Consider the following 72,089-nt stretch of genomic DNA (forward strand, 5'->3'; position numbering starts at 1 on the left):
AAGCCCAACAACGAAATCCATGGTAATACGCTCCAACTTCCACTCGTGAATCTCAAGTCTCTGAAGCAAACCGCCCGGCCTTTGATGCTCGTACTTCACCTGCTGACAGTTCAAACACAAAGCCACAAACTCTATTATATCTTTCTTCATTTTTATCCACAAATAGTGTTGCCTCAAATCTTGATACATCTTAGCGGCACTCGGATGAATGGAGTACCACGAACTGTGGGCCTCCGTAAGAGTCAATTCACGCAATGCATCCATATTGTGCACACAAACCCGACCCTGCATCTGCAACACCCTATCATCTCCAATAGAAACTTCCTTGGTATCATTGTGCTGCACCATGTCTTTAAGGACAAGCAAATGGGGGTCATCATACTGACACGCTCTAATCTACTCATACAAAGAAGACCAAAAAACCACGCAAGGAAGAACCTGGCTAGGCTCTGAACATCTAGCCTTACGAACTGATTGGCCAAAGCCTGATAATATAATGCTATCAGCCTCTCGCCAACTGAAATATATGCAAGGCTACACATACTCTCATCCTTTCTACTCAAGGCATCGGCCACCACGTTGGCCTTCCCGTAATGATATAACATGGTGATATTATAGTCTTTTAAGAGCTCTAACCACATCCGCTGCCTCAAGTTTTGATCATTCTTCTTAAACAAGTGTTGTAGACTCCGATGATCTGTGAATACCTCACAAGGCATGCCATAGAGATAGTACCTCCAAATCTTCAATGCATGAACAATGGCTGCCAACACTAAATCATGAATGGGGTAGTTCTTCTCATGGGGCTTCGTCTTACACAAAGCATAAGCAATCACCCTATCCTCCCGCATCAAGACACACCTGATGCCAATCCGCAAAGCATCACAATAAACTATATATGAACCCGATGTTGACGGCAAAACTAGAGTTGGAGCTGCGTTCAAGATAGTCTTGAGCTTATGAAAGCTCTCATCACACTAATCAGACCACCCCAAAGGGGAACCCTTCTAGGCCAATCTAGTCAAAGGTGCAACAATAGACGAGAAACCATCCACAAACGGCGATAATACCCTGCCAAACCAAGGAAACTTCGTATCTCAGTAGCAGAAGACGGTCTGGGCCAACCTTGAACTATCTCAATCTTCTTCGAATCTACCTTGATAGCCTCACTAGACACCACGTGTCCCAAGAACGCCACTGAATCAAGCCAAAATTCACACTTGGAGAATTTAGCATAAAGCTTCTTCTCCCTCAAGGTCTGGAGAACAAACCTTAGATGTCGCTCATGCTCCTCCTGGCTGCGTGAGTATACCAATATATCATCAGGTGCATAAAGGTTGTTGGGGCATTGGTCAGCCTAAAAGACATCACTAGAAACTCGTAGTGCACATACTGATCCTGAAAGCCGTCTTCAGAATATCATAATCCTAAATCTTTAGCTAATTATACTCTGACCTCAAATAAATCTTTGAAAACACTCTAGCACCCTGAAGCTAGTCAAATAAGTCATCAATGCGCGGTAGTGAGTACTTGTTCTTAATTGTAACTTTGTTCAACTATCAGTAGTCATTACACGTCCTCATGGTACTATCCTTCTTCTTCATAAATAGAACTGCCACACCCCAAGGCGACACACTGGGCCTGATGAAGTCCTTGTCAAGCAACCCTTGACGTTGTTCCTTTAATTCTTTCAATTCGGTTGGTGCCATGCGATACAGTGGAATAGAGATGGATTGAGTGACTAGCACCAGATCAATACCAACATCCCTCACAAAGGCTAAATATGCTAGACATACTTTCCCAACTATCCGCTGAGCCTTCACATATAAAATCACTCTACCGGGTACATAATCCAAGGAACTTCTCCACTCAACCCTCGGAATCCCAGCATCGCCAACGTCATGATCTTAGTGTGACAATCCAAACTAGCGTAACATGGTGACAACCAATCCATGCCTAAAATCACATCGAAATCAACCATGCTGAGCAATAATAGATCAATTCTCATCTCTAATCCCCCAATAGTCACCACGCATAACCGATACGCACCGTCCATAATAATAGAATCATTTATCGATGTTGATAATTCATAACTAAAGAATCATGGGACTTATCCAATTAACGAGCAAAGTATGATGACGCATATGAATAAGTGGAACCAGGATCAAATAATACTAAAACATCTCTACAGCACACTGAAAAAATACATGTGATCATGACTTCTGAAGCAACTGCCTTTGGCCTAGCTGGAAATACGTAGCAACGGTCCTAAATACCACCTGATCGACCTCCGCCTCTAGGGTGGCCTCGAGCTGACTGAGCCTCACTCTGAGCTAGGTGTGCGGGTGGTGTAGTTGTGGGTGCTAAAATCATAGGCTAAGAACTCTACTGTGGGACATTACCCAATAGTCAGGGGCAATCTTTTTTGAGATGACTCAAGTCCTCGCACTCAAAACCTGTACTCTAACGGAGCTACTAACCCCGATGATCTGAATAGCTGTCTGTGGAACCCTGTGCATATGATGACTGAGTTGGGCGTGCACTTTGGGAACTGTGGCTAACTAAAGAACCAAGAGGAACATGGTGAACTGGTTGAAGGGGTCTAGAAGAGCGACCAATGATGTAATGGGACTGACCTCTAGCTGAGGTACTGCTGAAACCACCTGAACTATGAGGTCTCTTAGCCTCCTGCTCTTCATGCTCTTGTCTGCGAACCAACTCTAAGCATCTATCAATCTCAACCACCTGGTAAAACCTAACATCTATCGCAACCTCCCGAGCCATAATGAAGTGTAAACTATAGTCGAGGCCATCAATGAACCTCTTAATCTTCTCCCTCTAAGTGGGAACCAACCATACCACGTGACGAGCCAACTCTGCAAACCTCATCTCATATTGAGTCACTGTCATACCCTCCTAGCGTAGCTACTCAAAATGCCTACGCAACTCCTCTCTGCGGGTTTGTGGGACAAACTTCTCTAAGAAGAGAATCGAGAACTCATGCCATGTAAGTGGCGCTGCATTGGCTGGCATGCTCAACTCATAGGCCAGCCACCATTGGTAAGCTGACCATGTCAGCTAAAAAGTAGTAAATAAAAGCCCACTAATGTCATGCCCCAAACTCGGGGAGCACGACCGGCGCTCAACCAAGAGAACCCGGCAGAGCAAGCCTGTTAGATTATCTTCTACCCAAACTCATCCATGAATAAAGAAGAGATGTACTCCATTAATCAACACTGAAAAGATTTCATTAATAACTTCCATTTCATTTCCTTTAGCAGCTTCATTCATAATTTCCAAAATATTACGAGTTTATAGAACAAATAAAAAATATGATTTCCAATTACAAACATTTCTAATTCAATTCCCAAAATCAAACACAACCCACAACCTGTCTACGGAGCCTCTAAGTAGAATAGAAGAGTAATATGGAAATGCATGCAACAAGGCCCCGACTATACCTCGAAATACAGTACATGAGAAACAAAAGATACATGACCCCGAAATGAAATGGGGCTCACCAAATCAGCTGAAAAGAGTGTACTACTATCACTGATCAATGTCGCCTGCTGTAGAACCACCTGCATCCATTAAAAATGCAGCGCCCCCGGCAAAAGGGACGTTAGTACTGTCGAATAGCACTAGTATATATAGCTAAAAGACATCTTTCAAAATAGAATGCCCATATAATAAAAAGGCAACACATAGAAACAGCAAATCTCAATCAACAATATCCAAATGTCTAGTTAAAACATAATAATTTTCAAAATACGAACTTCATATACAATTTTAGTTAGGAGATCATTAGCACTGATATTCCACCGTCTTTGTTAGCACGGAGCCCGATCACGCCTGATCGGCTAGGCCATCTCTCCATGGACAATGTGGTTTGACAGGTGATGCGAAAGAAAGTTGTTACCAAGAGTAGTACCACCATGTGAGCAACATAGAGTCCGATCTCCACCCGATCAGCTAGGCCGTCTTCCCACATATGCCGTGTGGGGTGATCTTTTCCATTCCACAATTATTACCAGTTCATCCCAATTAAGGGGAATAATATCACAATTTCATCCCAAATAAGGGGAATAACCAGAATCCACCCCTACACCGGCACGTGTAGTTTCAGGTGTGGGCCTTATGACCCACCCTTCCTCGGTTTTACTAATGATGCTCCCAAAAATATTTTATTTATTTGATTTGCACACAGAGGTAATATAAATACAATTGTACTCACCTCAACATCTTTCACATTGAATAAGTTCTCATTAGTATTTTCAGTCATTCACAAGATTCTTTATTCCTGGCACGATGGCCGTATTTCATATTCCACACTTTCACCCATTTCAATTTCAAAGATCACCATCAAATATCAACATATAGAAAATTTCAGACATCATATACTTCAAATCCATTTGAAATTGGAACTTCAAACACAAATGGTTTCTTCCCAAATAATGAGGCACACCAACCAACAATAGAAACACACATGGAAAATCATAAACAATCAATACACCGTTTACTCTTGCAATACTCTTCTCCAGAATGACAATGTACAATTTCATATTCTTTATCACATCCTCTCAAATCATTTGCACTACTAGCCTCAATCATAACTTAAATTCTTGGCACGTTGGCCACACTCTATATCTCCAATTCACTTATTTCATCTTCAAGCATATTTATAGATTATCAACCACAAGACATTATCAGTCAAGACTTTAGGTACATATATGAGCAATTAAGAGTCTTAAGAATATCAAGTTTTTCTCACCCAATTGGTATACTAGTTCTCATTTAAAATACAACTCAAAGCCACAATATTTTAATACACAAACCATACTTTGAACATCTATCTTTCGACATAAGGTTCATTCGGAATAAACAAGTTTATAGGGAATAACCTGGAATATAGAAGTTAGGAATCTTGAGCCAATCATACTTGATCATACGAAAACATTATAGAATTCGATTCTAAGAGAAAAAGTTTAGCCAACATACCTCAATTGAGCTTCCTTAAACTCTAGAAGATTCCGGAATTCTTAGCAACTTCAATCTATTTTAGAAATATAACAAATTGAATCAAAATTAAGAAGATGACCATGGTTCTAGCTCACTTGAGCATTTTATCAAACACTAGGTGTGCATAACATTCAACTACCTCTAGTAATGGTGTTTCTTCCTCCAACAATACCTCCTTACCACCAACAAGAGATACTACAACATCCTTTGTCCACTAACTACCTTCTTAGCACCATTATAATCATCAATGGACTCACATCTACTAAAGTTTACTAATTAACTTGTTACAAAATCTCTACCACACCCAAATATCTAGTTTAAGTATTTATGTCTTCCAATCACCATCTTATAAGTGCTAGTACTTATTCCTTGCTCATTTATTCACTAACAATCCATGCATATAGGTTTAAGGGTAAAAGATTACCTCTTGTAGACCAAATATTAAAAGTCCATGTTTGGGGTGTTCTTGATATTTTGAAGAAATCCTATGGAATCCAATACAAAACCTTGTTGTAACTAGTGATTGAGAAGTGAAATCATCATAAAAACACACTTAAAAATTCACCTAAGATGTGTATTTGAAGCCTTGGCCGGATGGGTGGTGGAGAGAAAGCCCTAGTCTTGAAGAAATAACTTAGACCCTCTCTATACCCGTCCTTGGGGGTATTTAATCGGTTCTTACATTAGCGGCCGCGGATTTGGCCACGCATCTGGCCGCACATATGACACATGTCCAGTAAAATGGCCATAACTTTCTATATACATATCAAAACGATGAATGGTTTGATGCATTGGAAACTAGATTCAAAGGTGATAGGTCGATCACCACCTAATTCATTATATTGAGGTAGTTCTATTCATTTTATGTCGGGTCTTGTGTCAATTGAAACATCCTTTCCACTTAATGTGTCTAACTTGTCCCACACAAGTTCTTGCCATTCCCAAAACTCCTTAGTATGTTGCAACACACCTTAAACATATATTATCAATTCAATATTATGTATCTCTATCCCCTAGGTCTCCTTAAATACTCAAATACATTATTCCCAAATACCGTTGGCGCACTTTAAAAACTTAAATCATTAGAAAATATTTACGGGGCCTTACAACTAATGTCCAAAATACCCGATGTGCGAAGAATATGGTGACACCAGTCTAAAACATCATGAGCATCCTCTGACACTGCTCCACTGATCTCTGGAAGCTTAAACCTCCAAACTGCTCGGATCTCTTCTGCTCCTCATCACTCATATGAGGACCACACCCGATATCTAGAGTCCTAGAGCTAGCTGCTCCGGAGTCCAAAAACAAGGTGGAATGGTCTGTAGCCCATCCACATCACACCCGAGGCCTCCGGGACCCCGTCCAAATATATCAACAAGTCCTAAAACATGATACGAACTTGCTCAAAGACTCAAATTACATCAACCAATACCAAAACCACGAATCACACATCGATTCAAGCCTAATGAACCAATGAACTTCAAACTTCTGAAACTAATGCCGAATCAGATCAAACCAATTCTGAATGAGCTATAATTTTTCACACAAGTCATATATGACACCACGGACCTACGCCAGCTCTCAGAACTAAAATCCAAACCCGATATCGACAACGTCAACTCTCGGTCAAACCTCTCAACCTTCTAAATATTCAACTTTCGCCAAAACTCATCAAATCAACCTACGGGCCTCCAAATTTATATACGGATATATGCCTAAGTACAAAATTACCAGAAAAAACTATGGGAACCCTAAAAATGCTATTTCGAAGTCGTCTACACAAAAGTCAAACTCTGGTCGACTCTTCCAACTTAAGCTTTCCACCTTGGGACCCATCTTGGAACCAAACAAACTACCCCGACAAGTCATATAACCATAAATGAACATAGAAGAAGCAATAAATAGGGGAACAGGGCTACAATACATAATGACCAGCCGAGTCGTTATAGTGATGGGTATATCAATTTGTGGTCGGTTTAAGGCCGCATCTAATAAATGAATGTATCACAACTTAATTGAATATAATTATGGATGCTGCTCATATTTAGGCCTATGCACAAAAGTTGGAGGATCACAAGAGGCTACAGCAAGCTACTCATGAACACAACCAGGGTCAATCTAAGAAAGTCCAGTCCACAGGAGAAACGGGAGAGTTTTGAGGCAGGTTTAGGTCCTCATTTCCTTGGCAGTTACCTAACTCGATAGCTAGCGTGCCATCACAGTCCTAGGGCCAGTATCGAGAACGGACTGCCTATTCTAGTTTGGGCTGGTATTTTCAAGGGCAGAGTTCACAGAATATTAGAGATCCTAGCAGGGCGAGACCCCCGATGCCATATTGTGGACAATGTGGTAGGAATGATTTTGGGCATTTCCGCCAGGGTTCAGATTTGTACTATTCTTGCAGGCAGCCCAGTCACATCATGCGCTTTTACCTAGTGAGAAATGTAGGTGGCATAGTACCCCAATAGGATCTGCAATTGCTTCTTCATTGACAGTGCATCCTCGTAAGTAGGGTATACGACAGCTGATGGAAAGAGGTAAAAGTAGAGGTGGAATGTCCATGTCCAGCCCAGGTGGGAAACAACAGAATCATATATATGCATTGTCAGGTCGTTAGAATTTGGAGTCTTCACCAAGCGTGGTCACAGGTATACTATCTGTGTATTCCACTAATGTGTATGCTTTGACAGATCCAGGTTCTACCATGTTATATATTACTCATTTGTTGCTAGTAATTGTGGTAAAGTACATGAATTTCTACGACAACCGTTCAAAGTGTCAATACCAGTGGGTGTGTCTATAATATTTAGGTAGGTATATCGAGGTTGTGATGTGATGATTCATGATCACCATACCTTGGAAGATTTGAAAGAATTAGAAATGATAGAGTTTGATGTTATTATGGGAATGGATTAGATGGCCTCTTGTTATGCCATCGTGGATTGTTAGAAGAAGGTCGTTTATTTTAACTTCCCGAGAGGACCCATTATTGAATGGAAGGGCAATGTCGCAGCGCCAAAAAGGAAGTTTATTTCTTACCTTAAGGCTTGAAATATGATCACGAAAGGATTCTTATATTATTTGGTATAGGTGTGAGATGCGGAGGCACAGTCTCCCATCCTTTAGTCAATTCTGGTGGTTAGTGAATTTCCCGACGTGTTGTTGGATGAGCTCTCGGGTATTCCACTCGAGAGGGAGATTGAGTTCGCCATCGATGTGCCACCGTCTATGCACCCGATATCAATTCCCCTATGCAAGATGGCTCATATCAAGTTGAAGGAATTAAAAGACCATTTGAAGGATCTTCTTGATAAGGGCTTTAACTGACCTAATACTTTGATGTGGGGATCCCCAGTGTTGTTCGTTCGCAAAAAGGATGGGGATGTGTATTGACTACCGACAGCTGAATAAGGTAACCATCAAGAACAAGTATCTGCTTTCAAGGATCGATGATTGTTTGATCAGTTGCAAGGCACTAAGTATTTTTTGAAGATCGATCTCAGATCTGAGTATCATCAACTAAGGATCAAAGAAGAAGATGTTCCGAAGACAGCCTTTCGGGCCATATATGCCCATTACGAGTTTCTTGTTATGTCATTTGGCCTAACCAACGCACCAGCGGCCTTCATTGATCTGATGAATTGAGTATTCAGGACATTCTTGGATAACTTTGTGATCGTGTTCATTGATGATATTTTGGTGTACTCCCAATCGGAAGTAGAGCATGCAGAGCATTGGCGACAGGTCCTAAGCACACTCCTGGATAAACGTTGTACGTCAAGTTCTCTTAGTGTGACTATTGGTAGAACTCGATGGCTTTCCTTGGCCATATAGTATCTGGTGAGGGTATCAAAGTCGATAGTCAAAATGTTGAAGTAGTCAAGAGTTGGCCAAGGCCCATAACTCCTACCGAGGTATGTAAATTCTTATGCTTGGCTGGTTTATATCGAAGGTTTGTGGAAAATATTTCATCTATAGCTGCTCTATTAACGAAGTGGACGCATAAGGCAGCAAAATTTCAATGGATCGATGGTTATGAGAAGAGCTTCCAAGAATTAAAGGAAAGGTTAGCCACAACCGTGTTGGCTCTTCCTGAAGGACCCCAGGGATACATCATATATTGTGATGCCACCAGAGTGGTCTTAGGCAGCGTACTAATGCAACACGGAAAGGTGATTGCATATGCTTTAAGGCAGCTGAGGAAATATGAGCAAAATTATTTGACCCATGATTTGGAGCTAGAAGTTGTCATTTTCGCTCTAAAGATATGGTGTCACTGTATGTACGAAGTTCATGTTGACGTATTCACCGATCACAAGAACTTTCAGTACATATTCAAGCAAAAAGAATTGAATTTTAGGCAACGGAGGTGGCCCAAATTATTAAAGGATTATGATGTGGATATTCTGCACCACCCCGGGAAAGCAAACGTTGTGGCTGACACGTTAAGTCGAAAATCTACAGGCAGTCTGCAACATATGGAGAAGCAGATGTTTGAAATGACTAAGAACTTGTACCGGTTGGCAAACCTAAATGTACAATTGCTTGATACCGTTGATAGAGGAGCTACAGTTCGGATGTTGTCGAATCCTCGTTAGTAGCTTAAGTAAAGGCATAATAATTCGAAGATCTAACCTTGGTGAAATTAAGGGAAATCATTCCCTCTCAAAGGAAACAACAGTTTGAGTTATCCGAGGACAAAGTCCTTAAATACCATAACCGGTTATGTGTGCCCGATATCGGGGGACTATGAGAGAGATCATGGCAGAGATTCATCGGTCCCGATATTCTGTTCACCCTGGGTCAACCAAGATGTACCACGATCTTCGAGAACTATATTGGTGGAATGGTATGAAGAGGGACATTGCTGGATACATCGCTCGGTGTCCAAATTGTCAACAAGTTACGGTTGAACATCAGAAACTGGGATGGATGCTACAAAACATGAAATTTCCCACCTGGAAATAGGAAGTAATAAATATGAATTTTGTTACTGGACTACCACGATAACACTAAAAGTCTGATTTTATATATCGTGGAATGACTCACCAAGTCAGCTCACTTTCTTCTAGTCTAAACTACTTTCTCGGCTGAAGTGTACGCTAAGTTGTATATTAAGGAGATAGTTAAACTTTATGGAGTTCCCATTTCTATCATATCAAACAGAGGGCCCCATATCATAGCCAACTTCTAGAGATCATTCCAAAAATGATTGGGCACAAGGATCAACCTTAGGACCTATTTCAATTCACAAACAGATGGTCTGGCCGCGCGCACCATTAAAATTCCTGAGGATATGTTACGAGCCTATATTTTAGACCTCAAGGGAAATTGGGAGGATCGTCTACCACTCATTGAATTTGCTTACTACAACAGCTATCATGCTAGTATTCAGATGGCACCGTATGAGGCACTATACGAACGGAAGTGCATATCTCCTATCAGCTGGTTCAAAGTGGGTGAAACTAAGTTATTAGGTCCTGAGCAGGTGTAGCAAGCTATAGAAAAGGTAAAGACAATTCGAGATCGATTATTGACCGCTCAGAGCAGGCAAAAATCTTAATCAGATAACTGACAGAGAGATTTGGAGTTCATTGTGGGAGACTGGGTGTTCTTGAATATGTCACCTATGAAAGGCGTGATGAGGTTTGGCAAAAAGGGCAAACTCAGCCCCTGGTATGTTGGACCCTATCGAGTCATATAGAAGGTCGGTCAAGTAGTTTATAATCTTGAGTTTCCCCTGGAATTGGAGGTAGTGCATCCTGTATTCCATGTATCCATGCTTCGAAAATGGTTATGCGATCCATCCCACATTACTCCCATTGAAGACATTCAAGTCATAAAAGATCTATCCTACGAAGAAGTTCTGATGGCTATTCTAGATCATCAAATCTGTAAGCTGCGAACTAAAGAAGTAGCTTCAGTTTAGGTAATTTGGAGGAGCAAAAGTAAGGAAAATATGACGTGGGAAGCTAAAGAAGATATGAAATATAGGTATCACCATTTATTCCATAATACAGGAGGCAACAATGAGGCCATCCTGATGGGCCACAATTCAACATTCAAGGACAAATGTTCCGAATGGGGAGATGATGTAACACTCAACACCTAAATAAAGCTTGGAAAGTATGATTTCTAGTGGGTTACACATTTTAGTGGGCTTGAGCCAAATGTCTCACAGAGTGTTATAACCGGGGCGAGGAGACCCGTTATGCATGTGGATCCAACGGAGTTTCCTATGCATGGTACATGCATATAAAGGGAAGTTTGACTCATTCTCTTTCATTTTTCTAGAAGTATCACTCACTACAACTCACCCAGAAATGCTCTTAAATCCCCTTTAAAGTTTCAAATAGATTAAACTAAGTCAGAAGACGGTTCTATCAGGATTTAGCCTGAAGACACTTGGAATTATTGCTGTAACATCTACCATCTGGTGACATCAATTCTGGAGATTCATTAGAGGCAAAGTTAGCCACCATAGAAGTGTAGTTAGTTCTTTAACAAGGTGTGTAAGGAATTTTCCTTTCTTGGCATGAGTTAGTGTAAGTATTTCTCTCTCTTCCTCTAAAAGATTCCTGTATTGTAAGGATTTGAATAATTCCGAGTCCATCCCGATGGCGTCATCCCTGTTCTAGTATATTCTTGTTGAGGGTTTCCTTTTCAAAGTCTAAAATATTCCCAGTTGGTATCATGTGATCTGAAAGCATGATTCGTTCTGAGTCTAAACTTAATATCTCTTGAAGTTGATTCTGCATTTTTCTTATGTATATAAATATCTATTTTACCTTACCGAGCCACACTGTAGTAAGCCTGGTACGACACCTATTGTGAAATCACTGATCATTTGGGTACGAAGAGATGAAATATGATGCATTATTGAGCCCTCTTGTGGCGGGGTACGACCGAGCCCCTGTGTGGCCGGGTTCAATGTGTGAAGTAAGGTTACCAAGCCCTTGTGTGGCCGAGTATGGAGTGATGTGTGATGTAAGTCTACCGAGTCCTTGTGTGGTCGGATACGACCGAGTCCTCCACGAGGACGAGTATGGAGTGATGTGTGATGTAAGGCTACCGAGCCCTTGTATGGCTGGGTATGATAGATTCCTCTACGAGGACGAGTATAGAGTGATAAAATGCCGAAGAGTGACTGAGAGTATGTTTACCTATATGTAATATAGTTATTGTGTGGCCCTAAATGCGTGGCTTGATTTTACAAAGGTTTGCACACAATTATGATTCATGGTTTATAGTTTCCACGGTTTATGCCTTTGGTGATTTGTCCTTGGTAATCAGGTTACGATCAAGTACTCATATCTCCTATATTAAGACACTCATTGTACATGATTCTCTTCGTCTTACATACTCAATACATTATCCATCCTAACGCCTTCTTTTATTGGGTGTTGTGTTCATGCCCACAGGTACAGAAATACCCAGTGACATCCCTCCCCAGTAGGGTGTTGTTCTAGCTAATTGGTTGTCACTCTCCACTCCCTCAGAGAAGCTATTCAAAAGTCAATAAGTACTGAAGAAGATGTTACGAACGTTTTGGGTACAGTGGGGCTATGTCCCGTACAAGTTGTGTAATCTGTATATCTCCTTATACTCTTAGATGCTTGCAGACTAGTGTCAGTGCTTGGTTGCATGTAATGGTTGGGCATGGAGATGTTAGTAACAGTGATGATCATGTATAAAAATGTCAACATTTCCTTTGATAAACAGTTTTCACATAATTATTCTGGTGTTATTACTTGAAGGCCTCGATGGCCCAGTGTTATAGATAAAAAAATGCGAGATGAGATATCAGTGGCACCTCCCAAGGTTGGGGTGTGACATATATCGTCAACCATCAAAAAGCAATAGTCAATAACAACCTGTAACTCCAAAGCAAAGGGGTTTTTAGCAACTCATGTTCATAACAACAATCAAAATATTATTTTAAACACAAAAGCTATGAATACGAGATCAAGGATGGAAGAATCAATGAATTCGTGCTCCATTTGTTTTCATGCATCCTTTCCGACTTCCAAATATGTCCAACCCCTCACTAACCACGTTCAAGAAGTACTTATAGGCTAGAGTCGAAGTCTCCAAGTTCAAAATGCAGAAGGAAATAAATTATTCCCAGACTGGGGGAGGGGGGATCCAGGCACCTCACCTCATGAGGCTAGGTTTGGGGCACGCCTTCGACCTTGTCAGGCTAGGCCTAGCGCGATAATCGCCTCTCCTGGAGCCAGGCGATGTCTGGTCTGGCGTGAGGCTCCTTGCCTTGTTCTGATTTTCTTTTTTTCATGCTCTTTTCTTGTGTCTTCAATATCCATTTGTGCAACCTTCATTCCTTTTTATATTCCAATGATCCTAAACATAAAATAACTCAATTAAGCTCACATGTCACTCAATTTATCATTTAATACCCAAATATAAAGTAAGTAATGCACTAAAAATATAGAACTATAACCAAACATCACTACCCCACACTTCAATTTTGCTCGTCCTCGAGTCACCCAACAATTTACACCATCATTGAGAACTTCCCAACATAACACATTCGAAGTACACTATACCTATGACTATGGTTGATAGCAACAATTAAACTCTAGCATATGCATTCACACACACTTGTCTTTAACTCATGCCATATTTCAAAATTATTCAAAATAAAGACAACATACTCATAACAATCCTAGAATCAAAAATCGACTCGATATCACAATGCACTCATGGCTTGAACACTCAATATCGTAGAGAAGTCCAATAATGTAACCTATCCATCATTAAATCATGCACCCTCACAACAAAATCAATTAGAGTAAGTAGAATCCACACAAATGAATCTTCTGTTCAAATATAGCTTAAGAACCCACATATATCAAAAAATCTCTCACTCCCACAAAGAAGTCACATGCATGTAATCGGTACCATATGTTTGTCGATTATGTAAACCTTTACTATTGTAGGCTCACTCGATCTAAAATCAATTAGTACTTTTTTATGGTTGTAATGCGGCTGAGGGACATGTAAGATATACTTAGGAATAGTTGTCACCCTCCTAAGAATTTTAACATATCACATAATTAACTTTAAGTGCATATTTCTTCAATCCCAACATCAATTTCACAAACAACATCATCCCAAAAGACGTTCCCTCTTTTTTTAAGCACTACTTTGGTTCACACAAACTAGCAAAGACAAGATGTCAATTTATTTATCTAAATATTTTTTCTCTTTCTTTTTCTTCTCATTTTTTCTTTTCCAACTATTTGTTCTTTTGCAATTTTTCTCTTCTTTACAATTTTCACTAGAGGGGTATCTCTTAAAACACAAGTGCATCTTTCTTTCTTTTATTGGTTTCACTCAAAAGTCACCCAAGTTTCCTCCTTACTTATTTTAGCACTCATTTTGCAAGTTAAGTTCTTTAAGAGGTAAAAGGATCAAAATAATGTCAATTAAGAACAAACAAAAGATAGGCTCTTAATGTAGGTGCCAAATAAAAGTCTATAGACACAAAAGGGTTAACTAGGGAGAATGTTATTTCTGATAGGAAACAAATCTCAAAAAGATCAAAGAAAGCCTAAAATCAATTTTTAAACCGAGTAACACCTAAACTTTCGCTTCAACTTACATGCAGGGCAAGATCTCGACATAAATGCAATGACATGGACTATACAAAAATCTCACCACACATGATATATGACTTACTAAAGGCGGTTTCATTTTGACTCTCAAACAAAATCAAGTATTCACGGAGCCACACGATATTACAAATTAGGCAAAAGTGAACATAAGTCAAGAACATGAGGCATATGCGTCACAAGACATGCTATCCAATTTATCAAGGCATCATAAACAATTTTGACATATAGAAAAGTTTCTACGCATGCCAAAGCCTAAATATGCTACTATCAAACAAGTCAAAGGCGCCTAGGAATCTCATCATTCTTTCTCCATTTTATATCCTAACTCCTAATCTACTCTAAAATTAAAAAATAAGCTACAACATGGTTCAAGCTGCATCTCACGAAAAAGAACCGAGGCGCAAGAAAAAAATCATGGGGGATTATTACTACCTAAAGAAAACTAAAAGACATATTTTTGTGTTTTTTCATTTTTGTCTTGCATTTTTATTTAGACTTTAACCCCCCCAATAAAGTTGCCTAGGAGATTCACCGTCAGGAAAATTCCAATATTTTTCTATTTGTTTATTTTTTATATGTTTGATTTTTTTCAAATTAAACTAATATTAATATAATACACTGATATTCTTATTATCCTAATTAGCAATCCTAGAATATAAAACAAGAAGCTAATTGTAACGACCCAACCTGTTATTTTAAGGATTGACATTCCGTTCGCTGGTTTGAGGCTTTGAGTAGCTTCATATGATATATTACAACTTGCATGTGTGGTCAGTTTTGGTCTTTGAGTTGTTCGGAGTTGATTAGGGATAATGATTCTTAAATAAGAAGCATTAAGTTGGAAGAGTTGACCAAGTTTGACTTTTGCATATTTAACCTCGAATCAGAGTTTTGACGGTACCGTTAGGTCCGAATGGTGATTTTGGACTTGGGCATATGCCTGAATTTGCATTTGGATGTTTCTAGAAGGTTTTGGCGCTAATTGCAAAAAGTTGGCAATTTGAAGGTTTAAAAAGTTCATAGGTTTAACTAAGAGTTGACATTGATGATACGGGTTTGGATTGTGTTCCGGGAGTTGAAATAGGTTTGGTATGTCATTTGGAAGTTGTGTGCAAAATTTAAGGTCATTCCAAGTTAATTTGATATGATTCGGCATGGGTTTTGGAAGTTGAAAGTTCAGGAGTTCATTAAGTTTGATTTGAGGTTCGATCATGGTTTTGATGTTGTTATGTATAATTTGAGGCCTCGAGTAAGTCCCGTATTATATTTTGGGACTTGATGGTATGTTCGTATAGGGTCCCGAGGGCTCGATATCGTTTATTCAAGCATAAATGGTACGAAATTAAGCAAATAAGCTATAATTTCTATTTTGATTGAAGCATTATATCTGTATCGTAATTACAGAACCATAGCAAAAAGAACCATCGAATTTGGACATTGTTTGAGGGAGTTATGCCCATTTTAGTGTAAAAGAAATTAGTTGTTACCAGTGCTTCACAGATACGAAGTGGGGTTCACATCTGCGACCCCCTAGGTGCAAAAGCTGGTCCGCAAAAGTGGAAATGAAGACTAAAAAAACGCAGGTACAACATTTTTTGCGCAAAAGCGGAAATCCCTGTGTATAAAAAGAAATCAGACTACATTCATTCGGTACTTTGAGCATATCTTGAGTTCTAGAGGCTCCGATCGAGGTGATTTTCACGACAATCTTCTCGTATTTTCATGGGGGTCATTATATAACCTCATTTTTTGTATTTTAATAGGATTAGACTTGTTCATTTATTAATTAATCCATATTTTGATTGGAAAATTATGGATTTTTATCAAAAAAGAATTTCTAAAGAGAATAATTGGGTTTTGAACATCGATTCGGAGTCGGAATTGGATGAAATTAGTATGGTTGGACTCATACTTGAATGGGTTATCAGAATTTATGAGTTTTGTCGAGTTCCTAGGTGCGGGCTAGGGTTAACCTTTTAGTTGACTTTGAGTTTCTGATTAAAAATTCTACCTTTATCGCTTGGGTTTGTTTTCTAAGGCATTATTTGATTTTTTGAGTTACTTTTGCCTAGTTTCGAGCTGTTCGGAGGTTGATTCGCACGGTATGGCATTTCTAGAGTATTGTTTAGCATGCTCATTATTTTATTTGGCTTGATCGAGATAAGTAACATATTTAAACTTGGATTTGAGGGTAATTATACCCAAGAACTATGATATTTGAGATGGGTAGGGAGTAACGCATGTATTAGGTGACAGGCGTGTGTGCGTGCATTGAGGTATTCATGATCTGTTTATTTCGTAGGCTATTATGTGCCTTGTGTTGTTATCGTACTTCTTGATATCATGTTTTCTCCATTGGTACGACTACGTGAGTTATTATTCTTTCTAAAAATCACGTCTAAGATATCTAATTTATTATTTGAGACCTGATAGGGCTATTTTTCCATGATGAGCTATTTGTCTTAGTTGTAGTCATACGATTTCATTCATAATAGTTATATCTGCGTAATATATCTCTGCCTCTGTACATTCTTGATATGCTATCTTACATGTAATTCATGACTTTATACGTGATACGAGTTTGAGCTGTATTTGAGGCACATTGTGGTATTATGTGTAATATGATATGTTGACATATGGAGACTTGAGATTGATGACTGATGTGGGTTGTAGAGCTCCATTGTCAGTTATGTTGGATCGGGTTGTACGCCACAACAGTTATATTCTTATTGAGGTGATGTGTATGCTAGGCCCCGCATTAGGCTAAGTGTTAGTAATTTTAAGACTATGCGTGCACCAGGCCCCATGATTGGGCTATGTGATTATGATTAGCACTTGGGAAGGATTCGCCCCTTCGGGGTCTGACATACTAGCAGTGGGCGCAGGCATAGTGTTATATATACATGCTTTGATGAGGGACATTTATGCCAGCCACCCATACAGTGCTAAGTGTTACTGAGTGTGATGGTGAGGACCTTATGCCATGCACCGTGAGCATGCTAAGTGTAGTTATTCTTTATGGTTTCATTGTAATGACATTGAGTTGACATGAATATTTGACATGTAGTCGTGGAGATGCATTTTCCTCATCCTAGACTATAATATGACATTTGATAATTTGACATATAGGCATAGAGATGCATATTCCTCGTGCTAGATGGTATATGATAATTGATGACTTGACACATATATCGATATGTAGGCATTAAGATGTACTTTACTCATGCTAATTGGTAAACGGAAATTCTTATCTAGTGTTGTGAAATGGAAAAATACAGTTCTGTTGATAAACTCATGTCTAGTTGATTTTACTGGTAAGATTCGGACTTTGACTGTCATACTTGACAAGCATGTCTATTTCCTGTAACCGTGATCGAGCTGAGCATGATAGTTTTCTGAGTTATTTTACTATATCCGGTATTATATATCTCATGTTATTATTCATTATTGATGTTGGACTCCTACTATCTTCCGAGCTTGCCACTGTTTTCAACCTAAGATTAGGTTTGTTATTTATTGAGTACGTGGGGTCGATTGTACTCATACTACACTTCTGCACCTTGCGTACAGATCTTGCAGCTTATGTTGCGCTATATGGCGGGAGCTAGCATTGAAGATGTACTTGTTTTTCGGATATAGCTGTCACTTGTCCTTGGTAGCTTTAGATTTGCAAAACTTATTTATGTATATTTTGAACAAATGATGTACATTAATCATACCAACTTTGTAAATTTAAAGTCTTAGAAGCTAATGATTTGTACTATCAGTCCTCGAGATATTATATAGAAGTTTAGTTATTTTAATCATTGATTCTTATTATTCTTATTTGAGTAGTTTTGAATGATATTTGTCTTACCTAGCAGTTTGGGTTATGTGCCATCATGACTAGATGTATTTTGGGTCGTGACAAGTTGGTATCAGAGCTCTAGGTTCATAGGTTCTATGAGTCATGAGCCAGTGTCAAGTAGAATCTTGCGGATCGGTATGATGACGTCCATACCTATCTTTGAGAGGCTATGGAGCATTTGGGATAAACTTCCCATCTTTCTTTCCTTATTGTGCGGCGTTGATTCAGCTTGAAGCATATCTCTTTGAATTCCTTCCACTCACTCGCATGTTATATTGAGTGCCCCGTATAAGTTGTGCATCGACGACTTGTAATTCCATGGATGAGGTGCGAGATGTATTTTCTATATTTTGGTGATAGGTCAGTATGGGGGACTTGAGGCCGGGTTTTGATCGCAGCTTGGGCTTCGTGGTTTTAGTTATGGAGTATGTGCATTAGGAATTATATATCTGATAGTGTCCCTAGGAGTGGGACTGGTAGCTCTGTGAGTAGTTGAATATCTATATGATGAGTATTATGTGACTGCGGAATGTGCTTAGATTATTTGGATGTGACGAGAAGAATTTTTCTTGGGATGCGAAGGGAATATAGATGCTTGATTTTTGTCTTGATGTGTTGTACAGTCTCAAATTATGAGTGTGTTGAGGGATATTTCAAGTTGTTCATTGTGGGATGAAGTAGATTCTTATGTCTTGTTGACGAGTTCAGACTCGGGAAGATTTAGTGATTGCATAGTGGTTATGGCCATAAAAGGGCATAGAGAAATGCCAATTTGAGGCTAAAGAGGTGGGTTTTCTCCTGCGGGATATTCTCAGGTTGTGTGATTCATATGATAATTTGTTTTTACTGGTAGGTTACATCTGTTACAATTTGAGTTTAGATTGCTTGAGAAAGTTGGCTTTACTGTCACGGGGATGAATATGAGTTTAGCAAATGATTTGAAGTATTTTTATGATTAGTGTTGCATGAGTTCATGAATGATTTGGCTAAATTACAGTACGAGATCATGGCAATTATGGAGCAAGGGTATTATGGGATATAGGATGTTGTGTTTTATAACTTGGATCCAAGTGGGGGAGTCTGATATCAACGATCTAATTGCATGGTTATGTGTTATATTAGTTTCGGTCTGAGGCATATTTTGAAAGGCCCCCTAAAAATTTCAACTAGAACCTGGGTTTTCGTGATGCCAAGGTAACTTATGTGTTGATGTGGTCCCCTATGCGACCACAAAATCACTCTGCGGGCCACATATCGGTTGCAGTGTGCAACAAAAAAATGGCCAATTTTGGAGGGTCGTTTTGCGGTCCAATATGTGACCCCATAATGCTTTGGGGGGCACATAATCCATCACAGATTCAACATGAAGATTTCCGAAAGGGAGTTCTGTGGCGCATTATGCGACCGCAGAATTGGTCTGTGGACCGCACACCTGACTCGAACTGCCCAGTTCTTGACATCACTTCTACGGTCCACTCTGCGACCGTAGAGCTGTGTTCAGAGTGTCCATTTTTTGGTTCTTATAACCCGACCCTACTTAGATATATAGACATTAAGGACCATTTGTTAAGTAAAAATCTGATATTTTGAGAGTGAGGAAGTGCTAGAGAGTGAGAGGGTATTCCTAAACTAATTGTTCACCAATTCTTGCTCAAGGTTGGAGGGTTAACAAGAAAAACTCACTAGGTCTTCATCCTAGATGTAAGATTCTACTCCCTAGATCTTAATTTTGGGATTTAACTGAAAATAGGTAATCAAAAAAGTAATTCCTGGGTGTGGGAGTTGTTCATTATGCATACATGTACTATCAAGGTTTGTGGGAAGATTGTTGAGCTCAATTGGGTAGAATTTGGGTAGTGGGATGAAGGAATCCACCATAGGAGGACCTTGAAACCTTAATGCACACCTAGCGCTTGATAAAATGCTCAAATGAGCTGGAACCATGAACTCCTTCCTAGTTTGGGTTAAATTTTGTTATATTTCCAAATAGATCGAAGTCGCTAAGATTTCCGGAATATTATAGTAATTTAAGGACGCTCAAGGCGAGGTATGTTGGCTAAACTTCTCTTGTAGAATCAATTTCCATGATGTCCTCGTAAGTTGCAATTATGATTGGCTCAATTTCTATTTCTCATGTTCCGAGTCCTGCTTAAAAGATTTGATTATTCTAAAATAAGCATTGTGTTGAAAGATTAATATACTCAAAATATGTTCCAAATGTTCCTATCACATCATGATTCCCTCCGAGAATGTAATCTAGCATGATCAATGTACCAAAGGTATTGTGATTTAAAATCATGTTTCAATTGCAAGTTGGTATGCCTATGTGTGAAAGAGAAACTCAATGTGCTTAAGACTCTTATTTGTTCATATGTGTGCTAAAACTTTTGATTTAAAATTCTCTTATTGATGATAATTCATGGTAATGCTTGAAAATTATAGGGGTGAGTATGAAATATTAAATACGGCCGACGTGCCAAGAATGATATTACAATTGTGGCCACTATTGCCAATAAATGGAAAGACGTGTGAAAGATTATGACATGAGTTGTAAATCCTTTAAATAATGAATATTTTGGGAGTATCGTTTACTCACCGAGGAAGGGTAGGTGTAGGAGTGATTAAGGGGCAAATCCCCATGTTGATATGATGAGATTATTTCCCCTTATATGGGATGAGATTGATATGTCAGAGATATTTCCACTTAAATGGGACGCGATTACTGCTAGCAAAATATGATGTGATGTCGACCACACGGCATTATGGTGAGATAACTTAGCCGATCGGGCTGAGATCGGACACCATGTCGCTCACATGGTGGTGTTGTGAGTGGATGTCTAGAGGTGACATGGCTTAGCGGTTCAGGCTGAGATCGGACTCCATGCTAAAAGCACGGTGGTATATCAGTACAAAAGATCTCCCAACTTAAAAATATTGAAACTTACTTGAAATTTACTTTTCTCCTAACTTGACCGCTTAATATGATTTGAGGCTCTTATTGATTTCATATTTTCTTCTCCTTTTTACTGTTACTCATTCTATTGAGAGGGTGTATAGTTTTACATACTAGTACTATTCCATATGTACTAACGTCCCTTTTGCCGGGGGCACTGCATCTTTAATGGATGAAGGTGGTTCCATAGCAGGTGATATTGATCAGTGATAGCACCACACCCTCTCCTCAGCTGACTTGGTGAACCCCATTTCATTTTGGGGTATTGTATCTCTAGTCCTTTGTGTATATTATTTTGAGGTATAGCCGGAGCCTTATTTCCGGCACCATCATGCTACTCTTTTGTGTCTATTAGAGGCTCCGTAGACATTGTGTGGGTTGTATATTGGTGTTGGGAAAGTCAAACTAAAAATGTTGTATTTGTATCACATGTTCCACTTCAAACTATGAATATGTAATGTATTTTGAGACTTATAAATAGAGTAAACAATGGTAATGAAATGGTGTTGTTCACGTGACTTTCTTATTGTCTAATTAATAAAATATATCTTCTTTTTATTCTTGGGTGATTTGGGTAGATAGCATTGTGCAGGCTTGCTCGACCGGAGTATCTCAGTTGAGCGTTGGTCGCGCTTCCCGAGGTCGGGGCATGATATATTAGTGGATCAGTTCTGACTTGAAAAGCTTGGTTTTAGGATGACTTGAGTAAGGGAATTGGTGGATGCATGATGCTACACTTTATGGATATATGGAAATCTTGAAATGATTAGGGTTTGTCATTCGGGATGGATGTAATTTCAAAGAAAAGATACTCACTCGGTTGCATTAAAGTGGGGTTACTTCTTTGGGTGTTGGGGTGCTAATGGAGCATAAGTTGTTTGGCTTATTTGGGAGGTACATTGGATATTAGAGTAGAGTGGATGACTCTCGAGAGGTTCCTAATGAGTTCATGATTCATATGTGTTAATTGAGGACTTCCCCAAATTTGTGTATTGCTAAAATCTAAGATTTGCATTTGGTTGGTATCGAGACTTACGGTATTTCTGTATCATTAGTGATTCTAAATTTCAGTATCATAGAGGTTAAAGAAACAACTTCATGTTTGTGTAAGGTCTCTTCAGAGCGGGCATTTTGGTTGCGATACTATCGGGTGATTGAGAGGGAATGCAGTGGCTTATGGGCTTTAGGACGATGTGGTTTCATGCTAAGATCTCTTGTGATGAGCTTTGGATTAAGGATCGTGGTGTACTGGCAAAGAGAAGTGTTAACTTGAAGGCAATTCGGAAGGAACTCGAAGGAATAGTACAGGTTGGTAGTAGATTGGATCATCATAGTAGTAGAAATGATCGGTTCTTTTGGTTCTTTTTATGTGGTGAGTCTCTACCAGTGTTTTGTGGCAATACTCCTGGGTTTGTCAATCTGTGTAATTTGGTTGAGTTAGTGAGATTCAGTTCTGATCACATTGGTTATGTGCAAATGGGTTCCAAAAATTTCTCGATGGTATCGAACAAGGCTTGAGATGGATATTTTCTATAGGCATGGGAAGTTTGTTGCACTTTGTGATCTTTTCTTCAATGGGATCAAGTGGAAGGTTTCCGGCTGATCTAGTGTGTATTCTGTTTGTAACTCGGAGTTGATAATGGAATTCTCATGCTTTCATATGATGGCATGGTAGAGGCGGTGCGTCGTGTGAGATCAAGGTTTGCATGTACAAGTTTGTGGTTCAGCTTCGAAGGAAAGTCATGAGTTCTTGATAGTATGGATGGTTTCTGATGTTTAGAAGAAAGCTGGAACTATCTGGTATCACTTGAGAAGTGTATGCATTTCAGAAGGGGCATTGTTTTTTGACTTAAAGATGCTTCTTTGGTATTACAGTACTCGCTTGATTGATCGACTGCTGATGTTCAAATTTTTCTATGTGACACGGAAGAATTATAGAAGTATTTCTCGTGAGATGATTGTGTATGAGGGTTGTGTTAGTCATTTGAGTGGTGGAGATGAGATCGGATACGGTGATTCATATATTCTATGGATTTGGAGACTAGGAGGGTTTTCAGAGGCAGATTATTCGGATATATGTATTCTATACCGGATCGGATTTGTTGACTTAGCACTGCTATTGTTAAGAGATGTGTTATTCAGTTAGAGTTGAACTTGTTTGTGTTCGTGTGTTACTCTTCTGTGCTATGACGGGTTGTGAGACTGTTGACTATCTACACATATGATGTGTTTCTGCTTGGGCCTTGGGGCAAAATTTGAGCGAGTTGATTTATGGGTTGTTGAAATATTGATTGTGCCTTGGTTATAGTCTTTTACTATTGGTGGTATATTGTGCTATTCATTTCTCCATGGTTATGGTCATACACTTCGCGTGTTTATTGTTGATATGCATATGGTTGTTGATTGTGAGCATCATGTCTTGAAGTATTCTATATGGACCATATTTGGATGGGGTCACGTATCGCAATGGAGTTATGATGCGATATGATCCTTTATGTTAATTTCGTGTGTTTTTGTTCTCCTTTGTGTGATGAGTTCATAGTATTGCGCTCGGTGGTGATGTATGTATAGTTTGCCGGACGGTTCTCTCATTCAATTCTCTTTCCATAATTGGGCATATTCGAGTTGTTGCTTGTTTGGTGCATGGATTGCACGATATGGGGATATAGATGGCATTGGCATGCCATATCTGTCAAGTAGCTTATACTGGATGAGGTGAGGTTATTGGATCTGGATTGAGTGCTATCAGATCTTGTCACGACCCAAAATCACATGTATCGTGATGGCGCCTATCGCGATACTAGGCAAGCCGACAACTCACAAATAACAGGAATCTTTAATTTAAAACATACTGAAATAGGCTTAAGTAAATAAAATCTCATAATAACTAAAAGAAAAATCGCAACTCAATACAGAATTCCCCAAAATATGGGTGTCACTGAGTACATGTGCATCTATATAATAACATGATCTGACTGCGAAAATACTGTCTAGGAAGGTAGAGCAGTATAAATGAAACTAAAAGAAAAAGGAGGAGGGTCAAGGTCTGCCGACGCCAAGGCGGCTACCTCAATAGTCTTCGAACTGAGTAAGTTCCAACACTAACAACCTCTATGCCTGGAAGTACCTGGATCTGTACACGAATTGTAGGGTATAGTATGAGTACAACCAACCCAATGTACTCAATAAGTATCGTAAAAAAATATTGCAAGGTAAGAGAAGCATAAATTATTAATGATACTAGCTATCACCTGTGTAGTTCCGTCTTTTAAACCGGCACATAACAATATTGAAAACTAACTCATCAAATTTTGTGAGAAAACGTCTGTGTGTGCATATGTACAGTTTCTCAAATACTCTACTCAGAAAATATCATGGCATATAGAGGTGATAAGTAGTTAAATCATACAATTGATCAAGGAAATGCAAAATCCACACAAAGCTGGTCGAATTCTCTCAATTTTCCATATCCGTTCCAAACCACTCATCAGTATTCTCAATAATCGCGTATACACCATGAAGAGAGAAACATGAGAGGATGACCCTAGGTGGATGGATCTGTATCCACACGCTGCATGGACAACTCATGTGTTGCACGAACAACTCACATGCTAATAATAGAACCCGCACGGATAACGCACGTGGTGTACGGACAACTCATATGTCAATAAAATCAATATATAAATCCGCACGGACAACTCACATATTGCACGAAAAACTCACGTGCCAATAACACAATCCGCCCAGTATGGTCACACGCCTCCTGCCCAAACATATCATATATGAGTAATTAAACAAGTATACATGTATGTGATGAATGAATAACAATTCTCATATTCCTATACTGGTATAAATGACATGCTAACGTGTAGGCATGTGCAAAGTGTGCTATCATAACTCAAATCAGAAATTTCATCACTGAAAAGCATTTATCAAGTTCGTTCAGGGATTAAACCTCTATGTAGCCTCAGCATGGCTCAAATGGATCACACAAACTATTACAAATATGAGAAATATCATAACTTTAAGCTTATCAGTCAATTATAGGCTTATAAGAGACCGAGCACAACCCTAACATGAATAAATGACTCTGGTGCCCGCACATAGGTTCATCCCCACGCATGTGCGCACCCAATAGCACGTAGCTATCACAACAATTTAGGCAACTAGTGCCTCAACCAAGTTTAAATAAGATACTTACCTCAAGCAAATCAAATCACTCCGCTAGTAAGCCCTTCCCACGCGTATCAACCTCCGAAAGGATCGAATCTAGCCAAAAATCATTTAATACTATCACCAAAAGCTATAGGAATTGATTCCAATTAATAAAGCTACGATCTTTAACTAAGGTCAAAAAGTCAACTCAAAATGTCAACCCAGGGCCCATGTCATGTGATGCGACAAAATTAACAAAATCCAAACACTCATTCAACCGCGAGTCCAGCCATACCAAAATTACTCAATTCTGATCACAACTCGACCTTCAAATCTTCAGATTTAAGCCTATGAAGTTTATACAATTTTTCTAACCCAAAACACTAATTAAATAATAAAATCAATTATATATTCATGTATATTAACCAAATACGAGTAAGAATCACTTACCCTAATCAATCCCTTGAAAATTCTTCCAAGAATCGCCTCAATCTGAGCTCCCAAAGTTCAATTATGAAAATTTACTCTAACCCTCATTTTTGAGAACTTTTATTCTGCCCAGGTGCTCTTCTTCGCGATCGCGGAAAATGCTTCGCGATTGCGAAGCACAAAATTCAAGCTGCCAAAATTAACCCTACGCGAATGCAGAAACATGAGTGCAAACACAATGCATAGGGACTCAACTCTATGCGATCGCAACCTCCTGACGCGTTCGCGATGAACAATCGCGTGGCTTCCTGCCACTCCGGCAAGTCACATAACAACAAACTAACACAGAATATGCAATAAATGGGGGAACGGGGCTATATTTAGAAGAATAAATATTTAGAAGAATAACCACTACTAGAAACACAGCATTTCCCATGGAAATTTCCCACGAAAAAATTTTTAGTGGCAATTCCCACCGAAATTCAATGGGAAAATTAAAATTTCTTTTCCTAGAAAAAACAATAACATTTAAAAATGCGCCTAATTTAGTTCCCTCTGATTCTGTGGAAAAAGTCATTAAAAAAATAATTATATAAAACTGAAAATATTTTCCAGTGAAGACATTGGAAACTTAACAATAAATAAAAAATATTTTTACATATTCCCATAGACTTAGTGTGAACGAATATTTTTTAATTTTTAAATTTTTCTTATAATTATGAAAAAGATTTTCTACAGAGATTTCTCATGATAGTAGTGGGAAAGTTTTATTATTATTCACATAACCTTTAAGTTTTCCCTCATTTTATTCACATCGTATTTTCCCCCTATGCATCTCCCACTCCACAGATGCTTCTCACTTCACTCCATTCCGAGGTAATTCGACCTCTCCCCCCCTCTCTCTCTCTTTCTCTCACTCACTCACTCACTCTCTCCTTTTTTATTTTTTATTTCCCCCAAAGTACTTCGATACTTAGGGATTTTATACTGTTTCAAACCCTATATTTAAAAAATTTAATGTTATTCTCTTGTGCATATAAAAACTTAGGGGTTCTTTTCCAGGTGTGATGGGGTAGGGGTTGTTTTTGGTTTTTGTAATTTTTGGAGTATAAGCTGACTGGATGTGATATTTTCACAGGGTATGGTTGTAAATTAAAGAACATCTTGTGTGGTGCTTATAATCAGTAAGTTTCATTAATCTATTCAGCATTGCTTATACGAGTATAAATTTTGTTTTCCATGTATTTGTTTATGTAAACTCAGGAATTGTTGAAGATTTTTTGGTAAACAAGAAACTAATATTATTACTGCTAAAGTTTACTGCAGTAGATAGTTTGATTTGTCTAGGACACATAGTACCTAGTCAATCATTTCATAAGATGATAAAGAAAAAAAGGGGTACATCATACAAGATTAAGCTTTCAAAAACTTCCAATTTACTTCCATGTTTTGCTAGTCATCCGCTACCTTTTGCCTTCCGTTAGTATATGCTTTAAATCCGAACTTCCTGCCTCAGGCATTAACCACCTGCAATTCATTTTAATTCTTGGTTTTGGGATTAGTATATTTTGGGATTAGTTTATTCTTGTTTGTTTGGTCTATTTTCAAGATCTAATTTTTTTATATGGGTATTTGGAATTGTATCGTGAATTAATGGTGTGAATGACCCTAAGTCCATTTGCAGCATCGGACGTTCTACCAAGAAGGGCAATCGTAAGTGTGGCTACATCGGCAAGAAAGGTAATAAAAACTTTGTACAGTTTTAGTGTAATACTTTTACCTATCAATGCGCATATGTATATCAAGTGATTGTTCCTAAATTTTGACTAATCCTTTTACCCCTGTATATGATCGTGTGTTCATTTTTGTGCTGTTTGGTAGTATTGGAATGAGATCGGCCTGAATAGAGCAGAAGGAATATAAAGTTGAACCCAGCTTGATTTTTGAACGAAATGCACTTTAGTGGAGTAGAACTGCACACAATATTCTCCCTCCACATACTAGCTTAAAGTGTATTCATTTCAACTTAAATAAGTCCTGTTCTTTTACATGGAATTAGTCTTCTCTTTCTTGAAAAGTTATTTTCATGTGCTTTTAGTGTCATATGTAATTGAAATATGAAGCATTCTTGTTTAGGTTCATTGAACATAATTATTCATAACTTGAAGCTTCTCAGTTGTTTTTCGTGGAATTTGTTTCTTAGGATGTCAGATTCAAAGAGAAGGTTCCATAATTATAAAGAAGTTTCCCATCTCGCAACATAAACTGTAAATTCTAGGACACAGATTTAAATTAGTTAGCAGTAGATTTACTATACCTATATAGGCTAATACCTTAAGAAAAAAAGTGTAAGCTGCCAAACATGATGAGATGGATGATTTTTAAAGGTTGTCAATGTCATTATATTGAGTTTTGGTTGGGATTTTAGTACTAATAGATGTTTGTGTAATTGGATTCTGCTCAAAGTAACCATGATAGGAATATAGTAAAATACCTTTCAAATTGTAAGAAAAAATTGGCATGACAACGATCATTATATTTTGACGTTAAGAAAAGTTCAATACTATATAGGAAACACTCAAAAAAGAAAATCACTTTTCTGATCCAAGTACTTAACTTTTTAGACAGCCTAATTTCCCATTGTCAAGTTTATTGCGTTAACATCACCGTGATTTCTGGGCATATCATTCTACTGCATCTCTTTGAATATCGTGTGCATATTTATTTGGCCTAAATATCAAAATCTACAAAATATAATATAGGATTATTAGATAAGCTTTTATTTGATAAGAGTGGCAAAGGGAAAGGCTTTATATAAAGATGCTGGGAAGAGGATCTGTTGAAATCTGGAGAGACAATTAATGTTTCAAGAAAAGCCTACTATTGGTGTTTTTGACAGTATGCTGCTGCATAGTTACCAAAATTTTGGAGAACAGATGGTTCAATTGTTACAGCTAGCAATTTTCCTTTTAGTTCCTTTTAGTTTATCTATATTTCATTTCATTACATTCTATTTTTAACTTTCTTCTTCTATACCAGTTTGAGAAATAAAGATACTTTAAAGTGATTAAGTCCAGCTAGGCTGCTAAGCTTTTTATCTTTCTGTGTGTTTCACTTTAAAGTTTGAGAAATAAAGGTATTTACTAATATAAATTTTCTTTAATAAAATTTACTTTTATAAAAATTATAATTTTTTTACAGGATAATTTCAAACGAAGCTTGGAGGAGTTCATTCAAAATCAGACGATTGATGATCAAGGTAGGCCAATCCAACCATCCCAAGAGGAGATCATGGACATGTGGATTAAGGCAGTCGATGGCGTGCATAAGGGGAGAGTCTACGGCCTTGGATCAGAGTTTAGTCTCGGATGTCGTACTTCTGGATTGTCTGTTTCTTATTCTTTCCCAGATTGCTCGGTTGATCTGGATGAGTTTGAGCAATTGAATAGGAAGGTAGAGAAGATTACGGAGTTGTATCTTCAATAAAGGGCTGCAAGGGAAGAAGAGGCAAAGCGAAAGGAGGAAGAAGATAGGCGAATATAGGAAGAAAAAACGTGAAGAGGTTAATTATACTCATACTACACTTGTACACCTTGCGTGCAGATCTTGGAGCTGATATTGTGGTGTATGGAGAGAGCTGGAATTGAAGATGTACTTGTTTGCCGGATATGGTTGCCACTTGTCCTTGGTAGCTTTAGATTTGCAAAACTTATTTATGTATATTTTGAACATATGATGTACTTATTACGTTTCAGCTTTGTAAATTCTAAATCTTAGAAGATCATGATTTGTACTACCAATCCTCGGGATTTTATATAGAAGTTCAATTATTTTACTCATTGACTCTTATTATTCTCATTTGAGTTGTGTTGAATGTTACTCGGCTTACCTAGCGGGTCGGGTTAGGTGCCATCACGACTAGATAAATTTTAGATTGTGACACTAATCTATACTAGGGATATAGAACTACAACAATAAAACTAAGAAGCTAGCATGATACTAGTATAATAATGTACGAAAGTCTAGAGAATCCCTCATCCCACACTTAAAGCATAGGTTCTCAATTCATATCAAAACAAACAAAACAAGCAAAGGTGGTAAATAAACTCCCTGATCACTCCTCATCATCGTCATCCTCAACAAAAATGCTCTATCAACAACCTTCCAGTCATCATCATCATCTCTCAGCTCATCATCAGCATCCTCGGGGGCTTCCTCATCCTCTGGTTGCACTACTTTAGGCTTTGAATGCTCTGGAGTGTTAATATCCTTATCATCACGTACCCGCTGGCCTCACCAATCCCTACCAAGTACTAAGCATGAGCATTTAGGCGCTCATTCAATTGTGCACACTCCTCAGAAGTGGCTGGTCTCCCACCAATCTGTAGTTGAAAATCAGGCATCCCATAAATATGGGCCATAAAGCTATCATCTCAAGCCTGACCCTCAGCACTAGTCAAAACGGACCCATTATCATTCTCCTTTGCACGAGTGCTAGTAATGTCCATGTTATGGAATGCTGCGAGAATGACTATATCAAACTCCGGCTCCTCTTCGACCTCCTCCTTCCTCAAGCGATGCGTCAGCACATTGTTAAAGAACAACCTATCTACCCTTTTACTTCTCCTACTTGCGCTATATGGTGGCGTATCGACTGACCAACATTCACCCTCTATCTAGTCATCAGTAAATAAATCAAGCAAACTCTACCTCTCCCAACGTGTGTGTCATAGTCACAAGGAAGCAACCTAGTGTTGATCAACTCCAGCTAAACTTTAGCTGCCAATTTTAAAGTCTTCCTTGAGAATTTGATGTGGTTGTGAGTCCTATTATCCCAAACCCAAGTAGCGGTGAATTGATACCATACAAAGTGTGTCAAATATCCCTATACAACGATCGGGTGATGAACTTGGCCAATAGAACATACGGGACATGAGGTGTCCCAAGTGGTTACAGAGGGGCAGTAGCAGATATATCAATCAGTCTCCTATGAATAGGCACTAGTTGCTCCTCTAGATCCCATCCAGCATAGAATTCTCTGATCAAACTGACATTAGCATCCCCTAGATTTTTAAACACAAATCTCAAGCCCGTGTCATTAATAGATTGTCAGATCTCAGAGTGCTTGGATTTCAATTTGTGCTCCTCCACTCTATTTCGTGTTGTGAAGTCGCTATTCTTCAACTGCTTGCCTCCTTTATTTTGGATATTAGACGTAGCCTCGCTTCTATTTCTTTTCTTTGGTGGCGGGGTGGAAGATGATGGCTTTCCTTTAGATGGGGCCTTAGCCTTTGCCTTGGCCTTGGCCTGAGGTTTTGCACGGGGATTTGGGCGCACCATTTGTAACTACAAACATCACCACAAGTCAACTTGTAGAACCATGAATCAAATCAAAAAGTGGTCATAATGACTCCACACTTAATAGTTTATCTCATTGTTTTTCAACTAAATCAAAGTTACTCAGACTTCACCTTGCAAAATTAAGCATGTTAGTATCCTCACGTCAACTAGTTCACATGTAATCACAATGTATGCACCACAGTTTAACAATATATCCTTGCTCCGGTGAACCACCCCAAATTTAAAATTTCATGTTGATTAAGCTTACATAATAATAATGTATCAATCCCCGAGACTCGGACTCTAATTGGGGAAAACTTTGCCTTTGAGTCATTTTATCGAACACTCTGTGCGCATTAGTTGTGTGTGAGCTCTCGTGTGGGTGAGGGATTGCCTCACCCTCCTAAATTGGCTTGAGAATAGAGTGTAAACACTTTTTCAATCACAACAATAAAAATCTTATGGGGATCATGGGATTGGGACAATTAATGGCATAAATCACTATTAGTAAATTTCCAAACTAGCAAGTTTACTTCAACTTTCAATATTCCCAGTAGAAGAGAGAGAACAAAATCATACCTTTGATGTTGAAGAGTGAGTGATCATGAATGTGTAGAGGTGTGTGTGATTGTGTACGGAATTTGAGTGATTGAATTAGTGTGCATGTGTGTGTGCGTGTTTGAGTGAAAAGAAGAGGATTTGAGCATGGTGGGGGAGGGGGGAATTTTTTTTGGGGGGGGGGAGGGGGGGGACAGAAGGGGGTGTGGGGGCTTTGAAGTGGGTTGGTACATGCTTTAAAAGGAAAAAGGGGAGATATATTTACCTAGCCTTACCAGCTAGGATGCAAGGCTCTCCATGCGGTAGGCCCTACGATGCGAGGGGTGAGGTGAGGGAGAAGGGCATGGGGCGAGGGGGGACGCGAGGTGGAGCTCGCACCTAGATCGGTGACACCAGGCTGGGGTCAAGGGGGAAGGGGTGCAACATGAGGTATGTAGCGAGCTTCTGCTCACGTCTGGCTTGGCCAAGCCATCTCTGAGGCCACTAGTCACTCTCCGAGGCGCGATCACGTAAATATTTCATCCCGTTTTTTACTCCTTTTTTTGTTTCTTAACTCCCGATTTGCTCTCAATCACATCCTTTCATCGTATCGTGTTTGTACCTATTCAAACAACCAAAATTCACATAAGATCAACTCATTAGTTTGCTCCAAAATCAAAAACAAAAATCAAACTAAGCTAAACTACTATATGAATTGGGTTGCCTCCTAACTAGCTCCTTAGTTAACGTTATGGTATGACAAATACAACATCACCATAGGTTATCTCCCATGAAGTGCCTGATTTAACGTCGCAGCACGACGCAAAGTGTTCCTTCAAGCATCCACCAAGTCTATCGAGGTTTTGTAACAATGAATGCTACCACCCCTATAATGTTTAACTCTTTGTCCATTGACCAAGAAGGTGCCACCATTTTTGGGATCCTGAAGTTCTACAGCACCATGCTTCATAGCCCACACTACTTCAAATAGACCCAACCATATAGACTTGAGCTATCTAGGGAAGAGCTTCAACTTTTAATTGAACAAGAGAACGGCTTGATCCGGCTCAAACTCATAATGAATAATGTGCTTGTCATACAATCACTTTGTCTTGTCTTTATACAACTTCGCATTCTCATATGCATTCAACCGAAACTCCTCAAGCTTACTGAGGTGTAACATTTGTTTCTTTCCAGTTAGATCCATAATAAAGTTGAGCTTCTTGATTGCCTAATGCACTTTGTGCTCAAGCTCAATGGGAAAGCGACAAGCCTTCTCATAAAACAACATATACAGTGAAGTACCAAATGGAGTCCTGTATGCAGTATGATATACCCATAGTGCGTCATCTAGCTTGGTAGCCCAATCCTTCCTTGCATTCACTATTTTCTCTAAACTTTGTTTCACTTCCCTACTCGAAACATAAACTTGGCCACTAGTTTGTGGACGATAGGCTGTCGCAACCTTGTATTTTACCCCATACTTAGATAAGAGGTTGCCCAACAATTCATTACAAAAGTGAGTACCTCTATCATTGATCAAAGCACTTGGAGTCCCAAATCTCGTGAAGATGTTCTTTTTCACAAAATTCAACACCACCTTAGCATTATTCGTAGGCAAAGCCATGACCTCTACACACTTGGACACATAATCAACCGCTACCAGAGTGTACCTGTGACCATTGGAATATGAAAGCATCCGCATGAAGTCTATTCCCCATACATCGAAGATCTCGACCTCAAGTATGCTTTTCAAATGCATCTCATGCCTTCTTGAAATTGCATATGTTCTTTGGCACCTATCACACCTTTTCACAAAAACATGTGCATCCTTGAATAGTGTAGGCCAATAGAATCCTGACTGCAATACTTTTGCAGCCATTTTGTCACCACCATGGTGCCCTACATATGGCTATGCATGACATTCATGCAAAATCGCTTCCATCTCATCCTCAAGAACACAGTGGTGCACCAACTGATCAGCATAATGCGTGAACAAAAATGGCTCATCCTATAGATAAAATCTAATATTATGAATGAACCTTCCCTTACCATCTGGTGACAACTTTGGAGGTGTTATCCCACTTACAATGAAGTTCACATAGTTAGCATACCATGGGACTACACCAGCAGTAATGGCTAGTAACAGCTCATCGGAGAAAATCTACTTCATTCCACCTTCTTCATTAACATGTGCACGAGTTTTCAAGTGCGACAAGTGATCAGGTACCTGATTTTTGGTCCCATTTTTTATCTCGGATTTCAACATCAAATTCCTGCAAAAGAAGAAACCAACAAATTAGTCTAGGCTTAGCATCCTTTTTCTCAAACAAGTACTTGATTGTGGCATGGTATGTGTGGACGATGATTTTTTTTCCCACAAAGTAGGCTCTAAATTTGTCAAATGACCATACTACCGCTAGAAACTCCTTCTCTGTAACTATGTAATTTATTTGTGTTGGATTCAGATTTTTGCTAGTGTAGTAAATTGAATGGAACATTTCCTCTTTTCTTTTTCTTTGGCCCGAAACGGGCCTAATTGACGTGTCACTAGCATAACGCATTACCTCAAAGGATGTGATAATGGTTTTAGTTACCAATCTCTTTTTCAGTTCCTCAAAGGCCCTCAAGAAAACATCATCAAACTTTAAAGAAGTGTCATTTTCAAGCAACCTGCACAAGGGAGCATAATCTTAGAGAAATATTTAATGAATCTACAGTAGAAACCTGCATGACCCAAAAAGCTTCTTAATCCTTTGACATAAATTGTAGGTGACAATTTGTTGATTGCCTCCACTTTTGCCTTGTTCATCTCCGAACCTTCTTTGGACACCTTGTGACCGAGCATAATCCCTTTTCGTACAATAAAATGGCACTTCTCCCATTTTAGTTCCAAGTTTGCCTCTTCACACCTGGCAAATACTTTACTCAAATTTGTTAAGCATTGATCAAAAGATGTCCCAAAGACCGAAAAGTCATCTATAACTACGTCAACAAAATTTTCTGTCATATCAGTGAAGATTACCATCATACACCTTTGAAAAGTCGAAGGTACATTGCACAACCCAAATGGTATTCTTTTAAAAGCATATGTGCCATAAGGACAAGTGAAGGTAGTCTTATCTTGGTCCTCCGATGCAATTACAATTTGATTATAGCCAGAATATTCATAAAAAAAAATAATAGTAATCATGTCTAGCTAGCCTATCCAGCATTTGGTTAATAAAGGAAAAGGGGGAAGTAATCTTTCTTAGTGTCATTTTTTAACTTTCTGTAATCTATGCATATTCTCCAACCTATGATAGTTCTATCTGGAATTAAATTATTATTCTCATTCACCACCACCATCATTCTACCCTTTTTAGGCACATATTTTGCGGGGCTCATCCACTTTATGACTTATTTTCTTACCACCTCTTTCATGACTGTATTCAAGCGGTAATGGTGTTCCACACTTAGTTTGTGCCCATCCTCCATGAAAATTTTGTGCATACAAAAAGGTAGGCTAATTTCACGTATGTCAGTCATGGTCCATTCAATCCCAGGCGTGTTCTCTCTAAGCACTCTGAGCAACTTCTCTTCCTGCAAATTAGACAAATCATAAGATACAACAACATGCAAAGTTTTATTAGCCCCCAAATAACATAGTGAAAGTGAGAGGGCTAGGTCTTAATCTCCAATTTGGGAGCTTCGTCGATAGACGACTTGGGTGGAGGCCCTGTAGGTCTCTCTAGAGGCTCAAAATTTATCATCCCATTTATATAAGCACATGCATCCAGATGATGCACTATCTCATTGAACTTATCATCCAAGTCAATATTGTCAAACAACATGAATGCTTTCTCTAGAGGGTCATCTAGACATACACTTATGTCACCACTTTCCTCATATTTTTCTACCACATATATCATGGAAAGGTCCTCATAATGGCTTGGAAGCTGAATTGTCTCATACACATTGAAAATTGCCTTATACATTGTCAACTTTGATGATCATCTTTCCTTCTCGAACTTTTATGAGTGCATCAGTGGTGTCTAAGAGAGGTCGTCCCAATAGGATAGGGACATGTTCCTCAGCTTCGTAGTCCAATATGATAAAATCTACAGGGAGAATAAATTGCTCAATTTACAACAACACATTTTCTATCACCCCCTCAGAATGGACAATGGACCTATCACCTAATTGCAATATGACTGTAGTGCATCTTGGAGATCCCAACCCCAACTGACTAAAGACTAATAAAGGCATCAAATTTATTCTTGCTCCCAAATCACATAATGCTCGTCCCACATATGCTTCACCAATTCGCATAGGAATAGTGAAGCTACCAGGATCTTTCGATTTTTAAGGCAACTGTCTTTGAATTCTTGAATTGCATTGTTCAGTAAGTGCTACAGTTTAAAACTCAGTCAACTTTTTTTTATTTGCCACAATGTCCTTGATGTATTTTGTATATTTTGGAATCTCACATAGAACATCAACCAAGGGTAAGTTCAATAGGACCAGGCTCAACATATTAAGAAATTTGTTGAACATTCGGTCATCATTATTTTTATTCAATCTTTATGCGAAGGAAGGCGGGGGCCTTGCAATTGGTGCCTTCTCATCTTCGATGTTTTCTTTATCACCTTCCACCACATGTTTAGGAATTAATTTACCTTCAGGGGGACTTTTCCTTTCTTCTTTTTCGATACTTTTTCCAAGTTTCTGCCATTCCTCAAAGTTACAATATTCACTTGAGGATTATTTTCCGTATCACTTGGAAAAGCCCCTATAGGTCGGGTATTTTGATTTGAAGCCAACTGCCCAACCTGCCTCTTTAAAGTTTGAAAATTAGCCATCACTTGTTAGTTATCATGTAACAACTCTCCTCAAAGTGACTCGTCGAGTTTGCATGTTGTTCAGCCTGAGGTGGTCTATATTATTGTTGAGGTGCTTGAGGCTTGTACTATTTCTGAGCACATTGGTTTCCACCTCAAGAGAAGTTCGGGTGGTTCCTCCAGTTAGGATTATAAGTGTTTCCATACTGGTATTTGGCCCTTATTTGCATTACCCAGCTGGCACACATATTAAATAGATTTTGGATTTACTGGGCATTGGTCACTCGTGTGACCATCTCCACAAATTTCAAAACATGTAGCCATTTATTAAACAAGATGCATCTTATGTGCTTGACACATTGCCATCTTAGTCGTCTGATTCGTCAGTTTAGCTATATTTGTTCAAATTGCTTGAAATCTCATCTAGCTCAAGTGTACCTGCTACTCTTTGTTTGATCATTCTCTTTGGTTCACCCTCACCTTTTCAGTTATAATCATTTGCGGTGAAGTTGTTTAAAAGAATCTAAATTTTACTATACGGTTTGCAACTTCCTCCACAAGCTGAGTCGAGATTCAATTTGGAGGCCTCGTCTAACCCATCAATAAAAGTATGACCCAACACCTCATCAGTTTGACAATGATGCGGGCAATCTCTGAGTAGCTTCTTGTATCATTCCCAAGCTTGACGAAGAGTCTCACCATTTCTTTGTTGAAACCCAAGAATTTGTCTTCTCAATGACTTAGTTTTCTTCGTGGGGAAGAACTTGATCAAGAATTTTGGTGCTAGATGATGCCACGTGCTAATTGAATTCATTGGCTCTTTCTACAACTATAATGACCCCCACCGATTATTTTAAGCATTTGTATTTCGTTCAACCGTTTGAAGTCTTGAGTAGTTTCGTATGATGTATTATGACTTGTGTGTATCGACGGTTTTGGTTTTTCGGTGATTCGGAATTTGATTGAGAAGAATAATTTCAACTAAGAAGCTTTAAGTTGGAAGAGTTGACCAAGTTTGACTTTTATGTATTTGACTCTGGGTCGAAGTTTTGATGGTTCTGTTAGGTTCGGATGGTGATTTTGGACTTGGGCGTATACCCAAATTTGTATTTGGATATTTCTAGAAGGTTTCAACATTAATTGGTGAAAGTTGGAAATTTGAAAGTTTGGAATGTTTATAAGTTTGACCGGGAGTTGTCTTTGATTATATCTAGTTCGGATTGTGGTTCCGGGAATTGAAATAGTTTCGTTATGTCATTTGAGACTTGCGTGCAAAATTTGAGTTCATTCCGAGTTGATTTGATATGGTTCGACACGAGTTTTGGAAGTTAAAACTTCAAAAGTTTATTAAGCTTGATTTGAGGTGTGATTCATCGTTTCAATATTTTTATGTGTGATTTGAGGCCTCGAGTAGGTCCATGTTATATTTTGAGACTTGTTAGTATATTCAAACGAGGTCCCGAGGGGCTCGGGTTTGTTGCAAACGTGTTTCAGATCATTTTTTATTCATATATGGTTGTTGGTAGCTACTGGTACTGATGTTGCGCACCTGCGGTTGATTTTACGCAAGTGAGGTGGTCGCAGAAGCAGAAATGTTATCGCACCTGCGAAAAGGGACTGAGTTTGGAGTCTATTCAATCTTATATTTAATCTATAGTTTCTACTTTCGAGTTTAACTATAAATTCGTAGATAGTATTCTATTGTTAGTTACGTAGTCAAATAATTAAGTGCAAGATTGAATAAGCAAATAAATATGATACAATCAAGCAATATCGTCAACTATCAAATAACAATAGTCAATAACAACCCATAATCCCATAACAAAGGAGGTTTTAACCACTCATGTTCATAATAATAATTAAAATATTTTTTTAAAACATGAAAGTTTTGAATACGAGATAAAGGATGGAAGAATCAATGAATATGTGCTCTGTTTCTGTTCCTAAGTCCTTGTCTATTTCAAAATATGTCCAACCCCTCACTAGAAACGTTTAGTAAGTATTTATAGGCTAGGGTCGAAGTCTCCAAGTCCAAAACGCAGAAGGAAATAATTTATTCTTGGACTGGGGGAGAATCCAGGCGCCTCACCTCGCGAGGCCAGGTCCGGGGAGCGCCTGGGACCTCACGAAGCCAGGCCTAGCACGAGCTTCACCTCGCCTGGAGCCGGGTCACGTCTGGTCTGGCGCAAGGCTACATGCCTTGTTCCGATTGTTTTTCTTTTCGTTCTCTTTTGTTGTGTCCTCAACATCCCTTTGTGCAACATTCATTCCTCTTCATATTCCAGTGATCCTAAACATAAAAACAACTCAATTTAGCTTAACGTCACACAATTTATCATTAAATACCAAAATATAAGGTAAATAATGTATTAAAATATAAAATTATAACCAAACATCAAACCAGCTTACTACCATCGTCCGTGACCACTTCACCACCTCCACAATTTCCATTAGTATAACTACTATCACTATTTGACTTTACAAAAAGGAAATATGGTTTAAGCCACTTAACCTCAATGATGCATGTTACGGTCAGCGAGTTTAGATATGTCTTCAAGTTACTGTTAACAGTTAACTTCCTAAATGAGAGTTATCCAGTTGGATAATGTTAAAAGTGATGAGACCTTTGGATCTTGCCACTAATGGTATCTCCATATCTTACTTTCCACAATACATTGACCTCCATAACTCCCATAGAATAATAACAGGAATAAATCTTGAAGACAAAGGTAGAAATAGAGTTTTTGGCTTTATGATTCCAGCAGTTTATAGCCTGTTTGGCCAAACTTCTAAAATCGGCTTATTTTGAAAAGTATTTTTCTCATAAATATTTTTTCAAAAAGTATTTTTAGTGAGAAACAGTTTGTATTAGGCTAATCAATTTAAATAGCATTTTTGAGCAGCAATTAGTGTTTGGTCAAGCTTTTAAAAATTACTTCTAAGTGTATTTTCTCAAAAGTACTTTTCAAAAAACTATTTCAGCCAGTCATGTTTGAGGTACGTGACTGATTGCACAGGGTCTAATATTGCATATGCAGTAAGAGTACTTAGCAGGTTTACAAGGAAGCTATATAATGAACTTTGGCATGCCATAACAAGATTTATGAGGTATTTACTTGGTACCAAAACCTATGGCTTGTTTTATAAAAACTATCATTCTATACATGAAGGTTTTTCTGATGTAGATTAGAATACTTTATCTGGTAATTTATATTCTACTACTGGGGTATATTTTTATTTTAGGAGATGGTACTATTTGTTGAAAATCAAAAACATAAATAATCATTGCTAACTCTACCATAGAGGTTGGACTAATTGTTTTAGCTTCAAGTATTGAGGAAGTAAATTGGTCGAGAGATTTATTATTTTAAATTACTTATTTTAAAAAAATTAATTCCTCATTCATTGTGATAGCATCGTTGCTATTGGTAGAGTACAAAATCGTTATTACAATGGTAAATCAAGACCCATACGGAGAAAATACTATTATGGAATCATATTTAACAAGTAGTACTATTAATATTGATTATGTCAAATTATGTGATAATCTTGAAGATCCACTAACCAAGGCCTTAGAAAGAGAAAGGGTTTGGAGCACATCGAGGGGATGAGATTTAAGCCCATAAATACATAAGTCATATATGAGAAAATCAAACTTGAAAAATAAAGATCCTATAACCAAGTTCAATGAGAAAAATGAATCATATGATGATGCAATTTAAGTGCACTATATATATATATATATATATATATATATATATATTCTCCCTTGTGTGAGTGCATTTATTGTATAATAATTTATGGAGGTTGAATTTTATAAACTCTTAATGAAAATTTATAGCTCGTATGAGCGGGGTGTTAGAGTTACAGGAGCACCCTTGACATATTTTACCTATGTGAGTGTGGAAGTAGGCCGCATCCTATAAGAATTGGGCTTATTCTCAAAAGGAAGAAGGGCCAAAAATATCCCTCCACTATGAGAAAAGGATTATTTATACCCTCTGATATACTTTCGGTTCATCACTAGGTCGACGTCATATAATTGGTGCAAAAATACCCCTCCACAGTTAAGACCCTCCACCATGGCGATATTTCGATGAGGTGGACACCATATGGCATGTCACCTCACCATCCCAACCCATTATAAGCCCTTACCTAATTTTTTCTTCCACCATCACCACCTCCTTCACCAAACCATCATCACCACTATCACTTTCTCCTTTACCACACACCTATTTTTTCATATTTTTGTTATGTTTTTCACTCATTACCTCCACAGACAATCACCTTAAACACAATTTATCCACCCTCCATTTTACCACAATTAATAAAATTAGTATTTGTTTACTTTAGTGTAACGACCCGACCGATTGTTTTGAGAGAATTAGCCCCGACCCCTATTTATTGCTCCCTCTATTTCATTCTGTGGTTACGTGACTTGCCAGGAGGTTTGGTTTTTGGTTTCGGATTGAAATGGGACACATAGTCCATAAAATGGATGTTTAAGTCGTAAGAATTGACCATAGTTTAAATTGTGTAAAGGCGACTCTGAAATAGAGTTTTGACAGTTCCAACTCTATATGGTGATTTTGGTCTTAGGAGCGTGTTCGTATGTTGATTTGTAGGTCCGTAGGTCATTTTGGCATTAATTGACGAAAGTTGAAAAATTGGATGATTTTTGAAAAGTTTGACCGGGAGTGGACATTTTGATATCAAGGTCAGATTCTGATTCCGAAAGTGGGAGTAGGTCCATAATGTCGATTATGACTTGTGTGCAAAATTTGAGGTCAATCGGACATGATTCGATAGGTTTCGGCATCGAATGTAGAAATTAGAAGTTCTAAAGTTCATTAGGCTTGAATCGATGCGCATTTCGTATTTTGAGCGTTGTTTGATGTGATTTGAGGGCTCAACTAAGTTCATATGATGTTTTAGGACTGGTTGGTATATTTGGTTGAGGTCTCGGGGGCCTCGGGTGGATTCCGAAAATTGATCAAATTTGGATGTGAAGCATTTGCTGGGATTCTGTCTTCTGGTGCATTCGCACCTGCGGAATATTGTTTGCAAGTGCGAGCTCGCAGAAGCGAACAGGCAAGCGCAGACGCGGGGCTGAAGAGGGTGGCCAGTGGTCGCAAGTGTGACGAGGAGGTCACAGAAGCGGAAGAGAGCTTGGGGAGGCCGGTCCACAGAAGCGAACGAGTTTGTGTAGATTCGCACCCACAGAAGTGGGATTTGCAACCGTAGAAGCGGTTGGTCAGCGTCAGTGATTTTTCATAGATGCGATTGGCTAAATGAATCGCAGAAGCGGTTTAACTGGGCAGAAAAAAGGATTTTTCGAGAGTTTGATCTCACTTTGATTTTTGGACCTAGAGAGCTCTGTTTGTGGCGATTTGTTGAGAGATTTGCAAGGGAATCATTAGGGTAAGAAATTCTCACTCATTTTTGGCTATATTACATGAATCTATTGTTGTTTTCATCATTTAATTAGTGTTTTTAGTTTGAAATTTGAGGGGGAATTGGGAAAACTTCTTAGGCTAAAATTTGGGGAAGGCGATTTGAGGTCGGATTTGAGTAATTCTTGTATGGGTGGACTCGTTATCGAATAGGTATTAGGATTTTGGGATTTTGGTCGGGTTGCGAGACATGTGCTCGAGTCGACTTTTTAAAGCGATTTTTCAATTATTTGCTAAATTCATAGATTTATTATTTAAATTAGTTTCTTATAGTTATATTTATAGTATGTAATTGTTTTGGCTAGATTCGAGCCGATCGGAGTTGAAAAATCGAGGGAAAGGCATTCTTATTGATTGATTGAGCGATATTTGAGGTAAGTGACTTGTCTAACCTTGTGCGGGGGAAACGCCCCTTAGCTTTTGGTATTGTTATGGTATTTGCAACACGTGAAGGCCGTGCATGCGAGTTGACGATTGCGTACTCGGGTTAATTGTTAAAAATTCGGTTCTTTCTAAGTAGTTTCCTTTTTAATTCCTTAACTGAGTTACTCTAGCGTGTGTAATCATCATGTTTAGTCTAATGTCACATGCCTACATGTCTTATCTCTTACTTGCACTTTGTACAACATGCTTAGTTGGATTATCTGCTTCCTTGATTTTGTATTTAGTCTTTAACTGTAGGATTCCTTCTGTAATTTCATTGTCCCATTGGTTATCTGCTGTGTAATTACTTTTGGAACTATGAAGCGGTACCTCGGGAGCGCCCATGTCCTGTATCTGCTTTTGGGACTCGAGGCAGTACCTCGGGAGCACCCCTATTGTGTATTTGCTTTTGGGACTACGAGGCGGTACCTCGGGAGCACCCATGTTGTTTACCTTTATTTGTTGTGTTGTTATCTTTCTATAATTTCTCATTGTTCACTTCTCAGTCATATTATTATTATTATATCTTCTTCCTTGTTTCCTATTATTTCCAGTAGGGCCCTTACCTGACCTCGTCACTACTCTACTGAGGTTAGGCTTGGCACTTACTAGGTATCGTTGTTGTATACTCATACTACGCTTTTGCATATATCTTTGTACAGATCCAAGTGCATCTTATTAGCCTCGATATTAATGCATTGTGTTGTTGCTTGGATACTTCAAGGTACATCTGCCCGCGATCGCAGGCCTTGGAGTCCCCTTTTATTCCGTTCTTCTTTTATTTCTTTATATTTTGATAGACATTGATGTATAGGATTATTAGGTATTGTACTTAAAGCCTGTGACTTATATCTCACCAGGTTTTGGGATTTTATGTATTGAGTTTTGGTAGATTCCTTTTATGAAATTGTTGGGATGTTCAAGTTTTAATTTCTTATTTAATGTTTCTACGTATTGTTTAGTCTTACCTAGTCTTAGAGACTATGTGCCGTCATGATATCCCACGAAGGAAAATTAGGGTCGTGACAAGTTGGTATTAGAGCTCTAGGTTCATAGGTGTTATGAGTTATAAGAAGGTTTAGTAGAGTCTTGCGGATCGGTACGGAGATGTTTGTACTGATATTCGGGCGGCTATCGAACTGTTAGGAAAAGCTTTACTTCTTTGATTCCTTATCATGCGAGTTTTTGACTTCAGATTCTAAATTTTTGTCTTTCTATTCTCTCACAGATTGTGAGGACATGTACAGCTAGATCAAATGACCAGACACCCACGCCCCCTACTAGAGCAGCGAGAGGCTGGGGCCCGAGTAGAGGGAGTATGTCCCCCAGATATGTTCTTGAGGGAGTATGTCCCCCAGTTGGACTCACTTGGACTCAGTTCTCAGATATGTTCTTGAGGGAATATGTCCCTAGAGTATTAGATATGCATGGCGCAGAGAGTTTGAGCATTTGTGCCAGGGTTCCATGACTGTGTCAGAGTATGCGGTTTGGTTCAGTGATATGGCCAAGCATGTGGCAGCCTTGGTTACTATTGTTCGGTAGCCGGTTCATTGATTTATTGAGGGGCTCAGCCCCAGTATCAGATTAAGCATGGCCCAAGAGTTGGAGATGGACATCAAATACCAGCAGGTAGTATGGATTGCTAGGATATTGGAGGGTATGTTGACTCGGGAGAGGGAGGAGAGAGAGGCCAAGAGGTCTTGAGAGTCTGGCACATATAGTGGTACTCGTACCCCAGCTGCAGCTCGTCAGGGTAGAGGCTATGTGGGTTGCCCTGTTCATTCAGCACTTCCATCCGCCAGCGGTGCTCCGGCCACTCTTAGGCCCTAGGCTCCTTACCGTCATTGTCTAGTGCACCTCCTACATGGGGTGCTTTTAGCGGTCAGTCCAGCTGATCAGGCTCGAGCTAGCCACAACAGCCATGCCCTCTGAGAGCTTGTTTTTAGTCTGGGACACTCTTCATGTGGTGAGGGATTGCTTCGGACTCAGGAGGGGTGCACCTTCACCGACCACTTAGGCACCACGTGCTCCACCAGGTCCTCAGGCTATGGTTACAGCACCAGCTACCACTCCACCTGCACAGCCAGCTCAAGGTGGAGGTCGAACAGGTAGAGGTCGCTCTAGAGGGGGAGGCCAGGACAGATATTATGGCCTTCCTGCTAGGACGGAGGCAGTTGCATCCGATTCTGTCATCACATGTATTGTTCCGATCTGTCATAGAGATGCATCAATCTTATTTGATCCAGGCTGCATTTATTCCTATGTCTCATCTTATTTTGCTCTGTATTTAGGTGTATCCCGTGATTCTCTGAGTTCTCCTGTCTATATTTCTACACCTGTGGGTGATTCTATTATTGTTGACTGTGTGTATCGGTCGTGTTTGATTGTTCTTAGTGGTTTTGAGACCAGAGCCGATTTAATGTTGCTCAATATGGTGGATTTCGATATTATTTTAGGTATGGACTGGTTGTCACCCTATCACGCTATCCTTGATTGTCACTCTAACACGGTGATGTTGGCTATGCTAGGTCTATCGCGGCTAGAGTGAAAAGGTACCTTAGATAATATTCCTAGCAGGGTTGTCTCATTTCACAAGGCTCAGCGGATGGTTGAGAAGGGTGTGATGCATATCTAGCATATGTGAGGGATGTTAGTGTTGAAACTCCTACCGTTGAGTCAGTTTCGGTAGTGAGGGATTATCCAGACGTATTTCCGGTAGATCTTTCAGGCATGCCGCCTGACACAAATATCGACTTTGGTATTGATTTTTGTTACTGAGCACACAACCCATTTCTATTCCACCTTATCGTATGGCCATAGCAGAGTTGAAAGAGTTAAAGGAACAATTGTAAGAGTTGCTTGATAAGAGATTCATTCGGCCTAGTTAGTTGCCTTGGGGTGCTCCAGTCTTATTTGTAAAAAAGAATGATGGTTCTATGCGTATGTGTATTGATTATCGCCAGTTGAACAAAGTTACGTGAAGAACATGTATCCATTGCCACTTATTGATGACCTATTTGATCAGCTTCAGGTTGCCAGAGTGTTCTCTAAGATCGACTTGCGTTCAGGCTTTCATCAGTTGAAGATTCGGGCTGACCAATGCCCTAGCAGCATTCATGCACTTGATGAGTAGTGTATTTCAGCCCTATCTTGACTCGGTCGTTATTGTTTTTATTGACGACATTCTAGTGTACTCCCGGAGCTGGGAGGATCATGAGCAGCACCTGAGGACTATGCTTCAGACCTTGAGAGAGAAGAAGTTGTATGCAAAATTTTCGAAGTGTGAATTCTGGCTAGATTCAGTGGAATTTTTGGGTCATGTATTATCGAGTGAGGGGATCAACGTAGATCCGAAGAAGATTGAGGTAGTGCAGTGTTAGCCCAAACCGTCCTCAACTACGGAGATCCGGAGCTTTCTTGTCTTGGCGAGGTATTACCGTCGATTTGTAGAGGGTTTCTCGTCTATTGCAGCACCTATGACTAGATTAACCCAGAAGGGTGTTCCATTCCGGTGGACCGAAGAGTGTGAGGAGGGCTTTTAAAAGCTCAAGACTGCTTTGACTACAGCCCCTGTGTTGGTGTTGCCTACTGGTTCGGGGTCCTATACGATGTATTGTGATGCGTCGTGCATTGGTCTCGACGCGGTGTTGATTCAAGACGGTAGGGTAATTGCCTACGCATCTAGACAGCCGAAGGTGTATAAGAAGAACTATCATGTCCACAACCTCGAGTTAGCAGCTATTGTTCATGCCTTGAAGATCTGGCGGCACTATTTGTATTGTGTAAGGTCTACACCGATCATCGGAGTTTGCAGCATCTGTTTTACATAGATGGGTCTTAACTTGCGGCAACGGAGATGGTTAGAGTTGCTTAAGGATTATGACATCACCATTCTATATCATCCCGGGAAGGCCAATGTGGTGGACACTACCTTGAGTCGCATGGCGGAGAGTTTGGGCAGTTTAGCATATCTACCAATAGTAGAGAGGCCTTTATCCTTGGATGTCCAGGCCTTGGCCAACCCGTTTGTCAGATTTGATGTATTCGATCCAAGTAGGGTTTTGGCTTGTGTGGTTTCTCATACTTCACTTTATGATCGTATCAGAGATCGTCAGTATGATGACCCCCATCTGCTTGTCCTTAAGGACACGGTTCAGCACAGTGATGCCAAGGTAGACACTATTTGAGATGACGGTGTATTACGGATATAGGACAGACTATGTGTGCCCAATGTAGATGGCTTGCGTGAGTTGATTCTCCAGGAGCTCAAAGTTCGCGGTACTCTATTCATCCAGGTGCCGCAAAAATGTATCAGAACTTGAGGCAGCATTATTGGTGGAGGCGGATGAAGAAATACATAGTGGAGTATGTAGCTCGGTGCCTAAATTGTCAGCAGGTGAAGTATGAGCATCAACAGCCATGTGGACTGCTTCAGAAGCTAGAGATTCCAGAGTGGAAATGGGAGCGGGTCACTGTGGATTTCGTTGTTGGGCTCCCACGGAAGTAGAGGAAGTTCGATGCAGTTTGGGTGATTGAGGATAAATTGACCAAGTAAACTCATTTCATTCATATGGTTACTACTTACTCTTCGGATCAGCTGGCTCGGGTTTACATTCGTGAGATTGTCAGGCTTCATAGCGTGCCGGTATCTATCATTTCTGACCGGGGTACGCAGTTTACATCGTGGTTCTGGAGAGTCGTAAAACATGAGTTGGATACTCGGGTGGAGTTGAGTACAACATTTTACCCTCGGACTGAAGGAAATTCTAAGCGCACTATTCAGATATTGGAGGACATGCTTCATGCGTGTGTGATAGATTTTGGGGGTTCTTGGGATCAGTTCTTGCCACTTGCGGAGTTTGCCTATAATAACAGTTATCAGTCGAGCATTCAGATGGCCCCGTTTGAGGCTTGATATGGTAGGCCGTTCCGGTCTCCAGTGGGTTGGTTTGAGCCGGGTGAGGCTAGGATATTGGGTACAGGTTTGGTTCAGGATGCTTTGGAAAAAGGTTAAATTGATTTAGGAACGACTTCGTACAGCCCAATCCAGGCAAAAGGGTTATGCGGATCAGAAGGTTTGCGACGTTGCATTCATGGTTAGGGAGCGGGTCTTGCTCTGGGTGTTGCCCATGAAGGGTGTTATGAGGTTCGGGAGAAAGGAAAAGTTGAGCCCTAGATATATCGGGCCCTTTGAGATGGGTAAGCGGGGCTGAAGAGGGTGGCCAATGGTCGCAGGTGCGACGAGGAGGTCGCAGAAGCGGAAGAGAGCTCGGGGATGCCGGTCCACAGAAGCGGATGAGTTTACGCAGATGCACACCAGCAGAAGCGGGATTTGCGACACTAGAAGCAGTTGGTCAACATCAGTGAATTTTTGCATATGCAGTTGGCTGACCACAGAAGTTGCGCCGCAGAAACAGCAAAATGAATCGCAGAAGCGGTTTAACTAGGCAGAAAAGGGGATTTTTGATAGTTTTGTTCTCACTTTGATTTTTGGACCTAGAGAGCTCGGTTTTTGGTGATATTTTGAGAGATTTGCAAGGGAATCATTGGGATAAGAAATTCCCACTCGGTTTTGGCTATATTGCACGAATCTATTGTTGTTTTCATTATTTAATTAGTGTTCTTAGTTGGAAATTTGAGGGAAAATTGGGAAAACTTCTTAGGCTAAACTTTGGGGCTTTGAAAGGCGATTTGAGGTCGGATTTAAGTAATTCTTGTATGGTTGGACTCGATATAGAATGGGTGTTTGGATTTTGTGATTTTGGTCAGGTTCTGAGATGTGGTCTCGGGTCGACCTTTTAGAGAGATTTTTCAATTCTTTGTGGTGTACTCATACTACGCTTCTGCACATGTCTTTGTGCAGATCCAGGTGCATCTTACCAGCCCCGATATTAGTGTGTTGTGTTGCTGCTTAAAGACTTCAAGATATACTTGCCCACGACCGCAGGCCTCGGAGTCCCCTTCTATTCTGTTCTTCTCTTATTTCTTTATATTTTGATAGATAGTGATGTATAGGATTATTCGGTACTGTACTTAAAGCTTGTGACTTATATCTCCCCAGTTTTTGGGATTTTATGTATTTAGTTTTGGTAGATTCCTTTTATGAAATCGTTCGGATGTTCAAGTTTTAATCTCTTATTTAATGTTTCCGCATATTATTTAGGCTTACCTAGTCTTAGATACTACGTGCCGTCACGATATCCCACGGAGGAAAATTGAATTCGTGACAAGTTGGTATCAGAGCTCTAGGTTCATAGGTGTTATGAGTCACAAGCAGGTTTAGTAGAGTATCGCGGATCGGAACGGAGACGTCTGTACTTATCTTCGGGAGGCTATGGAACTGTTAGGAAAAGCTTCACTTCTTTGATTCCTTATCGTGCGAGATTTTGACTTCGGATTCTATATTTTTGTCTTTCTATTCTCTCACATATGGTTAGGGCACGAACAACTGAATCAAATGACCAGAGGACCTGCATGAGCTGCTATAGATGAGCCACCAGTAGCTCCAGTTGGAGGGCAGGCACCTGAGTCGCCTGTTACTGCACCAGCCCTCCAGGAGACTCTTGCCCAGTTTCTGAGCATGTTTAGCACGTTGGATCAGGCAAGGTTGATACCACTTTCTCCTGCCACATCTCAGGTCGGGTTAGGCACACAGACTGCCGCCGCCCGTACCCCAAACTAGTGGGTCTAGGTCGACCAGGTTTTTGAGGTCATACCAATGCAGCCGGTAGCTTCAGTTCAACTCGAGGTTAGGGTAGCAGTTTCTGAGGGGGAACATCTCAGGATCGAGAGGCACAAGAAGTACCACCCTCCTACTATTAGTGGCTTAGCGTCAGAGGATGCCAGGGTTTTCTTGAGGAGTGCCACCATATCCTCCGTACTATGGCTGTTGTAGAGTCTAGTAGGGTTTTTTTCACTACATTCCAGCTTAGAGGAGCGGCCTATAAGTGGTGGCGATCATATGTGAGTTGGGTAGTTTGATCGAGGCAGCTTCACTCACTTAGACTTAGTTCTCAGATATGTTCTTGAGGGAGTATGTCCCCTAGAGTCTCAGAGATGAGTGGCGTGCAGAGTTTGAGCATTTGCGCTAGGGCTCCATGACCGTGTCAGAGTATGCGGTCGGGTTCAGTGATTTGGATAGGTATGCACTAGCCTTGGTTGCTACTGTTTGGGAGTGGGTTCGTCGATTTATTAACGGGCTCAGCCCCAGTATCAGATTTAGCATGGACCGAGAGTTGGAGATGGACATCGCATACCAACAGGTAGTGGCTATTGCTAGGAGATTTGAGGTTATGTTAACTTGGGAGAATGAGGAGAGAGAGGCCAAGAGGTCTTGAGAGTCTGGCACATATAGTGGTACTCGTGCCTCAGCTGCAGCTCGTTAAGGTAGCGGCTATGTGGATTACCCTGTTCATTCAACATTTCGAGCCGCCAGCGGTGCTCCTGCCACTCCTAGGCCCCGGGCTCCTTATTATGCACCGTCATTGTCTAGTGCACCTCCTGCATGGGATTCTTTCAGCGGTCAGTCCAGTCGAGTAGGCTCGAGCCATCCACAGTAGTCACATCCTCTGAGAGCTTATTTTCAGTGTAGGGACACTCATCATGTGGTGAGGGATTGCTATGGACTTAGGAGGGGTGCACCTCCACCGACCACTCTGGCACTGCATGCTCTATCGGGTCCTCAAGCTATGGTTACAGCACCAGCTACCACTCCACCTGCACAGCCAGCTCGAGGTGAACGCCAGACAGGTAGAGGTCACCCTAGAGGGGGAGGCCATGCCAGATACAACCCCAGTGTTAGTTTTTCCTACTGGTGTTGGGTCCTATACGATGTATTGTGATGCGTCGCGCATTGGTATCCATACGGTGTTGATGCAAGACAGTAGGGTGATTGCCTACGCATCTAGACAGTTGAAGGTGCATGAGAAGAACTATCATCTCCACAACCTAGAGTTAACAGCTATTATTCATGCCTTGAAGATCTGGCGGCACTATTTGTATGTTGTCCCTTGTGAGGTCTACACCGATCATCGGAGTCTGCAGCATCTATTTAAACAGAAGGATCTTAAGTTGCAGCAACGGAGATGGTTAGAGCTACTTAAGGATTATGACATCACCATTCTTTATCATCCCAGGAAGGCCAATAAGGTGGATGATGCCTTGAGTCGTAAGGCGGAGAGTTTGGGAAGTTTAGCATATCTACCAGTAGGAGAGAGGCCTTTTGCCTTGGATGTTCAGGCCTTGGCTAACCAGTCTGTCAGATTGAATGTTTCCGAGCCGAGCAGGGTTTTGTCTTGTGCAGTTTCTCAGTCCTCTCTTTATGATCGTATCAGAGAGCGTTAGTATGATGACCCCTATCTGCTTGTCCTTAAGGACACGGTTCAGCATGGTGATGCCATGGAAGTCACTATTGGAGATGACGGTATATTACGGATATAGGGCAGGCTATGTGTGCCCAATGTAGATGGCTTGCGTGAGTTGATTCTCCAGGAGGATCACAGTTCGCGGTACTCCATTTATCCTGATGCCGCGAAGATATATCAGGACTTGAGGGTGCACTATTAATGGAGGTGGATGAAGAAAGACATAGTGGAGTATGTAGCTCGGTGCCTAAATTGTCAGCGGGTGAAGTTTGAGCATCATCAGCAAGGTGGACTGCTTCAGAAGCTAGAGATTTCGGAGTGGAAATGGGAGCGGATCACTATGGATTTCGTTGTTGGCCTCCCACGGACTCAGAGGAAGTTCGATGCGGATTGGGTGATTGTGGATAGATTGTCCAAGTCAGCTCATTTCATTCATATGGTTACTACTTACTCTTCAGAGCAGCTGGCTCAGGTTTACATTCGTGAGATTGTCAGGCTTCATAGCGTGCCAGTATCTATCATTTCTTACCAGGGTATGCAGTTTACATCGCTGTTCTGGAGAGTCATACAACATGAGTTAGGTACTCGGGTGGAGTTGAGTATAGCATTTTCCCCTCGAACGGATGGAAAGTCCGAGCGCACTATTCAGATATTGGAGCATATGCTTCGTGCGTGTGTGATGGATTTTGGGGGTTCTTGGGATCAGTTCTTTCCACTTGCAGAGTTTGCCTACAACAACAGTTATCAGTCGAGCATTCATATGGCCTCGTATGAGGCTTTATATGGTAGGTGGTTCTGGTCTCCAGTGGGTTGGTTTGAGCCAGGTAAGGCTAGGCTATTGGGTACAGATTTGGTTTAGGATGCTTTGAAAAAAAGTTAAATTGATTCATGATCGACTTCGTACAGCCCAATCCAGGAAAAAGCATTATGCGGACCGGAAGGTTCGCGACGTTGCATTTATGGTTGGGGAGCGGGTCTTGCTCTGGATTTTTCCCATGAATGGTGTTATGAGGTTCGGGAGGAAGGGCAGGTTGAGCCCTAGATATATCGGGCCTTTTGAGATTCTTGAGAGTGTTGGAGAGGTGGCTTACAGACTTGCACTACCACCTAGTCTCTCAGCAGTTCATCCAGTGTCCATGTTTCCATGCTTCGGAAGTATCACGGCGATCCATCTCATGTGTTAGACTTTAGCTAAGTACAGTTGGACAAGGATCTATCTTATGTTGAGGAGTTGGTGGCCATTTTGGATAAGCAGGTTCGAAAGTTAAGGTCGAAGAGCATCGCTTCAGCGAAGGTTCAGTGGAGGGGTCATCTGGTCGAGGAAGCGACTTGGTAAACAGATCATGATATGCGCAACCATTATCCTTATCTTTCCACCACTTCAGGTATGTCCCTAAACTCGTTCAAAGTCAAACGTTTATTTTAAGAGGGGGAGGATTCAACGACCCGGCCGGTCGTTTTGAGAGAATTAGTCTCGAACCCTTATTTATTGCTCCATCTATTTCATTATATGGTTACGTGACTTGCCGAGAGGTTTGGTTTTTGGTTTCGAAGTGAAATGGGACACAGTCCCTAAAATGGAAGTTTAAGTCATAAGAATTGGCCATAGTTCGAATTGTGGGAACACGACTCCGAAATTGAGTTTTGACGGTTCCAATAGCTTCGTATGGTGGTTTTGGTCTTAGGAGCATGTTCGGATGTTGATTTGGAGGTTCGTATGTCATTTCGGCGTTAATTGGCGAAAGTTGGAAAATTGGATGATTTTTGGAAAGTTTGAACAGGAGTGGACATTTGGATATCGGGGTCGAATTCCGATTCCGGAAGTGGGAGTAGGTCCATAATGTCAGTGATGACTTGTGTGCAAATTTTTAGATCAATCGGACTTGATTTGATAAGCTTCGGCATCGAATGTATAAGTTAGAAGTTCTAAAGTTTCATTAGGCTTGAATCGATGCGCAATTTGTGTTTTGACCTTTTTTTGAGGGCTTGACTAAGTTCGTATGATATTTTAGGACTGGTTGGTATACTTGGTTGAGGTTCCGGGGGCGTCGGGTGGATTCTGGATGGTTAACGGATCAAATTTGACTTGAAGCATTTGCTAGGATATTGCCTTCTAGTGCATTCGCACCTGTGGAATTTTGCTCGCAGAAGCGAGCGGGCGAGCACAGATGCGGGGCTGAAGAGGATCGCCAGTGGACGCATGTGCGAGAGGATGTCGCAGAAGCGGTGTCGCTTCTACGGAAGGATAATCGCAGAAGCGGAAGAGAGCTCGGGGAGGCCGATCCACAGAAGTGGATGAGTTTGCGCAGATGCGCACCCGCAGAAACGGAATTTGCGACACCAGAAGTTGTTGGTCAGCGTCAGTGATTTTCCGCAAATGCGGTTGGCTGACCACAAAAAGGCACCGGGGAAGCGGCTAAATGAATCGCAGAAGCGGTTTAACTGGGCAGAAAAGGGAATTTTCGGGGGTTTGATCTTACTTTGATTTTTGGACCTAGAAAGCTCGGTTTGTGGCGATATTTCGAGAGATTTGCAAGGGAATTATTGGGATAAGAAATTATCACTCTGGTTTGGCTATATTACACGAATTTATTGTTATTTTCATTATTTAATTAGTTTCTTATTTGAAAATTTGAGAAAAAATTGGGAAAACTTCTTTGGCTAAAATTTGGGGATTTGAAAGGCGATTTGAGGTCGGATTTAAGTAATTCTTGTATGGTTGAACTCGATATCGAATAGGTGTTCGGATTTTGTGATTTTGGTCGGGTTCCGAGATGTGGGCCCGGATCGACCTTTTGGAGCGATTTTCCAATTCTTTGCTAAAGTCATAGATTTATTATTTTAATTAGTTTCTTATAGTTATATTCATAGTATGTAATTGTTTTGGCTAGATTCGAGCCGATCGGAGTTGGAAAGCTGAGGTAAAGGCATTCTTATTAATTGATTGAGCGAGATTTGAGATAAATGATTTGTCTAACCTTGTGTGGGGGAAACTCCCTTTAGGTTTTGGTACTGTTATGGAATTTGCAATACGTGAAGGTCGTGTACGCGAGGTGATGAGTGCGTACTCGGGTTAAATGTTAAAAATCTGGTTCTTGCTAAATAGTTTCCTTTTTAATTCCTTACCTGAGTTACTCTAGTATGTGTAATCATCATGTTTAGCCTAATATCGAATGCCTACGTGTCTTTTGTCTTACTTACAATTTGTGTAACATGTTTAGTTGGATTACTTACTTCCTTGATTTTGTATTCAGTCTTTAACTATAGGATTCCTTGTTGTAATTTCATTGTCCCATTGGTTATCTGTTGTGTATTTACTTTTGGGACTACGAGGCGGTACCTCGGGAGCGCTCCTATTCTGTATTTAATTTTGGGACTACGAGGCGGTACCTCGGAAGCGCCCCTATTGTGTATTTACTTTTGGGACTACGAGGCGGTACCTCTGAAGCGCCCCTGTTGTTTACCTCTATTTGTTGTGTTGTTATCTTTCTGTAATTTCTCATTGTTCATTTCTCAGTCATTTTATTATTATTTTTATTATATCTTCTGCCTTATTTCCTATTATTTTAAGTAGGACCCTGACCTGACCTCGCCACTACTCTACTGAGGATAGGTTTGGCACTTACTGGGTACCGTTGTGGTGTACTCATACTACGCTTCTACACATATCTTTGTTCAGATCCAGGTGCATCTTACCAGCCCCGATATTAGTGTGTTGTGTTGCTGCTTGGAGACTGAAAGGTATACCTGCCCGCGATCGCAGGCCTCGGAGTCCCCTTCTATTCCGTTCTTCTCTTATTTCTTTATATTTTGATAGACAGTGATGTATAGGATAATTCGGTACTATACTTAAAGCTTGTGAACTTAAAGCTTGTGACTTATATCTCACTAGGTTTTGGGATTTTATGTATTGAGTTGGTAGATTCATTTTATGAAATAGTTGGGATGTTCAAGTTTTAATCTCTTATTTAATGTTTTCGCGTATTGTTTAAGCTTACCTAGTCTTAGAGACTAGGTGTCATCACGATATCCCACAGAGGGAAATTGGGGTCGTGATATTTAGTCACCGTAACTAACTCTTCTTTAACCGAAGCACCAAAATTTATTTTTATCATCATTTTTTTCATTTCCAATTGTGACCCAAAATCGAGAGAACTGATTTTTATAAAGTTTTAGAATGTCGTTATTTGAATTAATGAATTTTCACTTTGGTAGGGATTATACTATCATATTTATATTCTAAAAAATATTTCTAGCGCACCCAATTCCAAAGCAATGGCAGCTGCAATGCCAAAATATTTAGCCCCTTTTTGGAAATAAAATATAATTTCAAATAAAAAAAACGATTCTGTGATCCGTTTTAACTTAACCAAATTGATAACTCTATCTAACCCACGAAAATACAAGTAGTTGTTTGTATAATTTGATTTCTGTAGATAATAATTTGAAACTCTTGGTTGCAAAGTAAGTGAAATTGAAAGCATTTCCTTTGGTCGCCGAGAATAAAGAGGGCCATGTGCTTATGTTATAAGTGTTTTCTGCTTGTCCATTAGTTGCTTAGATAATAAAATTTTACCTTATTAGAATTCGTACTTATGGGTTTAATGAATTAGTATTTTTGCAGCTTATATAATTTATAGTTTAGAATGCAACAACAAAACTCGAAAATAATTAGGTGACGGGGGTGGTGGTGGTGGAAGAAGAAGAAGCAAAGGAAGGTGCTAAAATGGGTTGGAGTGGTGAGCTGGCATGCCACGTGATGTCCATCTCACCGAAATATCAGGCCACGTAGGGTGGTGCTCCCATAATGGAGGATCCTGACGGTGGAAGGGTATTGTTGCATCAATTTTATGACGTCGGGGATAGTGAAGGACCGAAAATATAATGGAGATTATAAATTATCCTTTTTGCATAGTAAAAGGATATTTTTGAACTTTTTTCCTTCTCAAGAATACTCATGAAAATAGAGATAACACAAGGCTATAATGTGCTGCTAATAAAGTTCATGTTAACATTTTGATTATTATGTATAAGCAGTGATACTTTATTTTACTAATTAGAAGTTTAATGCATAAGCACACCTTCATTATACATAATTGTCTTCCTTCAACCAGTAAACTATCTTATTTTTAATATCAAAATGGGAGGTAGAATATTGGTGTATTGGAATTTTAATATAAAATTATAATATTAAAATATATTATTTCTTGTAATGTTAGTGGCTATAAATTGGTAAGAAAATGGTCATTATCTTTGATATAATTCATGTAACCACTAATGTCATGATCTACCACTAGTTACCCAAAGTTTAAATTTCATATCCAACAAACCACCTTCTATAAATTATTATTCCACTACCTTATTATTTATTTTATGGAAGAGATTCTACACCTATAGTGGTATTTCTTTCTTGTATTAAGGTATGAGACAGGAAGGTATGATAAAAATAATATAGTATGCATGAAAAAAATGGGGTTGGTATATTGAAAAGGGAGGTGAGAGAAGAAGAAAATTTAAGTCTTTCGCTTATTCTCTACAAAAGAGAATATTATTTTGTTGGAGTAATGTGTTTATTCTGGTGGAGCTTTGGACTCAGCAACGAATCGCACGACGTTGTCGGGCTGTTGTAACCTGAATGGGACAAGTCAAGAGTATTACTGTTGAATCAATGAAGATTATATAACGTTTGCTTGAATCTCATTAAAAAAGAGCGAGATATCCGCGATCAACCTAAAGAATATTTTTTTTATTCACTTTAATTTATTTTTTAATTATAATTTCTTGTATTTTTACTAACAATATTCAATTTCAAAATTCCTTATAGGAAGAAAACATCGGATGATTAATGCATTCTAACTTCTAGCAGTAGTTCCAATTAAGATCCTGTTTGGCTAAGTTACCAAAAACTACTTATTTTCAAAAGTACTTTTGTTCAAAAGTATTTTTTGAAAAAGTACTTTTGCAAAGCAGCAGATTGTGTTTGGCCAATTCATTTGAGTACTACTTTTTATAAGCAAATTGTGTTTGGCCAATCTTTTCAAAAAGTACTTTTGAATATTAAATTACTAAAAAGGACTATAAAGATTCAATTTGTAATTACTATTATTGAAAAAAGATATGAATTTAAATATTTATTAAAAAGGAATTCAACTAAAATATAAAACATAGAGTAACAATATAATTTAAAGATTTTAACTAATATAAAATATTTTTATTCCAAAGCTATAATATTGTGTACCTGGTATTATTTATTATTTACATGATGATTTAAATATATCAACATATCATTCAATATAGATTTTAACTATATGTAACGACCCGACCGGTCGTTTTGAGAATTAACATCTCGTTCGGTGGCTTAAGGTCTCGAGCAGCTTCGTATTGTGTATTATGACTTGTGTGTGTGGTCGAGTTCGATTTTCGGATGACTCTGGATTGATTTGGAAGAACAATTCATGTTTTATAAGCTTAAGTGAAAAGAGTTGAACAGAGTTTGACTTTTATGTAGACGACTCTGAAATAGTATTTTGATGATTCCAATAGCTTCGTATGGTGATTCTGGACTTTGGCGTATGTCCATAATTGGGTTTGGAGGTCCGTAGGTTAATTTGATGCATTTTAGCAAAAGTTGGAAAAATTAAAGGTTTGGAAGGTTGAGGGGTTTGACCGAGAGTTGACATTGTTGATATCGGGTTCGGATTTCGATTTCGGGAGTTGGTATAGCTATGTTGTATCATTTTGATCTTGCATGCAAAATTTGAGGTTATTCCGGGTTGATTTGATATGATTCTGCGCGAGTCATAGAAGTTAAAAGTTCATAAGTTCATTAAGTTCAATTTAAGGTGTGATTCGTAGTTTTGGTATTGTTTGATGTGATTTGAGACCTCGAGCAGGTCCGTGTTATGTTATGGAATATGTTGTTATGTTTGGACGGGGTTCCGGGGGGTCGTTGTGTTTCGGACGTGTTTTGGATCATTTCATTTTTTGGGCAGGTATGGTTCTAGTGCTTTGCACCTGCGTATCTTGGAGCGCAGGAACGGGGCCACTTCTGCGATGTTGAGCCCCGAAGCGGAAGTTCCTCTTTTGCAAAAGGAGGATGGCAGGTGCGGTTAGCGCATCATTTTGGACCGCTGATGTAATAGGGTCCGCTTTGGTGGTTCGTTTGGGTGCTTTTGCGATGTCGTAGGTGCGACCCCTTTTGCGCAGGTGCACGTTCTGGCCTGGTAAGTGGAAACCGCAGGTTCGGTTGTTGGCTCGCAAAAGCGAGAGCACAAGTGCGCATTTTTTAATCGCAAATGCGGAACCCCTAGGCAGCATCATGATATATCGAGGGTCTGGCCATTTTTTATCATATCTTGAGTTGTAGACCTCGGTTTTGGGCGATTTTGGAAGGTTTCTTCATAATTTAGATTGGGGTAAGTATTATTTATCCGGATTTGGTTATATTTCATGATTTCGTCTTTGTTTCTAACATTAAATTAGTGATTTGAATGGGAGAAAATAAGAATTTTTGTATAAACTTTCAAAAATATTAAATGAGAATTTGAAGGCTGGTTTGATGTCGGAATTGGATAATTTTGGTATGGTTGGACTCGTATGGGAATGGGTGCTCGAATTATATATATATTGTCGGGTTCCGATGAATGTGCGTAGGGATTGACTTATTGGGTTGACTTTTCAGTTTTTATTAAAGATGGAAGCTTTACTATCCAGAATTATTTCCTATGGTTTTTATTTATGATATTAAGTTATTTTGGCTAGATTTGAGCCATACGGAGGTTGTTTCACATGAGAAGGTCATTTTAGAGTATCGTTTAGCTTCTTTGAGGTAAGTATCTTGCCTAACTTTATGTAGGAAAAATCGCCCCTTAGGATTCGAGTCGTTTGTGTTATTTGTGTTATGTGAAAGCCTTGTATGCGAGGTGACGAGTACGTACTCAGTTTTATATGTGAAAATTGACCAGTTTAGACTCTTAGGCTTCTTTCATGTATTTATTTGGAATTGTTAGAACATGTTATATCTTTTATTCGTCATGTCTACTATCACATGTTTTATTTGAAGTTGTCATTATATGTCACATTCTTTACTTGCCGAGTTTGCTCTTATGTGCGTTATTTGAAGTTGTTACCACTTTTATCATTAGGTGATTTCCTTTATTGTCGAGTTACTCTTAGTTGAAATTTTTATTGCATAATATTATTTTGTTGCCGGGTTATTCTCATACATTTAGATGTAGTAATATCTATGCCATCTCTTTCATTGTTAGCCTAATTCATATACTAGAATCCGAAGTTACCATTTCATAGAAATACTTTCACTATCGAGTTTATCCTTAAACAATTAATTGGAATTGAGGGTATCAAAAGTCATTAATCTATTTTAATTTAAGTTGTGTTTAAAGGGGGTGTTGTTCCTTGTTGAGTTACTTTCCTGTTCATTTTGTTGTTATTGAGATTCTATACACATTGTGTTTGAGCCGTGGGCTATTTGTTATGGAAATATTGATATTGTTGGATCTTTGGAAAGGTTGTGGCCTATGGGAACTTGTGATACGAGTTGATATGTCGTTTTAATGTGAGGTTAGAATTTGTGAATGGTTGTGTGATTTGGTTGTTGTTGTGCGAAATATAAGGGTGGCATTTCACCGATGTTGTTATGCGGGGCATAAGGGTGGCTTCTCACTGTTGAATGTACGGAGTGATAAGAGTGGCTATTGTATTATTGTCCGGACAGAGCGATAAAGGTGGCTATTATACGGAGTGATATGGGTGGCTATCAGAGAGATAAGGATGGCTAATATTATTGTCAGGGCAGAGTGATACGGATGTCTATCGGATAGATAAGGTGGCAATGTCAGGGATGATGTGGGATGGCTTGGAGACATTGTGTTGGTGATTTTCGTGTGATGGTGTGCTTTTCCTTTTGTATGTCATACACCTTACATGACTTGTTGTGTTGCTTCGATGAGCTACTCGATGTCTTTGATATTACTTGTTGACTTGGGTTGCAGTAGTACACTCGCACAAGCATACACAGTAGCATGCCACTTATATTAGCTCAGGAGTATGAAACTTGACATTGATTAATCATGCCCATGTGTTCTTGTATTATCTGTTTTCATGTTGCTATTGAGCCTCTGACCACGCCGGGTGAATTATGATTGTGAACCTGTGACCATGCTGGGGTGATTGTGATTGTGATCATGTGACCATGCTGGGCGGATTGTGATTTTGAGCATGTGACCACGCCGGACGGATGTTGGATGTGAGCATGTGATTATGCCGGGCGGATTGAGATATTAGCACGTAAGTTGTCCGTGCTATTGTGATTTGAGATGTGGGCACAAGGTTTCGTGAGCATATGATGGTGGGTTGAGACCCATGACTTGTGACTATGGGATTGAGTATCTCGGGTAATTTCGTTGCGAACTTGTGTTAGAATGGCTTGATTAATTGGTTGTCATTTGTGTTTCTTATTTGGTTGCAACGGTACTTTCATGGTGTTTTTATTGCTTTATTGTTTATATCACACGTCGATTCTTGTTGACATTTACTGATTCCTACTTTCTTTTATTAGCTTTATACTTCTATATTGTATAGGTTATTTTGTCTAGTGTCTGTCTTGACTTTTACCTCGTCACTACTCCACCGAGGTTAGTCTTGATACTTATTGGGTACCGACTGTGGTGTACTCATTTTACACTTCTGCATATTTTGTGCAGAGCCGGGATTTGGAGATATCGGCTCAGGCAGAGTTAGCTTAGCGATCGCGAGGATTCAAAGTAGAGCTGCTTGGTCGTTGCAGTCTCTTGTAGTTTTTTCCCTTGATTGTACTGTCAGCTTGTTACTTAAACAGTGTTGTATTTCGATCTTGAGATATTTTCATATACTTAACTAGAGTTCGTGACTCTATATTACCAATCTTGGGTGGTTTTTATAATTATTTCCGTGTAGGCTCATTTCACTATTCTATCGGTATTCATATTAAACTCTGTTTTAAATTATCATTGTTAAAGACTGGCTTAATTGTTATAGTAATCGGCTTACCTAGTTTTAGAGACTAGGTGCCATCACAACATCCTACGGAGGGAGTTTGGGGTCGTGACAAGTTGGTATCAGAGCCCTAGGTTCATAGGTTCTACGAGTTACGAGCAAGTTTAGTAGAGTCTTGAGGATCGGTACGGAGACGTCTGTACTTATCTTCGATAGGCTACGGAACTATTAGGAAAATTCCACTTCTTTCATTCATGTCCAACAGATTTGTTGATTTCGAAGTTTGAGCTTTTGTATCTCTATTGTCTCATATATGGTGAGGACACACGCTACCGGATCAGCTGAGTAGACACCCGCGCCCCTTACTAGAGCCGCGAGAGGCTGGAGCCGAGGTAGAGGCCGAGGAGGGGCACGTGCCGCAGATAGCGCACCTACCAGAGCAGCAGTTGAGGAGCCGCTAGTAGCTCCGGTTGGGGGACAGGCACCGGAGGCACCTTTTGTTACCCCCAAACTTCAGGAGACTTTAGCCCAGTTCCTGAGCATGTTTGGTACATTGGCTCAGGCGGGATTGATCTCTGTTGCACTAGCTACTTCGCAGATTGGGGGAGGAGCTCAGACTCCCACTGCACGTACTCCAGAGCAGTGGGCTCACATGGGTCAAGTTCCGGGTATGGTGTCGGTACAGCCTGCTATTCCGGTTCAGCCTGAGGTCATGCTAGGGGAATCAGAGGAGGAGCAGAAGAGGCTTGGGAGGTTCAAGAGGTATAGTCTACCTACTTTCAGTGGCTCAACTACCGATGTGAGCGGAGTTGCTTTTACTATATTTCAGCTGTGGGGGTAGTGTATCAGTGGTGGAAGGTTTATGAGGAGGGTAGACCAGCCGATACAGCACCACCTATTTGAGCTCAGTTTTCAGAGATATTTTTTAGGGAGTTTGTCCTTCAGAACCTCCGGGATACGTGGCGCACATAGTTCGAGCAGTTGCATCAGGGCACTATGACGGTGTCAGAGTATGCCATCAGGTTCAGTGAGTTATCCCATCATGCACATACTTTAGTTCCTACAGTCAGAGAGTGAGTTCGTAGTTTTATTAAGGGGCTCAGTTATGGTCTTAGATTCAAAATGGCTCGGGAGTTAGAGACTGATACTCTATTTCAGCAGGTGGTGGAGATTGCCAGGAAGTTAGAGTGTATTCGGGGTGAGGAGAGGGAGGATAAGAAGACCAAGAGGTCTAGAGGTTCTGGACGGTTCAGTGGATTCTACTCTTCAGCTAGGACCCATCATGGCAGAGGCTCGGGGAGTCGGCCAGTCCAGTCTGCACTTCAGACTACTCGTAGTGCTCCCGTTAGTCAAAGTACTCATGTGGGACAGTCATCTTTTAGTGCACCACAGGCACGGGGTTCCTACAGCGGTTATTCCAGTTATTCAGCACAGACTCAATACGAGCAGACACGCCTGCATAGGGGTTGTTGTGAGTGTGGCGATACTAGGCGTATCATGAGAGATTGTCCCAGACTTGGGAGAGGTGGATTTCATCAGAGCACTCAGGTTATGGGCTCCATTCCATTTGCTACTCTACATGCACAGCCAGCTAGAGGTGGAGGACAGGCGGGTAGAGGGCGCCCTAGAGGGGGAAGCCCAGCCCGTTGATATGCATTCCATGGTAGGGCTGAGGCTATTGCACCAGATGGTGTTGTTACAGGTATGGTTTCAATTTTTTATAGAGGAGCATCAATTTTATTTTGATTTGGTTCTACTTTTAGGGGTAAGTCCTCCTATCTTGCTTCATATATGGGTTAGTTTTTTGATTTTGTACTTTGCTTATGTGTTTACCCTTGTTGGGAGATTCTATAGTGGTAGCATATGTTTATCGTTTTGTTTTATTCACTATTGAGAGCTATGACATTAGAAGTGACTTTTTGTTAATCTTTTTGGTAGGTTTTGATGCGATTTCTGGAGGGTTTGGTTATGATTTGTGAATTAGATACCCTGCCGGTATGGAGAATTCGTTACATATTGTTATTTTGTTTCGCAGAATTTAATTAGTGGACGGTTTCGATTGGTATGATATGTATTCTACTTGTGATTCAGAGCCGGGAATGGGATCCTCGATTTTTCATACGGTTTGATATATTTGAACCTGTTTGCGTGCCGCAGTAGAGTTATATTAGGATAAGATCCTTGTGATTAGTTCATATGTTTTGATTCTCCCTTGTGGAATTGATTCGTAGTATCATACTGAAATGGAGTTGGCTTATCGGGCTTGTTTGATGATTCTCTCATGTGACTCTCTTTAAATATTCAATCATATTCGCATTGTGCTTATTGTGTATTGGCTTGCAAGGTGTGTGCCCAGGTGGTGTTGGGTGTGACTTGTTGATTTGGGTGAATGGTTATGAGGTTTACATGTTTCTTACATCATTGTCAGTGTTGTGAAGGTTTGGAATAGAGTTCTAGCTGATATGAGGTTAATTGTTGGTGTTGAATTTGATTATGGGAAGCTATAATGGTCGGAGATGTTGTTATGGGCATATGTGTGATGTGTTACGTCGTATGGTTGTACTTTGTGGGTGTATGCATGAGTTGTTGCAGCTAGTTGAAGCTGATACTGTGTGTTGGTGTAGGAATTGGATCTTTGGGAAATAATCAGATTGTGAAAATTTTGGTTCTAAGGTTTATTAGTGTGGGTGGAAGGAATAATTTTCAGTTGAGATGGAGTTGTTGGGCCTATGTGGATTGAGATGACGTGGGATCACCAGTGAGTATATATGTATGGTGAGTTCATTCAGTGACTTGATGACTTCGAAATGGTTCTTGGCACGTTTGAGGATGAACGTTTGTTAAGAGGGGGAGAATGTAATGACACAACCAGTCGTCTTGAGAATTAGCGTCCCATTCGGTTGCTTAAGGTCTCGATCAGCTTAGTATTGTGTATTATGACCTGCGTGTGTGGTCGAGTTTGGTTTTCGAATGATTCGGGATTGATTTGGAAGAACAATTCTTGTTTTAGAAGCTTAAGTGAAAAGAGTTGACCGAAGTTTGACTTTTGTGTAGACGACTCAGAAATGGTGTTTTGATGATTACAATAGCTTCATATGGTGATTTTGGACTTATGCGTATGTCTGGAATTGGGTTTAGATGTCTGTAGGTTAATTTGATGCATTTTGGCAAAAGTTGGAAAAATTGAAGGTTTGGAAGGTTGAGAGATTTGACCGAGAGTTGACTTTGTTGATATCGGGTTTGGATTTCGATTTCGGGAGTTGGTATAGCTCCATTGTGTCATTTGGATCTTGCATGCACTTGAGGTTATTACAAGTTGATTTGATATGATTCGGCGCGAGTCGTAGAAGTTGAAAGTTCATACGTTCATTAGTTCAATTTGAGGTGCGATTCGTAGTTTGATGTTGTTTGATGTGATTTGAGGTCTCGAGCAGGTCCGTGTTATGTTGTGGAAATTGTTGGTATGTTTGGATGGGGTTTCGGGGGTCCGGGTGTGTTTTGGATGAGTTTCGGATCATTTCTATGTTTTGGGGCAGGTCTGGTTCTGGTGCTTCGCACCTCCGTATCTTGGAGCGCAGGAGCGGGGCCGCTTCTGTGTGCTTTGTGTCTCTTGTGCGATGTTTATCCCTGGGAGGAAGTTCCTCTTCTGCGGATGGAGGATCGCAGGTGCAGTTAGCGCATCTGCGAATTTTGGACCGCTGATGTGATAGGGTCCGCTTCTGTGGTTCGTTAGGGGCACTTCTGCTATGTCGCAGGTGGGATCCCTTTTGCACATGTGCGCGATTTGGCCTGGTAAGTGGAAATCGCAGGTGCGGGTGTTGGATTGCAAAAGCGAGTGCTCATGCGCGCATTTTTGGTCCGCAAATATGGAAATCCTGAGCAGCATCATGATATATCGAGGGTTTGGCCATATTTTATCATATCTTGAGTTGTAAACCTCGATTTTGGACAATTTTGGAGGGGTTCTTCACGATTGGATTGGGGTAAGTGTTCTTTATCCGAATTTGGTTATATTTCATGATTCCGTCTTTGTTTTTAGAATTAAATTAGTAATTTGAATGGAAGAAAATAAAAAAACTTGTATAAACTTTAAAAAATATTAAATGAGGATTTGAAGGCCAATTTGATGTCGGAATTGGATAATTTTGATATGGTTGAACTCGCATGGGAATGGGTGTTCGAATTTTATATATTTTGTCGGGTTCCAAGGAATGGGCCCAGGGATTGACTTATTAGGTTGACTTTTTAGTTTTCATTAAAGATGGAAGCTTTACTATCCAGAATTGTTTCCTATGGCTTTATTTATGATATTAAGTTATTTTAGCTAGATTTAAGCCGCACAGAGGTTGTTTCACATGAGAAGGTCATTTTAGATTATTGGTTTAGCTTCTTTGAGGTAAGTATCTTGCCTAACTTTGTGTGAGAGAAACTACCCCTTATGATTCGAGTCGTTTGTGTTATTTGTGTTATGTGAAAACCGTGTACTTGAGGTGACGAGTACGTATTCGGGTTTATATGTGGAAATTGACCGGTTTAGACTCTTAGGTTTCTTTCATGTCTTTATTTGGAATTGTTAGCACATGTTATATATTTTTATTCGTCATGTCTACTATCGCATACTTTATTTGAAGTTGTCATTATATGTCACATTCTTTACTTGTCGGGTTTGATCTTATGTGCTTTATTTGAAGTTGTTACAACTTTTATCATTTTGTGATTTCTTTTATTGTCGAGCTACTCTTAGTTGAAATTTTTATTGCCGGGTTATTCTCATGTATTTAGATATAGTACTATATCGTGTCATCTCTTTCATTGTTAGCCTAATTCATACACTAGAATTTGAAGTTACCATTTCATGGAAATACTCTCACTATCGAGTTTGTCCTTAAACAATTAATTGGAACTGATGATATGGAAAGTCATTAGTCTATTTTAATTGAAGTTGTGTTTAAAAAGGGTATTTTTCCTTGTTGAGTTACTTTCCCATTTATTTTATTGTTATTGAGATTCTATACACTGTGTTTGAGCCGTGGGCTATTTGTTATGAAAATATTGATATTGTTGGATCTTTGGAAAGGTTGTGGCCTATGGGCACTTGTGTTACGAGTTGATATATCGTGTTATTATGAGGTTAGCATTTGTGAATTTTTGTGTGGTTTGGTTGTTGTTATGGGGAGTATAAGGGTGGCATTTCACCGATGTTGTTATGAGGGGCATAAGGGTGGCATCTCACTGTTGTTCAATGTACGAAGTGATAAGGGTGGATAAGTGTGGCTATTATGTGGAACGATACGGGTGGCTATTATACAAAATGATACGGGTGGCTATCAGAGAGATAAGAGTGGATAATGATAATGTCACGAGGGAGTGATACGGTGACTATCGGAGAGATAAGGGTGGCAATGTCAGGGATGATGTGTGATGGCTTGGGGACATTGTGTTGGTGATTTTCGTGTGATTATGTGTTTTTTCTTGTGTATGTCATACACCTTATGTGACATGTTGTGTTGCTTCGATGAGCTACTCGATATTTTTGATATTACGTGTTGACTTGGGTTGCAGTAGTATACTCGCATAAGCATACACCGTAGCATGCCACTTATATTAGTTCAAGAGTATGAAACTTGATATTTATTAATCATGCCCATGTATTCTTGTATTATCTGTTTTCATGTTAATATTGATCCTCTGACTACGCTGGGTGAATTGTGATTGTGAGCCTGTGACCATGCCGAGCGAATTATGATTGTGAGTCTGTGACCATGCCGGGCGGATTATGATTGTGAGCCTATGATCACGGCGGGCGGATGTTGGATATGAGCCTATGATCATGCTGGGCGAATATAGATATTGGAACGTGAGTTGTCCGTGCGGTTGTGATTTAATATGTGGGCACAAGGTGCCGTGAGCATATAATGTGGGTTGAGACCCATGACTTGTGACTATGAGATTTAGTATCCCGGGTAATTTCGTTGCGAACTTATGTTAGAACGGATTGATTAATTGGTTTTCATTTGTGTTCCTTATTTGGTTTCAACGGTACTGTCATGGTGTTCTTATTGCTTTATTGTTTATATCACACGTCGATTCTTATTTCCATTTACTGATTCCTGCTTTTCTTTATTAGCTTTATACTTCTATACTATATAGGTTATTTTGTCTAGTGGGTGTCTTGACTTGTACCTCATCACTACTCCACCGAGGTTAGTCTTGATACTTACTGGGTACCTACTATGGTGTACTCATGCTATACTTCTGCACATTTTATGCAGAGTCAGGTATTGGAGATATCAGCTCGGGCAGAGTTAGCTTAGCAGTCGCGAGGATTCAAGGTAGAGTTGCTTGGTCGTCGCAGTCCCTTGGAGTTCTTTCCCTTCATTGTACAGTCAACTTGTTACTTGAATAGTATTGTATTTCGATCTTTGAGGTATTTTCATGTACTTAACTAGAGTTCGTGACTCTGTATTACCAGTCTTGGGGGGTTGTTATAATTATTGCCGCGTAGGTTCATTTCGCTCTTGTAACGCTATTCATATTAAACTCTGTTTCAAATTATCATTGTTAAACACTGGTTTAATTGTTATAGTAATCGGCTTACCTAGTCTTAGAGACTAGGTGTCATCACGACATCCTACGGAGGGAGTTTGGGGTCATGTGTGATGACCCAAAATGTCATCTTTAAAGTTAATAATTAATTATGTGTTCTAAGATATCAAAAAATACTATTTATCATTACTCGACTTGCGTGCGCAGTCCGTAAAATTTTTCGAAAAGTTTTTATGTAAAAAATGGAGTAAAATGTGAATTAGAACTTTAAAACTCAACTAGTTGACTTTGGTCAATATTTTGAGCAAACGGACTCGGATTAGTGTTTTGACAGTTTTGGCAGGTCCGTATCGTGATTTGGGACCTGGGCGTATGCCCGGAATAGAATGTTGATGATTCCAATAGCTCTGTATAGTAATTTTGGACTTAGGAGCGTGATGGAAATTTTATTTGGAAGTCTGTAGTGAAATTAGGCTTTAAATAGCTAAAACAGGAATTTAAGTTTGGAAGTTTGACCGGGGAGTTGACTTTCTGATATCGGAGTCGGAATCCAGTTCAGAAAATTTTCATAGCTCTGTTATGTCATTTATGACTTGTGTGCAAAATTTGAGGTCAATCGGACTTGATTTGATAGGTTTAGACGTCGAATGTAGAAGTTAGAAATTTTAAGTTTCATTAAACATGAATTGGAACATGATTCGTGGTTTTACCGTCGTTTTATGTGATTTGAGATTTCAAATAAGTTCGTACGAGGTTTAAGGACTTGTTGGTATATTTAGTTGAGGTCCCGAGGGCCTCGGATGAGTTTCGGATGGGTAACGGATCAAAAATTGAACTTAAAAGCTATTGCAGTTTTCTTCTGCTGTAACTGCAAAAATCGAGCCCAGGGTCGAAGCCAGGGACGAAGCTCAGGATCGAAGGCCTAGCTCGAGGGCCATGATCGAAGACAGGATCGAAGGCCCAGCTCGAGGGCCATGATTGAATGCTCAGCTCGAGATCGAAGGCAAGGGTCAAGGGTTAGGGATCGAGGCCCAAGATCGGGGCCCAGGATCGAGGGCTATGACCGAGGCTATGATCGAGGGCCATAAAGATCGATACCCAGGATCGATGGCTGCCTCGGCAGTTTATAAAACTGGGATTTCGTCCCCAGTTGCCATTTTTGACGAACTTGAGCTTGAGCAGAAGCAATTTTTGGCAGATTTTTAAGGAGAAACATTTGGGTAAGTGATTCTAACTCGGATTTGGTCAATATACACGAATATATCATTATTTTCACCATTTAATTAGAGTATTGAGATAGAAATTTGGGAAAATTTTAGAAATCTCATAAAAATGAATTTTTGAGATTTCGGTGTCGATTCGGAGTCGGATTTGAGTGAAACTGGTATGGTTGGACTCGTAATTGAATGGTTTATCGGATTTAGTAAGATTCACCGAATTTTGAGAGGTGGTCCCCACGGGCAAGTTTTGAGCTAATTTGGGATTTTATTGAAAAGTATAGTATTTTCTTATGGAATTGATTCCTATAATTTTTGTTGACTGTATCGAATTAATTATGACTAGATTCGAGTCGATCGGAGTTGGAGAATCGAGGAAAAAGCATACTACTTGGTTAAATTGGAGCAAGTCGAGGTAAGTGACTTGTCTAACCTTGTGTGGGGAAAATTTCCCCTAGGATTGGTATTAATTGTAATGTGATGAAAGTCGTGTACACAAGGTGACGAGTGTGTACATGGACTAAATGAGAAGGATTATGTTTTTAAATTGTGTAGATCACTATTGCATATTAATTAAATTATTTTATTTTGTTATAGTCTTCATTATTGATTTAATGTTTATATTTTAAATTGCTTGACCTTTTCCTGCTAATTGTGTTATCTGTTTAGTTAGAACTTGGTTTCTTTTATTCTGTGCTTTATTTGAAGTTGATTTTCTTTAAATTAAATATTATTAATATGAAGTATTTGATATTTTTATATTTGGTATTGAAGCAACATATTAAAGATTTTAAAATATTATTTTGCTGAATTATTTATTCCTGAATATTTTGTAAGATTTTCGTACTCATTGTGATGGAGCCGTGAGCTCTTTATTATGGAAAAATATTATTGATGATTTATTTTGGCATGATCCGTGAGCTCTTTATTGTGAAAGAATATTGTTGTTGAATTATTTTGGCAAGTTAAATTATTTGAGCACTTGAGGTGCAAATTATGATATATTGTGATATTGATACGCATGCGGTGGTATAAGGTCTAGGTATTGAAATACATGCGGTGAGATAAGGGTGGCTTGATACGCGTGGCTAGTAGGGGGAACTACTAGAAGTCATGCGGTGTGATAAGGATGGCTAAAACGCATGATGCTATTTCGGGAAAAATATTTTCTTTAAAATAAATTGTGAAGGCTCGAGCGGTGAGATAAGAAAATGAGATATTGTGAATTTATTTATGATTTGAGACTACGAGGCGGTACTTCGGGAGTGCCTTTGTTGATATTGATTTATGGCCGTTGTTGCCTTTGATTATTTGTTGTGAGTTTTTTTAAAGTTGAAAGAAAATTCTATTTTGATTCCACGAGATATTAATTGCCATTATTTTGTGTAATTAAATGGTGTCATGCTACTTTATTCATTTTCATTGTCATTTTATTTTATTATATTGTTAAACATTTTACCATACCATTATTATTTTCCAGTAGAGCCTGACCTGACCTCATCATTACTCTACCGAGGTTAGGCTTGGCACTTACTGGGTACTGTTATGGTGTACTCATACTACTCTTTTATAAATCTTTTTGTGCATATCCAGGTACTTCTTACCAGCCCAGATATCAGTAAACTAGTTGTACGAGGAGACTTCGAGGTATATCTATCAGCGTCCGCAGACTCCGGAGTCCCCTTCTATCTTACTATGTTGTCTTCCTTATTTGCTTTAGACTCTGATGTATAGAGACATAGAGAATAAATTCTTAGAAGCTTGTGACTTATTTCTACCAGGTTTTGGGAGTTGTAATTATGTAAAGTTTCAGATTTTTATTTTTATTCCGCATTGATAGGCTTACCTAGTCTTAGAGACTAGGTGCTATCACGACATCCTACGGAGGGAATTTGGGATCGTGACATCGTGACACTGTATAAAAGAAGAGATATTTATAATAGAGAGAATATTCCAAGAAGAATAAGAGAAAAAGAATCAAAAAGAGAAGAAAGGTATGGTAGGAAAAAAAAAGGAAAAGAATAACTTATATTAATAAGGGATATTTTAAAATATATAAATTATTTGTAAGAATATTTTTGTCTTGAATAAATTAATTTTTTGCTTTTATTTCTGCTTCTTAAAAGAAATTAAAATTTGTAGCTTCTCCCCAAAATCAGAAAAATACTGCTGCTCAAAAACACTTTTTTTATCCTGGCCAAATTTCTCAAATTTTTCAAAAAGTATTTTTTTAGCAAAAAAAAAAGTACTTTTACCCCCTAACAAGCTTGGCGAAACAGGATGTCAAGAGAACTTTCATTTGGGTTTTTTTCTTCGGGTGTAATGCAAATATAAATATTTATCGGAACTTCTCCTCCTTCTTTCTTTTCTTCCTTCTTCCTCTTTTTTCCCCATCTTATCTTTTCCTCCTTCCTTCCTCTTATGAGTACACAACTGAAATTGAGGAAAAATAGTAGTATATGATGTAGAACATTGAAGACTCATTATTTTATTTGTGGTTGATATTGAGCTATGGTGTCTCCTCCCTGGTCCCTAATGATTTGGTTGGTTTGAATTAAAAAAAAAAAAAAAAAAAAAGAGGAGCATCAATGTACATTTTGTTACAAGGCAAATTTTGCCTAAATAATTAAAAATTCTGACGACTAGTCAAGATTTTATGCCAAGTTCTAGCCATAAAGACATTTTTACAAAACTTAAATAGTAACATTTAGATCCTATTTGTGCAAATCACCCCCTGTTTTTAGGATAAATTAACTAAGAAATAAACTGATAATATGACTTTGTTTAGGTGTAATAAGTTAATGGATTGAAGAGAAATGAGTTTGGTAATTTAAGCCAACATGACATTTTGGCTATGTGGCTTGCCAGGGGTGGGCGTTCGGTACTTCGGTACGGTATTTAATAATTACGGTTCCGTACTTCGATATTCGGTATATCAATTGTACATATCAAATATCGTACCAAAGTAGTTCGATACGGATTGGTATTTTTTATTTGGTTCGGTAGGATTTCGATACGGTTTCCGCATCATAGCAAAGATGATTTTATAATTCAAAGGTGATTTTCTAATCACAAAGTTCACTCAAGCCAACATCCTGAAACTATTGCTTTAGTCATTTTGATAAGCTATTTGGTTTTTGTGTAACATATAAAATCAGCTATTTGCCTATTTGTTTCTACTTTATGAGAAACTGCCATAATTTCAGGTTTTATGGCACATCATGCTGCATCATAATTCTCTAAAATGATATGGAAATGCAGCAAATAACTACAGATCTGTGAACGAAACTGAAATAAGCACCACAAACTTACACAAAAAGTAGGCAAAGTACAAGGAGGAGGACACCAGCTTGACC

At 39.4% G+C, this 72,089-nt stretch overlaps 2 protein-coding genes and 1 non-coding gene across 3 annotated transcripts; 2 read left to right on the forward strand and 1 right to left on the reverse strand.

Annotated features, from left to right (window-relative positions):
- The first annotated feature begins 22,648 nt into the window (after nt 1-22,648).
- On the forward strand, nt 22,649-29,880 carry LOC107783377 (uncharacterized). The gene is made up of 6 exons (XM_075221130.1): nt 22,649-22,765; nt 23,238-23,323; nt 26,835-26,917; nt 27,180-27,225; nt 27,715-27,781; nt 29,243-29,880. The coding sequence occupies exons 1-6, from the start codon at nt 22,649-22,651 to the stop codon at nt 29,525-29,527; spliced, it is 684 nt and encodes a 227-aa protein (XP_075077231.1). The 3' UTR covers nt 29,528-29,880.
- Nucleotides 29,881-30,106: 226 nt separating this feature from the next.
- Nucleotides 30,107-34,946, reverse strand: LOC142163973 (uncharacterized). Its single transcript, XM_075221131.1, has 6 exons — nt 34,696-34,946; nt 34,486-34,591; nt 34,149-34,194; nt 33,971-34,057; nt 33,159-33,820; nt 30,107-30,328 (listed from the first exon to the last, which is right to left on the reverse strand). Exons 1-6 carry the CDS (start codon nt 34,944-34,946, stop codon nt 30,107-30,109), a joined length of 1,374 nt encoding a protein of 457 aa, XP_075077232.1.
- Nucleotides 34,947-37,370: 2,424 nt separating this feature from the next.
- Nucleotides 37,371-37,477, forward strand: LOC142164426 (small nucleolar RNA R71). Its single transcript, XR_012695197.1, has one exon. It is a non-coding gene; the product is annotated as a small nucleolar RNA R71 (small nucleolar RNA).
- The last annotated feature ends 34,612 nt before the right edge of the window (nt 37,478-72,089 follow it).

Source organism: Nicotiana tabacum, chromosome 9 (genome assembly GCF_000715075.1).
Source record: "Nicotiana tabacum cultivar K326 chromosome 9, ASM71507v2, whole genome shotgun sequence".
NCBI lineage: Eukaryota > Viridiplantae > Streptophyta > Magnoliopsida > Solanales > Solanaceae > Nicotiana > Nicotiana tabacum.

Bases quoted from the DNA above. Each gene is read 5' to 3' on its own strand.
- LOC107783377 (XM_075221130.1), top strand. From the start codon at position 22,649: ATGTGGTTTCATGCTAAGATCTCTTGTGATGAGCTTTGGATTAAGGAT. The intron at 27,226-27,714 runs GTAAGTTTCATT...AATGACCCTAAG, and splicing joins TTGTGTGGTGCTTATAATCA to TCCATTTGCAGCATCGGACG. The intron at 27,782-29,242 runs GTAATAAAAACT...ATTTTTTTACAG, and splicing joins TGGCTACATCGGCAAGAAAG to GATAATTTCAAACGAAGCTT.
- LOC142163973 (XM_075221131.1), bottom strand. From the start codon at position 34,946: ATGGTAATCTTCACTGATATGACAGAAAATTTTGTTGACGTAGTTATA. The intron at 33,821-33,970 runs GTAAGGGAAGGT...AGCCATATGTAG, and splicing joins TCCAAAGTTGTCACCAGATG to GGCACCATGGTGGTGACAAA. The intron at 30,329-33,158 runs GTGCATTAGGCA...TGGTGAGGCCAG, and splicing joins CCATTGAGCTTGAGCACAAA to CGGGTACGTGATGATAAGGA.